The following is a 65,000-nucleotide window of genomic DNA, read 5'->3' on the forward strand; positions in this document are numbered from 1 at the left end:
ATCCATCAGTTCGTTTTCTGCTGGGCTTTTTGCAGCTTGTATCTTCTGGCTTTTAACACTGGCCTTGACTGAAGTGCTGTGTTCAGACGGCTGGCCAAAGTCTGTTTCCCTGTCACTATACAGCTGGTAAGTAGTTGTTTCTGTTTGTAGCTCATTTATTCTGGCTGACTTATTTGGGATACTTTTCTTAAATTTCTGCTGTGTCTCCCAATCAACAGCAGCAGCATCATTCATTTTCTCTATTAATATCTCGTCAGTCACTCCTAGATCATCCAGGTGAGGTTTCAGCTGCATTTTAACATTATCACTCAGTAGTCCTGTACTGACTGACCTAAGAAACTTCTTCTGAATTACGTCTGGGCTATACTGTACATCTGAGCTGGCGTCTTTTGCAGCCGCCAGTAGCCTCTCTTTGAGTTCAACTGCACGAAACAGAAAGTTCTGAGGGGATTCTTTTGCATCTTGAGTTATGTTAACGAGTCTGTGGAACATATCTGTAGTACTGTTTTCTTTGAAATGGGCTTTGAGAATCGTCTTCAAATGCACCAGTGTCAAATTACTTTTAGCGTCCAGCATATCACGTAAACTGAGCCCTGGTGTAGCAGCTTTTACTACCGCTTCAACAATTTCGAAATCACTGTGGCCCTTACGTTTTCCAGAGTCTATTTGGTGCATGAGATTAGTGTACGATAACTTATCTTTCTGCCCCAGCTCACCTATCTGGCCATTAATTCGAAACTCACGTCTGATAACCACTTCAGGGGCTCTGGAGAATGGAAGCTCTGGTGGGCTAGGCGTCAGGGTAATTTTCTCCCGAAGCCGACTCATTTCTTCCTCGAGCATTTTGGTCGACGTCTGGAAATTCAACTGCATTTCAGCATACTGTTTTTGTAACCTTTGTATCTCCTCGTCATTTTGTACATCCCTCTTTGGTTTGAGCGCGGTTTCTCTCAAGCGCTTAGCTGTAGCTAACAATTCTTGCACAAATGTCTCTGCTACGTCATGTTCCTCCTCTTCACAAGCTTTATCCACTATCTCATTAATTTCTAGAATCAACGTGTGCCTCTTTTCCTTATCTGGTGAAACTTTGGCTTGGATACACACCTCTTTTAGCTGTTCAATCTTTAGCTGACACAGTAGCTCCGTTAGCTGATCCTGTAGCTGTTCCAGCTCCATTTTGCGTGTTCCAACGTTTCTTCTTTTCTTTCTTCAGAAGTCTTTTTGCATCACGTTGAGTCCCTGTTCGGGCGCCAATTTTGTTGCACACTTGAAGAAAGTAAAACTCTCAACAGTGTGCTGGGAAAGGTTGTCTTCATTTATTCAAACTTTGCCAATATTACAGCTCACTTCACAAGCAACGACTGCTTCCTTTCGCTCTCTCTCGACAACTCCGTCTAGGTTAGCTTCGTCTCTTCCTAACCGTCATGAAAACTGCATTATTTCTGGTATAACATTGCCATCTATTGGCCAAAACATGCAACAGCATCGTAACTTCAGAAAATAAAAGGCCACAAAATCATGAAACGGGACCAAAGAAAAGACAAAATTGGGGCTTTGCCACATTCCCAGCAACAGCCGTAAGAAAATCGGGGACGCAGCATTTGTCAATTACGCCCCAGTGCTATGGAAGATATAGACATCAGGGAAGCCAGCTCGCTTAACATCTTTAAAAGAAAACTAAAAACGTACCTCTTCACATTAGCCTTTAACTAGCTATATAATTTAACTCGCACTATGTATATATATATATATATATATATACAGGGACTCAACGTTAAGGGGTTAGATTAAATATATCTCTGCAGTTTTATTTTCTATCTCATGCTATGCATTTTATGTATTCAAATTTATAATTATAATTATAATAATTTTTTTTTTTTTGCACTATATCTGAGTTATGTTTCTTTGATGTCTATTTTTATGTGCATGTAATTTCTTTGTGCATATTATGTATTTGCTGTAAAGCACTTTGAGCTGCATTCTTTTGCATGAAAGGTGCTATATAAATAAAGTTTTATTATTATTATTATTATTTCAATGAGAGGCAGACGAGTGTGATGAGCTGAAGTTTATTTCAATCTTGCAGACTTCTAGCCAGCTATTTGAGTGGTGGTCCATATAGCATCTCTGCCAAAAATCAGTGCACTTACTTTTTATACTACTATTCTCCTATTCAGAGACCCCTTCATGAATACTTTGCCGTCTGCGGCAGCCTGTAGACATAAACTGCAACCGCATTCTGTTACAATGCTGTTATGCTGTGGCTGTTACATCACGTTGTAATGCTGTTGTTTTAGCAGCCCGCCACTGCCACTGATGCAGCCCCACAGTCTGTGGCCTCAGACTCTGCCCCTGGTGCTCTATTCTACAGCTGTTGTTTATCTGACAAGACTAAATTGTTCCTCATCACCATATCCATTAAGTACATAAGCGAGGGCAGCCAAACTCTACTCACTCTCTCTGTCTAATTCTTTCCCTCCCAGTCTAGACTAACTTCGCTATCTGGGGGGGAAGGGCTGCAGATGCTAATCGTTCAGGTCTCAGAGTACACATCCAGGGGTATGTTACAGAATCAGATGATACAAAATAACAGTAGGCCTCACACATGACCCCCAGGTAGGCCCTGACTGCTTGTCTGACTACACAGCTCGTCCTAGGCCTCACACTTATGCCCCCACAGGCCCTGACTGCTTGCCTGACCACAGAGGTCACCCTAGGCCTCACACATGACCTGGTTGTTTCCCCTCCCCTATTACCACCTCTAAGGAGGCAACTGTATTGTTTTTGCACTATATAAATACAATTTCATTGAATTGGTAGTCAGTAGTTTATCAGCCTTGGAATCATTCATATGACGAAGAGGTTGAAATGATGTTGCTTTTATGTGCATATATCAATATCCCAATATCACAAGTCAATATCAAGCCAATATTAATATCAAATCTAACCTCTAGAAACTGCACGTCAAATTTCATGAAGCATTTACAGGCAAGACCAACACTTCTAACGTCTACACAGACATCCACTTAGCTAAGGTTAAAGTTGGTTAGCTAACCTGTTAGTATTACTGATGGAGATAATTTCCAAGCACTGTTAATGACTTAAAAAAATATGAATCAAGTGCCTTGTATGAATATATACCTTGTATGAATCATGTGCTTATATAAGCAGGAACATGGCTTTTCTGTGTTTCTGTGTGTGTGTGTAACTTAGATTATTAGGTGCCACTTAGTCTGCATATGTACAATAACATGTTTAGACCAAAGGTGATAAGAGGGGAACTGTGCTTCTTCCGACCTTGTGCAAAACTGCCATCCTTGCAAGACAGGGAGCCTCAGAGGTCAGAGATCCACCACGTGGTTATCCCTGCTGAACGCTAAATTTCTGTCTATATACACCTTGTGCGATGTGTTTAATATTGCTTCACTTTCATCCTGGTGCTTTGAGTGAGCCCGATTGCAATTGTTGTCTAATAAATATACTTATATGCAACTCCGGAGTCCTGAGGTAACAAGAGTGAATTTTCACCTAACAATTACTTGCCTACAAACGTAATGAAAAATGGCGGACTGTGATAACTGGAATGATGGTGTTTAAATAAAACACAAAACCCTGACCGAAATATGTTTGTGGCAGTTTAATTGAAGTTTTAGCGTGATCTTTGACAGTTCAGAGGGTGGACACTTGATTCACTAAAAATACTTTGGATGTTCTAAATCTGTGCTGATTTAATTTTGTATTAGCCTATGCTTTGTAAACTGTGGTGTTGTGCACTTTCAATGTAGGTCTCTAGGCTGAATTTGCATAATGACAAGCAGATTTGTCTTTAAAATACACTGAGCAGAGGGCAGGTTTAATTCTTAAAACTTGGTTTCCTCATTTTCTCTAAGGTTACTTTGTGCTGTTGACTTACAGAATACGCTTAAGTGAAAGCCATCTTATGATGATGCAAGGTCAGACAGTGTCAGACAGTGAAGGGTTTCAGTAGAGAGGTGACAGGTGTGCGTGATTAGTACTCCGGTAATTGTGACTGAGACGGAGGTACATGCGTTGAAGTCGAAGGGGAGGGGGCATTGCAGGAGCAGAGTTCAGCGCTGGCGTGACATATTTGCACACATCAAACCACAACCACACAGTCCTCATGCCCATTTCCCTTCAGGGAAACAAACTGAACTAGTTCACACTAGTTCCCACGCTATATTGCAAAGGGGATTGGGCAAAAAGTGTAAAATTATGCAAGGTATTTGTTTGTAAAAAACTGTTGACAGTGAGAGATTGTTTGTGGATAGCAAAACAAGTTGAGATGTTTTTTTTTTGTGGGTGTGAAGCTTATCTTTGGTTTATCTGACTTGGAAACTCCTTTAGCTTGTCTCTTTCTACGGAAATCCATCTACATTTCAAGAGGTGTGAACTGAAAGGGGATCTTTGAATCTGAAACTCTCTAAGCCAGCCTGCAAGAAGAGTGTGTAAGGCTTGAGGGCACAGCAAAATAAAAGCTCTGATCAGAGACAGCACCATATTCATTTGCACTTCCAGACGAGCTCAGCTTGCTGTGTTGCCGCTAAGGTGTCTTAGCATTTATAGACAGAAAGTCTCAGTTTTGGAGGATGGCTGCAGTGAGCACATGCTTGAAGAAAACATTCATTTTTGTGAATGTCATTACAGGGGTGAGTAATTGTTTTAGTCAGTTCAATATTGTCATTTCAACAAAACAGTGGTGTCAGAAGATTGTTATGAGTACGAGTATGCCAGTGTCATTCACTATATGATTCATGTGACTTGTTTTTCAGCTTCTGGGAACTATTTGGCTTGTCCTGACACTGTTTATGCATGGCCATTACCATGGAGTCTATCAGGTACAAGAAGGGTGAAGGGTGTTCATTTTCAGTATTTTAATAGTAAAAGATTCTAATAGTAAAAACACACTAAGGTTTTTAAGAGGCAAAAACAGCAAAATTCAAACAGGAAAAAAACTCCCTAGCCTCATTAATGTTTAAATGTATTGAAAAACTCATCCTACCTACAAGAGGTGGTAATCTGGATATAGTCTCAGTCTGATGATGTGTTGTGTATTTTGCTTTGAGTGCTTGTGGTTATTATCGGTTGCAACTGGGAGTGAATTACAGCTGGTGCACATTTTCTGAACATGTGGACCAATGCTCCCTAAATCAGTGCAAATATTTGTATAACAGAAACCCTGATGAAAACATTGGTGAGCGTGGTGATTAAAAGAACCGAAATGGAACCACACTGACTGTGCGCTATAGTAGGCTAATAGTGCTGATGTTTTCTTCTAGAGTTATGAATTAGAGACAATTGTGGGTTTATCCACTACATATGCAGTTGGAGTTGGGATAGTGGTAATGTGTGCTGTGGGCCTTTATGGCATCCTCAAGAAGAAGCAGTGGCCACTGATTGTGGTAAGCTATTTCATTATTATTATTTCGATGAGTAGTAGTGGCTGTAAAATTGGACAACCTGCTGTGGTATTTAGTTAAGAAATGGAAGTTTGTCATATATTTGTCATACATTGATACATTTGTCTACACATTTGTTTGATTGTATTCATGTAATTTACTTGCTTTCATTTCACTGCATTTGCACAGTTCTCTGTTGGGATGTTTCTTGTCAGCTTGCTGTTTCTTGTGGAAGCAGTATTGTCAGCCATTGCATCAAACATGGTATGTGTGAGAAGCTCAATGTTGTAGACTTGTCATTTAATAACACAAATAGGTTATAGCTCTTCTCAATAAATTCATTGCCCAGTTTTGCGTAATAACATAGATGGTTATGTACATGTTTGACGGATACTTATGTCCATAGACGGAAGAACATGCAAAAGTTGCATTGAAACCGAAAATGCCACTTGATCAAGAGCCATATATTACTCAGCATAAGTTTGACAGCCTTCAGAACACGGTAATTTACACCCCCCCCCCCCCCCCCCCCAACACACACACACTGTTGTAGCTCATGGAGCTCATGGAGTTTACTTAAAGGCCCCGTCACACCATAACGTTCTGGTCAACGTTCTCTGAACTTTCTAATCGTTCAAATTTGAGCGTTCTAGGGCGAGGTGGACACATCTGGCGTGTGACTAACGAAAGAATAGCGTAGGACTGACGCATGACTAGCGCGGGACTCACGGATGAGGAGCATGTAACAGCGACCAAGTGACGTGTCACTGGTGCGCGGCAAACGTGTTCTGACGTGTCACTGGAGCGTGACAAACGATAAGTCAACCTAGACGAGCGTGTTGAGCGTGTGAATAATGACAGAATAGCATTTTGCTGGCGTGTGGGTTTTATGGTCAAACGGGTATAAAACGCTGGAAAATCATAGTGGATTCAGTTGATCTGAACAGTCAACATCATGCCGCCAAGACGACGAAAAGGTGTGAGGGGGACTTCTGCTACTAGCGCTGCTGCAAGTAAGAAGATGATAAATGCTGCTGAAAGTAAGAAGAATACAAAGCCTCTTTCACTAGCAATGTCTTCGGACGAACGGGCGTTATTCCTGGGGTTTTATGTTATTAAAATAAATGATTTAAATTTGACACTGAATTTGTGTTTCTCAATGTTTATTATTAGAAAACATCAACACATCCACACACATTGTCCACGTCACAAGAGTCTTCATATCATATCCATCTGCCATGGAACAGCACCAGCTATAACAGTGCTCAGCTATGTTCAAGTTCAGTACATCTACTTCATGCTGGGCTCAAGCAAGCATATATACCCTCCACGCTTTTCGCTAGATTATACAATGACCTTGCATGACATGATAGCATGGAATATGTAGATTAATAGTGCACAGAATAACGTTTGCAATGATGTAAGTTGCGTTTGTTGATCACGTATGGTTAATAACATATTAATTGTAGAAGGGACATGATAAAATCAAGATCTTCCCTTGGTGAAAAAACTTTCGCCGATATCTTCGTACGAGAGATGGGTTAGGTGCTCAAATTTACCTGGATCAAAGAGGACGTTAGTAGGCATGTCCTGAACTAAAAATCACGTCTCAGGATTGCTGCGCACATAAGTTATTTCGGGTGCGTCAACTGTTCTCAATCTACCCTACCCAACAGCTGACTACGATAGCCAAACGCGTGCAACGTTAATAAAACGTTCCACGAAAGTTCTCCAGCGTTTAAATTAAACGTTGAAGAACGCTGGTCTCCATGAGAACTTTTGTGCATGTTCAAAAATGTATATTCGAACCAGCGTTCTCCGCCGATCACCGACGATTACAGCGTTCACCAGCTTTCACACAACGCTCTTCTGGTGCTATACCAGCGACCATGGACGATTACCAACGTTTCCTTTAACATCATAGAACGTTGACCAGAACGTTATGGTGTGACGGGGCCTTAAAGTTTGGGTGTTTCTTTGGTCATCTAAATGGATTAGATTAATTATTAATTAGGACTGCGCGAATGAGAAATCTCTCTTTCTCTCTCTCTCTCCCTCTCGCACACACTTGCATCAGTATCAATGTTGTGGCTTTCAAAATGGAACCAGTGACTGGGGAGACATAATTCCTAAATCATGTCAATGTCCAGAGCTGCTTGAAAACCCAACAGAATGTGTGAGTAAAGATCTCTCCTTACTATAAGCCCTCATGTTACACAGAACATGTGCCTAACATGGAACCTCTCTTTGGCATTGTTTAGATTGGCCTCAATGTGAAGACCATATCTGGGGAAATCCAGGTGTATCGGCAGGTAATGACCATCTCTGCTATCTCTGAGGGACATTGCCCTTTCTATCATTATAAACTCATACATATAGGGTTCATAGGGTGTTAAAGTAATGAGGAGTATTTTAGAAGTACTCCTCTAAGCTGGTTAGTTGTCTTGTTTTAGTCAACTGCCTATTCACAACAGATGGAAAAAATGTCAGTTAGAAAATAATTGAAAATAATCTGCCAGAGGGAATGTGTAGCCTTCTTTGTCCGGAAGGGCTTCTGAATTAAGTGAATATTAGTCTAAATCTAGTGGGTGAATGGAAGAACATGCTCAGATATGTTTTTGTATCAGTTTTTCTCTTCTGACCGTTGATGGCAGTGTGAAGTGTACACACGTGACTGGGTACCTACCTGGTAATGTGATTCATTTGTGCACTTTAAAACCTTTTTTCCTTTAAGGAGACCATATACCATAATATGGTGGCAGAATGACTAGACTAGATCTACTTTGGGCTTTTCTGATAGATTGTAACACACCCAGGGCCTCATTTACTAACAGGATTGCGCCCATTTCAGGCGTAAAAGCGCAGATTACCGCTGCTAGAAAGTGGGTGTGGGAAAGTGGGTGTTCGTTTCAAAGAGATGGGAGGAGATGCGTAAAGTGCGCCTAATTATGTATTAGTAACGAAACAAGAGGTGTTTTAGCATGACATATTAGCTGCTAAATGAAAACTATGTGCCTGCGAGAAATTTGATTTTTTTTTGTATTTGATATATCATTTAATATAGGCATACAAACAAATAGAATTACAAAGTGTCCCACCAGCTAGCTGTTCGGGAAAAGTTCGGCCACGTCTTACCCAGAATCGCCGTTCATTGTATGGTTTAAACGGTATTTCATGGTTCAAGCACACCGAGTACAGTGCACGCCTTCTGCGTAGGAGTAACGCGTATCTATTCAGGAAAAGTACTAACTAAACTACCGGTAAGTAAATTGTAGAGACAGAGCAGCAGACTATTTTTCGGAATATCGGGCTTTCGGAACACTGGCCCGTCCCCACGGTGGTTGGTTAGCTAAAGCTAGCACTGTCACAGGCACAAACGCACGCACACGCACACACAGCCCGCAAATGCAGGCTGTTTATAAGTCATTGGGATGGCCCTTAAAATGGCTTAAAATGGATTAAAGTGACGACATCCGGTTTTAATACACATTCTCTGGCCATACGTTTTCCCTACCGACAGCATATTCATTTCACCTTCCATGTTTATTTTGACGTTATAGCCTCTCAAGCGCAAGCTACCCCCAGTGCCATGGCAACATACAACTACAGTTTTCAAATGTATCTGCCTAGGGCAGCGTTTTTGAAAAGCATGGTTTTCAGTGTTGGAATACCCCGTTTTAAAGTAAGGGGTGTCGTGTATTCCTACCAGACTATTAAACGGGATGCTATGGAGCAGTTAACTTGGATATTAACTATCCTAGCTATCTCTAGCTTAGAGACCCATCTTAACAGTTTGCAGTTGTGTGTGATTAACGCATGTTAATATGTGTGAATATGAACTTTCTTGTGGACATAAACTCGTTAATATGAAGCTGCACAGGCACCCTGAGGGGTAACCATAGCAACCCAGAAACTCAATGTTCGCTGAAAAGTTGAATTGCCCCAAATCAGCTCACCAATAAAAGACAGTCTTGAATTCAAAGTGATCACAACTTTTAATGTGGACGGAAGGGCTTAACGGAGAAATATTTATGAGTTTCTATATTTACCTGGGTTAGTTTGCTGTAACCTCGTGAACCAAAAGCTCTAATTCTAATTTTAGCTCATCATCCACGGTGGAACACGCAGGCTCTTTCTTCCCTATTTTCGCGGAGCGCTAAATAACACTAATGGGCGGTGTTAGGCGCAGATGACGCAACGAGGGTTCTTGTTTGATAAATAGGATGCAAAATACCGTGCGTTATTTGCGGTTTGGCAAAGGTGCAGATTAAGCTGCGGTCGCAATGTTAGTAAATGAGGCCCCCAGTGTTATCACTTCACATGCTTAAATGTTTTCATCCTTGTTGTGTTTTCATCTCCAGCCATGTTTTCCCTACCTGTTCCACATCTCGATAATGGTCTTCAAAGTGCGGACAGCGTTCGCGTTTATTTGTCTATTATGTCTGGTATGTGGTCATATTGATGAGTAAGCATTAACAGTTGTGCCTTTTACTTTGTGCTTTATCCTGCTTTCTTGTTTCAACTTCTCACAGCTTTTTTTGTGCTGCTTCCACAGGTTGTTGGTCCCATCTTGTCCAGTGTAATTCTGTGCCAAATGAGAAGAAGGACAATCACACCACCAGTTACTTTTACAGCACATTCAAGTAGAGCAAAATACACAGAGCTTGGATGAGCTTCTTAGGAGATCTTCAGACTGCATTTTAGGACTTGAGACTTGCTTATGCACTTGCAGGATATTTGGTCACTTGCTACTATAATCCTGTTTTGTGCCGCACCTTTTAGGATGCTTGCTTATTGCCCATGAATGGCAGCTATGTGGTTTTCATGCTGTACCATAAAACATTATAAGCTTGTGAGCATCTGCCTTGTATTTGTTTAGATTTCTAATTAATATATTTGTTAAACTGAAGGATTATTAATGTATCCAGTTTACTTTGACCAAAAGGTCTTATTAGGCTTTGTCTTCAGATTTTCACAGAATGGGTCATAAATTCACTTCTATGGTTATATACATTTTCACTTAATAAATAATCTCTTCATCAGCAAGATGGCCGCTAAATGAACTGTTTATTGCAAATAAATGAAGTGAAACTTCTTGTCTCGTAACCACCACCACCAGCAGCACAAACACAGCATATAAGGGCAGGAAAAAGAGAAGAAAGAATTGTTGCCAGATAAATAACACCAAAACAAAACACTGTGTGACTTACAGAGATAGGCAGGCCAGGGCAGTGAGATGTCAACACACTACAGGACAGTATCCTTTATCATCCTACTGTAATGTCAGCCAGCAGGTAAAGTGCAGTTCAGTGGGTAAACCTTTCTCCCCGACACCTTAAGAGATGTGCTAGCAACAGACGCTAGCATCCAGGGGTCTTGGCCTCTTTGCTGGCATGTCTGCCTCCCATGCCCAAGGTTGCAAGTTTGGTGCGGGACTGTGCTTGTATACACAATGCAAATTACATTACATAATCATATTCGATCATTGAGAAGCTTCTGATAATCTGATTACTTGTAACATTTGGGGGAATCATGAACACATGCTGATTATTTGTTCTGCAGCACAACTACTCTTAGAACAACAAGCATGCATTAGATGCATAAAGACAAAGCACTGGACTGTGTTACACACAGATGTTTAAACACACATATGCATAAAAAAGATGCTTGACTGTCTTCTATTGATCCCACAGGGATGAAATATGCTTTGAAAATGATCATGTTCTTAATGGATTTGTAAGGATTAAAAAAGCGTTCCTGTTTGAACTGACCAATAAAGCACACAACAATTTGGTATGTTGGTGAGTAGGAGTGTTTGCAAAAAGTGTGTCCAAAAGTAAATGAGAGGAGCGGAAGCTGAAAGTGGGGGCTCACAAGACCTTACGGTGCTTTTATACTGCAGGCGGGGTTCGCAGGGGCAGAGGGGGTCGTAACACTTGGTTGTGGAGCATGGCACCAATCAACATCAGCCTGAAGAGGGCTTTCAATGTTGTGGATGTGAATATTGGGGTAAGCTCTTTTTGTGATAAAATATAGACACAGTCCGTATCAATGCTGTACAGTACAATAAGGCTTGCCGTAAGGTCATCGGAGGCGTGCCAAGTATGTGAACCGTATGAGGGACCCCCAGGTAGGTTGACCCCTGTGTGAGGGACCCCAGAGATGGGTGAAGCACTAGTGTGTGGGGCGCCCTGGGATGGGAGAATTACAGTTGGAGGATGCGTGAGGAATAACTGTGCGTGAAGCGTATGAGTGCCGCTCTGACTGCCATACCATCAAGCCTGGCTCTTTGGTGCAGTGGTAATGGTGCAGGTTTGGTACCCGGTAGAGCTGGGCTCAAGGCCAGGTGGGGTGACTGCTCTCTCCCGTCGCTACGGCAATGCATAGTGTAATTGAAGGTGTGTCATTCACAAAGTGTTTGTTTATAGCCATAAAGCATGAACATTGGTTGCATAGGAAACTATTTATTTATTTATTTACTACATTATAAGTGTATAGCGCCCTCTTCTGTTAATTTAAATCTGTCTCCAAAATATATTACTGTCTTTCCGAGACTGACATAGAACTGGTGTCCTAGTATGTGGTTGTGAAATTGCTTCAGAGCATAATACAGAGACCATCTGTGTGCGTGTGCGTGCGCATGCTTGTGTGCATTTACTGCATCCCTCTCTGTCTCTCACTCTCTCTCTCTCTTTACTACATCCCTATCTGTCTCTCTCTCTCTCACCCTCTCTCTCTCTTTACTAAATCCCTATCTGTCTCTCTCTCTCTCTCTCTCTCTCACTCTCTCTCACCCTATCTCTCTCTTTACTAAATCCCTATCTGTCTCTCTCTCTCTCACCCTATCTCTCTCTTTACTAAATCCCTATCTGTCTCTCTCTCTCTCACTCTCTCTCTCTCTTTACTAAATCCCTATCTGTCTCTCTCTCTCACACACTCTCTCTCTCTTTACTAAATCCCTATCTGTCTCTTTACTAAATCCCTATCTGTCTCTCTCTCTCACACACTCTCTCTCTCTTTACTAAATCCCTATCTGTCTCTCTCTCTCACACACTCTCTCTCTCTTTACTAAATCCCTATCTCTCTCTCTCTCTCTCTCTCTCTCTCTTTACTAAATCCCTATCTGTCTCTCTCTCTCACACACTCTCGCTCTCTTTACTAAATCCCTATCTGTCTCTCTCTCTCACACACTCTCGCTCTCTTTACTACATCCCTATCTGTCTCTTTCTCTCTCACTCTCTCTCTCTCTTTACTACATCTCTCACTCTCTCTCTCTCTTTACTAAATCCCTATAGTTCAAAATCCAATCCTTGAATTGAAGTCGCTGATTTAGGTTGATGCAAAAATTGGAATGGAAAATATCAATTGATTCAACACTAGCACTAATTCATGTCCCAGAGAAGATTAACAACTTGTTAATGCTGAGCAGCAGGGTCATGCTATATTCCAAGTGTTCAGTCACTTTAAAAAGAGGCACCACTCACAGACCGAATACTCTGGAAGTCATTTGTGTATTCAACAGGGGCTACATTATTTCCCTGTACGAGCATAACTATCACAAACATTTTAGTGTTTTCCTATCATTGGCAAGTCTTGGAAAAGGCTTTTTCTTTACAGTTTTTCACAGTTCACAGTTTTTCTTTACAGTTTTTCACAGTTTTTCACTCAAAAAGCGAAAATCGGCACAATTTGCACAACCTTCACTTCATGTATCAATCATTCAACCCAATTTGGCACTACTTCACACTCGCTTATCTGCATCAGACTCTGATTTTCCTTGTTTACACTCTGATGTCAATTACACATCCCCTTGTTGTCAAAACACTACACACAATGTTCAGTTGTTGCACACACTTCTCAAGTAAAATCTCAAAGCATCAACGTACAACACACAAATAGTCAAATCTCTAAACATTCAGGTCGGTTGAGCAATTTGCAATGAGGACTGCAGCATAAAAGTGCCTTGAGCCTCTGTTTTGTTTGGTAAACAATGGAGAACTTTGAAGAGATCAACAACCAGAGAAGGAGAGGGGTAAGAGTGAGAGGAGGACAAGAAGGATGGGGACTAGGGCGAGGAGGAGTAGGAGGAGGAGGACAAGGAGGAGGAAGAGGTTGAGAAGGACAAGGAGAAGAAGGAGGAGAATGGTCATCTCTAATGAGATTTGGGCCGCTGTGGTAGACCATGTGCTCAACCATGGTTTGAGCATGAGGGAGGCTGGCCAGAGGGTCCAACCAAATCTCAGCCGCTTCACAGTTGCTGCCATCATTAGAAGCTTCAGGATGGAGAACAGGTACGAAATCTATTTGCCTTGTGTACTGTATTGTATTGTCTGTTTGTATTGTATCGTATTGCCTGTACATATTGTCTGTAAGTAATACTGCCTATCAATAGAATACAGTGTGCTCACAGTATTTGTATTTTGCAGGACTGGAAGAGAACCACACCGTGGAGGAAGAACACACACTTTCACCGCCGGACAGGAGACTGAAATTGTAAATATGGTTTGTGAGAACAACGGTATCACGCGTTTACAGTAATGTACTGTTCTCTGTGTGTACCGAAATAAAACTTTTTTTGCTGCATATTTGTGTGCTGTTTTATGTTTGACTATGAAAAAAGTAGGCCTACACTGAGACATTTTACAAAAGGAGAAATGGCTCATTCTCCAGAGTCATTGTCATTCATGTGTTCCCTTTCGATGATTGTGTTTTCAATTTTGCACTGCAGTGTGCTCTAAATGCTTGGTAGTGTGCAGCAAATGCTTAGTTGTGTGTACTCAATGAATGTATGTGTGTGTCTTTTGAAAATATGGCTGTGTGTACCAAATGAAAACACGAGTTCCATTTTGTGAACAGTTAAGAGATTTGATGGCAAAGAGTCATCTTGCTAAGGGAGTGTCAGGTTTAGCATTTTGTGTGTGAGTTTTCTGTGTGCAGTTTTGAGAAAGCCGTTATTGTTTTGAAAAACGTGTGTTAACAATTGTGAAAAACTGTAAAAAAGTGTGTTTGTGTCTGATGGGAGGGCTTTAATTTCTCTGTCCAGCATGCTTCGAGCCAGTTTTCACTGTTCTGTGAATAATGTGGTCTTTCTGTCAGACCATTTTTAGACAATAATCAAATTCACTGATGCTCCAGATACCGAAGACGCCCAGAATTGCAAAATGGATTTCTAATGATGAATTAGCCTTTTTAACATGATAATCTAGTATTAGCTAACTGAATGTGCCATTGAAACGCACGAGTGATCGTTGCAGAAAATGGGGAACCATGGGCAACCAAAATGGAAAGTTATTCCATTTTTAATTCAAAAGAATTCATTTATTTACAAGATTAACAAAGTCTAGTCAATATTTCTGATCAAAAACAACCTAACCTCTGAATCACTGTATAATGTGTATAATGATGTGATATTGGGAGGAAACGTTTAAGTGACCTCAGCAGTAATGGTTTAGACTTAAACGTAAACGTGTTTAGACTTTAGTATTACCTTCCAAAAATAAATGAAGGTAGACCACTTGACTGTGATCTTTAAAACACTAGTCGTGTCATAATTATAATTATATAATACAATTATAATATAATCATTATTACAGGAGTGAGGCATCTGTTTTATTACCATTTTCCAAACTCACAGTTTCAGAATTATCTCTCAAATTATACTGGATTGCAAGTGGAACACAAGGAGAAGCTCAAATTGCGTAAATAACTGTATGTACTGTATGCAGGGGCGGTTTTTCCTACAGGCGGTATAGGCGGTCGCCTAGGGCGCCACTCAGAGGGGGGCGCAAAAAACTGCGCCCAGCAAAAAAAACAAAACAAGAATTGTGGTTTTTTTTTGCGCCCCCTTCTATATCTCCAACCAATATTTTGACATAAAAAAAAAATCTAACATTAGGGTAAAATGAGCCAAAAATCGAAAACGGAAGGGGTACGTACGTCCTTGTTGTTGTCAGAACATGCAAGCACAGTGAGGCGTTTGGTTAGAGTGTGTGTAATATAGTGTGTACAAAATAATGAAGAGGCAAAAGCCATCTGGGGCGCAATTTAGGAAGAAAAGAAAGGAAGAAGAAAAGAAACGTGCCAAGGAGAAAGGTAAATCCTTAAATCCTGTTCTAGCCTAGAATGAATTCCAGATAAGAAAACGTTCACGAATGCGTGAACTGCCCGCGGCACTTTAGTGGAGTTAAGAAGAAAATATGTAGCCTACCTTATCATTGGACGTTTTCCTACTCCCTGACACATAGTTCTTTAATGATTTTACAGAGGCGGGTAGGCTATATAAAAAATGATGTCCATTTATTCTACATTATACAAAAAAAGACATTATTAAAATAGGGGCGCACATATAAAGCCAATAGCCAGTGCAACAACACTACACATATCTTACTCGTTGCATAGCACACCCATTAAGGAAGCCAAACACGGCAACTTGTCAATAAGTGAGGAATACTGGTAAAAATCCAAGTGTTGTCAACTTTAGCGAATGGTTTGTATGTAATCTTGCTAGTTAGCTAACGCTAGCTAGCCAGTGACTTGTGACGTTCCTTGTTATTGCCATTCAGTCGAAACATCAGTTCATCATCATCATCATCATCATTGTTTATTCAGGGAGAAATTGACTGAGCACAGGGCTCTTTTGCAGCAATGCCCTGATTGAGGCCACATAGTACAGAAGAACAATACATAAACAAACCACAACAAAACGAAACAGACAAAATACATTTAAAAAAAAAACACACACCAAACAACTCAGAAATTAAGCATAAAAAATAAATAAATAAAATAACATAAAGTAAAAAAATTAAATCAGAGAATCATTCAAAACAACAACATTGAGGCACATCCTTATTATCTAAAAGGCTCTTAAATTGGTTGACAGACAAATACTTGGTTAATTTCAACTCCACTTGAATAGTGTTCCATTTATGGGAAGCAAAGAACTTAAAAGCTATTTTACCTATATTAGTTTTTGTAAGGGGGATTTCAAGGGAGATGAGGCTCTGTGACCGTGTATTATGACAGATGGATTTTAATTTTAAAAGTGACATGAGATAATTAGGCAGTTTTCCCACTAAGGCTTTATAAACAAATAAAAGACAGTGTTTTTCCCTCCTGTCTGCTAGAGGGGACCAACCAACATTCTTGTATAAGTTACAGTGGTGGGTCCTGAAAGCGTCTCCTGTAACAAAGCGAATAGCACTATGGTAAACAGAGTCCAGGAGTTTTAAGGTAGAGGGTGCAGCATACATGTAAACAATGTCACCATAGTCAAGAACTGACAAAATTGTTGATTGCACTATTTCCATTCGGTTTTCAAAAGTAAAACAAGATCTTATTCTATAAAGAGCACCCAGTTTAATTTTAACCTTCTTAGCTAGGTCAAGAACATGTGATTTAAATGACAGCCTATCATCTAGCCAGATACCTAGGTATTTATAGCAAGGAACTTGCTCAATATTAGTCCCAGAACGGGTGCATATCCTATGGGTGGAGGGGACATTATTTCTACCATTGGAGAAAATCATGAATTTAGTCTTAGACTCATTCAGCATCAATTTGAGGGACTTTAGGGAATCCTGTACACAATCAAAAGCATGTTGAAGGTTTGAAACTGCTTGATCTATAGAGGGCGCTGAGGCATACAAAATTGTATCATCGGCATTAAAAATGGACTTTGCAATGTTCTAGATGGTCACAGATATTATTAATGTAAAGTGAGAACAATACCGGGCCTAAAATAGAGCCCTGAGGGACACCATAATTAATTACTAGGGCCTCAGATGTAAGGCCTGCAACATCTATACATTGTGTTCTACCCGTGAAGTAGTTTTTGAACCATCTGAGGGAGACATTATCAAATCCCAGGGAGTTCAGTTTGCCAAAAAGTATCTCATGGTTTACTGTATCAAAAGCTTTCAACAGGTCAATAAATAAAGCGGCACAACATTGTTTCTTGTCTACAGCAGAGGCTATGTCATTTACCACAAGGGTTGTTGCAGTAATGGTACTGTGGCCAGCTCTGAAACCTGATTGAAAGGGGCATAAAATTGAGTTTAAAGATAGAAAAGAGCTAATTTGCTCATTTACAAAGGATTCCAACATTTTGGCTAGGCATGGGAGCTTGGAGATCGGCCTATAATTGTTCATATCATTTGGGTCTCCCCCTTTATGAAGGGGCACCACTAATGCAGATTTCCAGATGCTAGGAATGTAGCCAGAAAAAAGTGATAGATTAAAAATGTGGGTCAGGGGTCTGGCTATAATGGGGGCAGCAAGCTTCAAGAGACGTGGGTCTAACTGGTCTGCACCCACTGAGCTCTTCATACATTTAGAATTACGAAGAGCAGAGAGGACTTCATGCTGTTGTATTGGTCTAAAAGAGAAGGATGTGGTTGGGTCAGTTCCCAGTGACCTGGCATCATCATTGGGTCAGTTCAAGTTCAGCTGTACCGCAATTTGCGTCATTTTGCGTCATAAAAATTTGAGTAATCAAATTTGGACAGCTTTAGTTTTGGTGGAGCGAGCTAGCCAGTTTAATTAGACATGATTCAACTAATCAAGAGCTATGCATCTTGGGATAAAAAAATGTCAGGCTGTCCAAATACACCAAAATGCTTAATAACTACATAATAGCTACATTTAACAAATGATGATAATACATACTTTTGTTATATCATTTTAGATTCACTTTTAGAAGACTAACGGTGGAAACCCATGACACCGTTACGAGCGACGCGATATTCTAATCCCATGCATTTCAACGGGAGCCAATCCATTGTGACGTAGACCACCTTTTTGGGCGACGCAACCGATAAAAGTTGAAAAATGTTGAATCCTATGCAAATGAGGAGCGATTTTTCCCGCAGTGGCCAATCAGAATGTTTGGTGTCGTCTCTGACAGTTTGAAAATGCTATTTCCACACGTTACAACACGCCCACTCAAAGTAATGGAAGCGTATCGCGTCGCTGTCATGGGTTTGCACCGTAAGAAAACATTATTTGTAGGCGATTGGGAAGATGACGTGGAGGTGTGTGTGTGTCCATAAACAGTTCAACAGGGGGCGTGGCCGGAGCGTAGTCCAGCACAGGCGTGACATTTTCTCAGTGATTTGTTCTTGAATTAATGTTTGTTCATTGTCGCGATCGTTGTTGTGTTTATGTGAAAGAAATGCAGTCCTACAGGGCAAAATAGCGTTTGAAAGTTGCAATTCTGTTTTCGTGGGGAGTGAAGCTCGCCTAGAGCGCCAAATGTGCTAGGGCCGCCCCTGACTGTATGTATGATTTTTAGTGTGATTGCACAGTATCACTCTTCTTAAGTTTCCAACCCTGTCACATCTATCCTGATCCCGTGTAGTGTGCGTGTATAAATGCTTGCACTGCACCCTGTCATTTTTTTTGTTATTGTCGTTTTTCATCCCTCTTTTTTTCCGCTGACAGTCGTAGCCTGGCTAATATGCCTGCAGTGGATCCATGTACCATCACAACCGACCCAGTTCATAGGGATGATACTGAACTCCCAAGCGGCGATGGCCTCATTGCCCCAGGGCCGAGCCCAAATGATCCTCACATCAATCGGGCGCTTGAAGTAGGGCTTACAAGTGCCTTACCTAACATTACTGTGACTTAGGGGGCACTGTGGCGCCCATGGAGGACACGGGTTCGAATCCGGCCAGATGTCATATATCCTGTCCACTCCTCACCTCTTCTCCCTCTCATTTCCTGTCCCACTCTTCACTGATCTGTCAAATAAAAGCCCAAAAACAAAATCTTAAAAAAAAACATTACTGTGATTTCAGGGCCTGCTAACAGAAGCGGCACAGGTAATTGGAATTGGACCCTGTGCATCTCAGGAATGCTTCACTGCTCTACAGAGATGGCAGTCAATGGATGTTCTCCTATCTTGGGTGACCATGGGATGGCTTCCATCACACAGAGAGGTCAGAACGACAGATGCGTCAAAAACTGATTGGGATGCAGTTTGGCGCCACAGGGGCAAGTGGTCAACGCGCACGGCACGGGAGCACATCAATCTGCTCGGGTTGCATGCAGTGCGGCTAGCACTGGAGCATTTTCTGCCAGTCCTGAAGGACCGGCATGTGCTTGTGCTTTCCGGCAACCTGTCCACGGTTTTCTATGTGAATCATTATGGAGGCAACCGGTCAAGGGGCACTACTAGCACTCACACAAGAACTTTGGATATGGGCTCACCCCACGTTTCTGTCGGTAAAATCGATATACCTGTCAGGCGTGAACAACAGCACAGCGGATGCCTTATCCCGCCATGCCTTAAACCCCGGATTCTGGAGGCTACACCCAGCCGTGGTCAAGAAGATATGATGATTGTTCAGCGAGGCACAAGACAGTCCACTGGGACAGGACGCCTTCCCACCCATTCCTGTCATCCATGCGCTGCTGGACCAGGTCCAGAACGACAGGCACCACGTTCTCCTAGTGGCCCCCCGGTGGCCATCACGAATATGGTTTCCCCTGTTACTGTCTCTTCTGCAGGGATTACCATGGGAGCTTTCTGAAGGATCTCATTTCACAACTAGGGGGACAGATATGGTACCCACGTCCGGAATCCCTCCAGCAGTGGTGATGGCCTCTGGGACCAGCCCTGCGCTAATTTCATGCATACCTGAAGTCAGTCATATGCCAGAGGCCCATCAACCCAGGCCATGTATGATGGTCGGTGGAAAGCCTTTACAAAATGGTGCAGGAGTCACCACATGGATCTACTGTCCTGCCCTGTTGAGTCAGTGCTTGGTTTTTTTACAGTCACTGTTTGAGTCTGGGAAGTTCCCCATCCACACTTAAGGTATATGTGGCTGCACTTTCTAGCCATCGTGCCTTAATTGATGGTTTCTCTCTGGGTAAACATCGACTACTGGTCACCTTTCTTAAAGGGGCGAAAAGAGGCTGTGACCACCAAGACTGGCTAGACTGCCACCTTGGGATCTTCCCACTGTTTTGGACACTACTATTTGTAGTGAGCCATTTGAGCCCCTTGGCCAGGCAACCTAAGTGGTTATCCTTAAGCCCAATGCAGACGGACTCTAGTTTGTCTGAACCCGGTGAACCCCGTCTCCGGATAGCCCTATCGTGCAGACGAACGCACTGTATCCGCACACTGTATCCGCACTCCCTCGAATCGGGGGTCCAAAGTGAGTAACCTCGAAATCCGATTGCTGTTGGTGTTCGTCTGCACGCTATCCGCATACCTAATCGGATTGCCCCACGTGATCGCATCATTAGACCAGCCAGAACAACGGACACAACCGGCATTATTTAATAACTGAATGGGTTGCCATGGCGCAGTGAGTTTGGCAGCCAGTTATAACAGCTCTCCAGTTTAAAAAAAAAAATTCTTCCTATTACCTTGCTCCTTTTCCACGTGAATTTCCCTAGGGATTAATACAAATGTATCTATCTATCTGTTGTTAGGAAAGGGATGACATTAACAAGCCACACTTTAATCTATCACTGTTTAATCTATTTGCATCAGACCATTTTTCAAAAAACTGTTTTTAAAAGTGTCAGCAATAGCCTATATGAGCAAATCTGACGTGAAAAGATTTTGTATTATAGACGGAAGTTTCAAAACAGATGAATGCTACATTAGCTTTAGTCCTGTCAGACAACGATAGCGATAGCTACTAGCTAGCGTTAACGTTACTTCAGAGGTAGCCTACAGTACGTGAAGGACAAAGCCCTCAACAATAGCCTACATTTGTTGTTAGTAATAAAACCATGAAATTGGAAGCAATTGTAAACCATGAAACATCCAGGATCCACAGCACTTGCATTGTGGTCTCTCCTACTCAAGCTCAGCATCTCCATAAAGCACAGGCATTTAAACAACTCAGACATGTCATGTTGCACATTGCTTTGTTGCACTGTTCTAAACTCTTTATTATCAATAACAAATATAATTATTTTTCGCTTAACCTACAGTCTGCTCTTACCACTGATTTTATAAACCACCATAATGTGTTACTGTGCAGATTAAATGTAGGCTATGCGGCTAAGCTAAACGTTGCTAGTTGGAGCTCAACTACTGTCATATGTTACTTTGATAGCAAGCTCCTGTCTTCTTCTCCGTTTTCTTCAGTTGTCTGTAGCACCAAAGCGCCACCAACAGGCGTGGGGGGTGTACTACAGCTGAGTCAATCGGATTCACTGGGTTCATGTGCACGCGATGTAAAAAGTGGGTAGGTGTGAAATAGGTGTGAAAAATGAACCCGGGTTCAGGCAAACTGCATGGGGCCTTAAAGGATCCTTATCATCCACTATGAATAGACTGCCCTGGCGGTCAGGAGGTACGAATCATAACACTAGTTACAAATGTAACGGTGGTTATGTAAGTAGTGGATGACTGCCAGGGTTCCTGGTCACTCGGAGTGTGTGAGAAGAGACCAGGTACCTGAGGAAGACTGTCGTGTGACACAGACTATTATAACCTCAGTGACGTCACACACCGTGTCACAGAGTGACCTTTTTGGTATGCAACTTTCAGTCTGCAGTTAGCGAAACAGAGATATATCCACTACGAATAGACTGCCCTGCCGGTCATCCACTTCCCACATAACCAGTTACATTCCTAACGAGTGTTATTTCCGAACCATGCCATTAATATATTTCAACCAGCTGATATGGCTGGTGACCTTACTGATGTCAGCGTTTAGCCTTTTTTATGCTGAGTATTTTGAGATTTTCCTAAACTATTTGCTTACATTGTGCCTACGATTTTAACCCACTTCATGACACTCATCTGCTGTATTTTTGAAGTAAATAAAGAAACCACCAACACCGTGGATAACTTACAGCCTACATTCCAACTAATGTTCTGCTTGTGTACGGTAAAGTTCAAAGCGACGAGGTAATATCTGAAATAAAGTGTTCCCCTTTTCCGCCCCTCCGTGATTTACCTTTGATGTGTGTGGTTAAAGGAGATTAACCAAAAATTTGCAAGAACATTATCGATATGATCAGGTATGATCATTGTATGTGTCATTGTTCATTGTTTGAGTTAGTGTGCATGACGTGAAAATGAGGTAATTTATTCATGCTGCTTATCTTAGAACGGCTGGCCAGCTGACAGACGGCTGACCAAATATGACATGAATAATTCCGGGCCCCACGGATCCTCCAATTAAAAACAACACATATCCCATGGGGAAGGGCCAAGGATTATTTAGTGTGAAAAGAGGGGTCCATCTGATTATAAGAAGGGAATGCAAAACTCATACTGATCCACACTCTGGACTCTGACTTCTGAAGTTTGTGAGGATTTTTCCTGAATGACCAAGAACAAAGAGTTTTATCCAGATCTAAAAAGAAGAGTGTTTACTTTATCACCAACCTACAAATCATCCACAACAACCCCCCATTCAAAAAAGTGGGAGGTGCGCGACCGGTCGAAATGACGGCAACGCACAGCAAAGATGTCAGCGGTGAACATAAATCACCGTTTAGCATCCGACAACGCGCTCATTGTGCACTACTGAATTTCATTTGAGTTCCTCATGACCAGTAGGAAAGGAAAGACCCCGGATTTCTGTAATTAGTGAATTTCATGTTTTCTACATGAGGTTCTAAATTAAATGCTTTGTGGAGTCACCACAAAGTTAGGACCATTTGAAATGATGACAGTTCTGAAATCTGGTACAATCATTTTATTTCAGAAACTTAGACAAAATACACTTTCCCTTTTTTAAGTCTTTTCAAACTAAAGTGATAAATGTACAATAAACTGCCAAAATGCAGTCAAGCCCCAAAAATGACTCAGCATATACTCTACATAAAAACATTCTTTTCATCAATTTTCATGCTACACAGTTGTCGGTGAGCAAAGCGAGATGGCTAAGCATGGCTAGTGATTTTATAATTTCTTGATTGCAATATTGTGTTTGCATTTCATTAACTTTGTGCAGAGGGGCATAAGATGTAGATTAAGTGACTAATGAATCATTTACTTACAGTGATCCTGCCAAGAAAAGATCACTGCCCAAATCAAGCGATACAGCAAGTGCCACCATGTACCTCCAGGGGCACGAAGGAACTAATGGTACGGTTCATTGACCAGCTCGTTGTACTTGGGTGGTGAGGTGCTAAAGACCAAGGTAGGTCCAAGCACAACTCCTGCAATTCTGTTCTTGTTGATCCGAGCAATCAGACAGCTGGAGATCGCAATGGCCAAAACCTACAAACACAAACCAGGAAGAGGTGAGTTGAGGAGAGTTAAGGAGAGGTTAGTCCTTGAGGGCAGAACACAGAATGAGCAGAACACAGAAAAGCATGATGAAGCTCATGACTAATCTCCATCAACACCTCCATCAGTGGACAACGGGAGATATACAGTATATATATATATATATATATATATATATACTGTATATATATATGAACTGTGCTTATTTGACCATATGTTGGTACAATCAGCCTGTTGTTTCCAACTACTATTTGATTATGCAGTGGTATGCAAATGAATTTATTATTTGCTTAAAGTGTAATGATGTATCAGAGTTATTATTGAAAATGTCGGGGCTTAAAACAAATAACAAAACTGTTGCCCATCATATTTGCTGTGATACCAACTTATAATGTGGGTCTACTGACAAAAAAAATAGTTTTGCTAGACAGTGACTATTGGACAATGCGCTCGTACAATTATGCTGATTTCTACCTGACTGAGCTCCAACGTTTTTTTCCTTGACACTGATGCTTGCCCCATAGGATTACATTGTATAGGCGTTTTGCAGTTGCCGGTTATAGCTCATAACTGGACCGATTTAAATCATTTCTATCCCTAGTAAAAAAACTGGATCCAGATGGGAAAATAGGGCCCCGGATAGAAAAATCCTTTACAGTAGTCGGCCAACCTCACAAAAGAAAGGAGATAATAGTCACAGCAGCTCCTTCATTTCATCTAGTCTAAAATATTCTACATAGGACTGAGATTTAATTCTTCAGTTCCACAGCCCAGAGATTTGCAGACCCCCATTAAAACCACTAAGCCAATGGCCTCTCTTTTTTTCACAACAGGAATTGTCCAGCAAATGGGTCATATCTTGTAAGATCACTTCAGCACTTACAGTCAAAGTGGTCAGCCCAAAGAAGACCCCCATCACACCATCAAACGCTGTCTTCAGGAGGTTCAGGAGAATAGGGCCACACGACTGCACAATAACAGAGAAGGGTGTACTTTTAGAGACTACAAATCGAACACAATTATGTATCAATTTAGCCATTCAGACTACTATTTGTGGATTATGAACAGACAGAACAGAACAGATGGTTGTTGGGTAGCCACACCTGTCTGTACACCATACGCTGGGAGAAGAGAGCCTAAAAGGGGGGAAACAAATTGAGAGATCTCAGCGAATGAAGTAGCATCACAAACTGTAGTATTGGAAACATACCAACCACTTGCAGGTCATTTTATGAAATGCTTCAAAATGAGGTAACATTTCACTTGGTGAAGAGCTTTGGGAAACCAATATAAAATGGAGGATGTTTCTAAAATATGAAGTAAGAAAAGAAATATTAAAAAGTCCATGAGCATTTCATTCAGAGGCCTAGGTGATAAATAATTCTACAACTGAAGATCGCAGATACACCGTATGGTACCTTCATGTAATTAATGAACTCACCTTATTTGACTTAGTATCAAATTTCAACTGAGCGGATATACAGTAATCAATTTCATTCCATAAGGAAGTACTTAGTAGTAAAATGACACTAAATTTTCTCAGTCTTCCACTCAAACTCCACAGAAGTAGCGGTGAGTAGGATGTTCCTCATAGTTTTTATAGATCACTCTAATGTTGGGTGAGTATGATGTTTCTCATAGCTTTTATAGACCACTCTAATGTCGGGTGAGTATGATGTTCCTCATACAGTAGCTTTCATAGACCACTCTAATGTTGGGTGAGTATGATGTTTCTCATAGCTTTCATAGACCACTCTAATGTCGGGTGAGTATGATGTTTCTCATAGCTTTCATAGACCACTCTAATGTTGGGTGAGTATGATGTTTCTCATAGCTTTCATAGACCACTCTAATGTTGGGTGAGTATGATGTTCCTCATAGCTTTTAAGGACCACTCTAATGTTGGGTGAGTATGATGTTTCTCATAGCTTTTATAGACCACTCTAATGTTGGGTGCACCTTACGCATTACTACAGCGGTGTCTCACCTCGAGGTAGTTTCCTGGAATAACCACACAGACATCTGTCATTGTCTCCTCTGGGGGAGGGCAGTTGCAGGATTCGGGCACGTTCTCATTCCAGTCCTTGTATCCGTTGGAAAGACCACAGCAGTGCATCTGTTGCCACAGAGGGAGTTAAGGTGCAGATGCATGATAATATTACACACTTGCTCCTAGCCTACAGTACAATGTAGGATTTTCCTTGTCATGTTAACAAAGCACAGCAAAAAATAAATCTTATTAACTCAAGGTAATATCTCTCTTGCTCTCCAACATTTTCCAAGCTTTTATAATTAACCAAAGATTCACTGGTGTGAAGGCCCCCCTGTGGTCCTAGCCCATACATTTTATATATTCGGCCCAGATATTTAGGATCTCTAATCTATGTAACCGTTCTCTCATGATGTATATTTCATGATGCACTTAACAGTGGATATAGTGCCCACTTAAGGAATCCTAGATGCCAAATCTAAAACACTATAACATGTAATTGATTTTGTAATTGTAATGTAATTTTTCTAAGCGATTAAAGACAACTACAACATCATCTCTTATGCTAATATTTACCGAAGACTGAAATGCATCCATAATTGACTGGAAATCCATAGAAGTCTTATCCAATGGCAAAACCGCATCAAGCTGTTCCTCTGCGATGCTATCAACCTTAAGGGAGGCGAGAGAAATTATGTGAAATTCAACAGCTAAAGGGATAAAAAAAAAAAAAACACAGCTCTTGCTACACATACACTGGTTGTTAATTTTTATGTAGAGATTCCTATTAAGCGAGAAGACTGTTTATTATTAAGTGGAAGGCACTGAAGGCCTGACTTTCAATGGTCCTTTAAGACATTATTTGTTAGATCATATCTGTCTTTCGCATTGATAGCATTGATGAAAACAAAATCTATTTCATGGAATACTTTAGTTCAGTCATGTTCAGAGTAGACATACCTGTGGTCGCACGATGGCCAAAGTTACTGCAATGCGTGCCAGGAACAGAAAGCCAACACACATCAGCACCAAGAACTGCAAATAATGGAGGAAGCCATCAGTTCCTGGACCCGTATTCACCAAGCATTTTATCTTACTACGAGGTCGCGCTGAAATCTTACTAAAAGTGTTCTCGTAAATCTATTCACAGAGCCGCTGAGACCAAATTTTACTACGGAAAAAGCGAGAACTCCTAAGAGAAAAACTCCGTTGCTATGGCTTTTACCGGTGAGCAGGCATGCGTTTCATAGTCTACCGCAACGAACAATAAATAATGTAACATATTAAATAATGCAGTTTTAAAAAAACATCTGTCTGATAACTTGTTGTACATGCATACTGGTGGAGTACACCCATATGTACACAGGAGCTAGTTTAATTTAGTAATCAAAGGTTATTCAATTCAATTTTGGCACTGAGTGGGTTGTTTTAGTTGGATGACGTTATTGATTCTTTTACACGTTCCATAGGCTAATAACTGCCTTGTGATTGGTATGGTATTTTTTTTTACAGTAATTCTGCTTCATGCATTCCAAAACATTGTAAAGTGGAATGATAGAAACTGCCAAAGTTTTCCATTCGTTCGGGAGTTGGTAGTGAGCTAAGAGTCCTCGACCACTTCTTACTTAGTTCTCCCAGACTAAAGGTGCTACTTTTAAAGGAGTTCCAAAGTCAGGACACGCCCCTTAATTTTAGGAGTTTCTCCTAAATCGTACGGCACGTTAGGAGCTACGTATAGGCCAGTTTTAGCGGGCCCTGGTCTCAAAGCTTTTCATTAGACAAGACAATATTTTCCGTTTGCTCCTCCCCCTTATATTGTGTTTGACTACCTCAAACACACACACACAACCCCACCCCGACATCTACTGAAGTTTCAATCCACTACAACAGAGAAACCATTACAAATAAACGGCAAACCCACTCACCACGATCAGCATCCATTTCACTTGTCTGAATGCCCCGTAAGCTCCCAAAAACGAGATGGTCAATGTGATAAATCCAATCACATACAGGATGACGACTCCACCGATCTTTTCAAACTAAACATGGAAGTGAAAGTTTGCTTCACAGTGCGATGACGCAGTCACAAATTGTATTGCTGGTGGGCTACAGTAAAATAATTGATTATGTTATTAGGCCTACGTGTTACAGATACACACGTACACATATATTAGGCTACACATATCTATAAGAATACAACATTTTTTTTTACGCAACATTAAAAATGAAAACATGTGGTTCTTACCTCCTGCACATTACTGAGATGAACATGGACTAGTATTGCCAAGACAATAACAACAGCACCGACAATCTAGAAAAGAAGAAAAAAGCATTGCTCATTGTTAGAAGCACAACGATGACATTGACTGTATTGTAGGCCTAACAGTAGGCTTATTGTTTTCAACATCGACACGCCATTCAGCCTACGGTAACACGTAATCTTTGAACACGTTTTTCTTCTTCTTGCAGTTAATCGCATTTTGAAAATGCTACACACTACACTACTTCATTTACCGCAAAAAGCAGATTGAAAAAGCCGAAGATATTGCTGAGAACAGAACTCCCTTTTGCCATCTTGAGACGAAGCAGAGAGCAGGTAAGTGAGCACACTTTCAGTATTCCACAGTTTCAATAGCTAGCCTAGATATGTTTCCTGTAAGGGGCGTGGTAGTTAAACTTGAAATCTTCCATGGAGCCATGATTCCCCATAGAGGACGTCCTCTATTTTACTGGACACAAACCATATATGGCTACCTGTGTACAAACACCACAATTTGCTCAGAAAAGTGTGACACTCACAAAACACAAATCATCCTTTAAAATACACACAAGATGTAATGAACCTAGTAGATCCGCACCATTGTTTGGATCCGCTACAACATTTTATGAGCTCTTCCTTGGATCTTGCATAAACATGACCTCCTTGGCGTAGGTAAATATAAGATAAATTGGGATATTACTCAATGTGGTTTATATATATGTTATAAAAAATAACTCAAGACTCTGCACTTTAATCACTTGTATTCACTTGTTTAAAATTGTATTACGTATTTATATTATTTATATATATATAGTATTTATAGTATTTATATATATAGTATTTATAACAACTGTACGTGAATCTTTATGTTTACTTAGTATTAGGAAATGTCTTGTCTTATCTGTTGTGCCTGTGCACTTTTATATGTTTCACCGTGGGAGAGTGGGAAACGTCCTATCGATTCCTTTGTATGTCTTAACATGTGAAGAAATTGACAATAAAGCTACTTTGACTTTTACTTTGACCTTGACTTTATATTCTTTTGACCAATTAATATGAGTGGTATGGTCACCTGTCGGTGTCTGCCTCATATTATACGTACAAATTGAAATACAACAAAGATCACGCAACGTGTGCATGGCTTCTGCCAGGAACAGTACAAAACAAGTTAGTTTACAATTTAATATTACCAATCACTAAGGAACTCCACCCCCTTACTTATCCCTTGACTCACTTCCCATCAACTGTTTTGTTATCAGGCAATAACTCCTGCCTTTCATATGTTGTCTAGCCAATCACTTACTTGCTCTTGTAGTTCAATCTTGGCCATTGACATCTCTTGCAGACGCAGATGACTGAGAGCAAAGCATTGCTAGACCAGGAGGGGGAAACCTGCAGCAAAAACTGAAATATTGTCTATATATTTTCTATAAATAAAGCTCACTGATAGCCGTCCTTCTTGCAACTTATTTTGAAAATGGTAAATTGTCTTTCCCCCTATTTTGTTATTAGTGTCTGGCATGCTGTCTTACAGTATAATACCACTTAGTAGTCATAGTTCTGCCATACATGAATGAACCGGAAATAGATTTAAGATTTAAGATTTCTTAGGCAGAAGTAGTGGTGTTTCAGAGTAGTGGTATGACAACAGAATCACAAATGTGTTTATGCAATGACACGGAGAGGAGAGGAAATGAACCTATGCACTTCATGAAGACTAAGGCAAGATTAAACTTAGGTTTAGCATTTATAAAAGGCACACCTTGTTCAAGTCCTTCAAGAAAATGTTCAACAGACATTATATCTTTAAGGCCTCCAACATTGTGCAAGACCCCTACCAGAACTAGGTTCCATATCATTCCTCGAACTACAACTGCAAGACGCTCTTACCCAAGGCTCTCAGACTGTTGAGTGGCCTACATTGTGCCACACACCTTTCTGATGCTATTGTACAACCTATTAGTGCTTTATTCACTGTACTTTGTACCCTTGCATCAATGTGTTTTTTTAATGCATTATTTTACTACTAATAAAATTAGCCTAGCCCACAGGCAATCACCTAGTTTAGCTGTTTGTTCACTGTTATGATCTAATAATAGAGTTGATGGATGACAAACGTTTGTTTAACTTGTCTTGATTGTAGTATAATTTATTGTGAGTATTCAAATAATCCCAGTCAAGTGAAACAGCTGTGTAGATATCCTACCCAAAGAACATGCCAGCTCTCACAACAATGTGCATATACAAGGGGAAAAAAGACAATTAACTTAAATGCATCTCAGTGCAAGAAATGCAGATGTTTTGGTTAATCTCAGGCCAAGTATGGGAAGTTTGCAGCATCATGACAAGCAGCAGTTCTACAGTCAGCTGACAACAGATTGGGGTGTCATTGTGCACCACTGAATTTAATTTGTGTTCCTCATGACCAGTAGCTTGAGGAAAGACTCTGCTTTGGTGTTTGGTATGTAACGGAGCAGAAAAATGTGTAATCTGTATTGTATCGATGAATTGATTTAATCTGCATCCCTTACTGTAAGAGTCACACAATTGGCAAGAACTGGGGGAGCTGTTGGAGGTGCTAGAATAGTTAACACATGTGAAAACTGGCTTGTAGCCGCCGAGCGTTCATCACTTTTTGATCCTTCAATGTCAGCTCTTCCCATTACTGTCAAGCACAATTCACCAGCATTACATTGTTCGCTCAATAAAAGTGAACATGAGCTAGGTTTAGATTGTTGTGAGACGGGTTCTTTTAACCTACGGATGTGTTTTTGAGTGTTTCCTTCCCTGAATCACTCTTTTCTTGTACCATAATAGGCTTATGGGTTGGTTGATGCCACTTTCCATTATCAAAAAAATCCTCATATTTACCTTCAGTGTAATCATTCTACATTTCATGTTACAGGGGCATTATATTTAAGAACAATTAGGCTCCAGTCTGAGTAATATAGCCAAGGAAGCCCAATCTTTCACTGATTTAAAACTATTACATTACATGATTGATTCAATCAGGAAGATGCTGGCCATCTTAAATAACTGCCACCATCCACTCAATTACTTATCACTTCCATTACTTATTACACTGAAAGACATGAAAGCGTATTTATAACAGATTTATTACATTTAAATATATAACATGGAAACTTTTTTAAAAATCATTCTGAATCATCAGATTTATCTGATTAATGATCAAATATGAATTTCTCTTAATTTTTTTGATACAACTTTTCAGATAATTAATTGACTGCGTACATTTGTATGTCAAGCCCAAACTTATGAAAATGAAGTTCCCGTTCAGGGATCAGTAAAGTACATTCCATCCTGTCCTGTCTTACAGTTTTTCACAATTGTTAACACACGTTTTTCAAAACAATAACGGCTTTCTCAAAACTGCACACAGAAAACTGAAAACCTCACAAAATGCTAAACCTGACACTCCCTTTGCAAGATGACTCTTTGCCATCAAATCTCTTAACTGTTCACAAAATGGAACTCGTGTTTTTATTTGGTACACACAGCCATATTTTCAAAAGACACACACATACATTCATTGAGTACACACAACTAAGCATTTGCTGCACACTACCAAGCATTTAGAGCACACTGCAGTGCAAAATTGAAAACACAATCATCGAAATGGAACACCATGAATGACAATGACTCTGGAGAATGAGCCATTTCTCCTTTAGTAAAATGTCTCAGTGTAGGCCTACTTTTTTCATAGTCAAACATAAAACAGCACACAAATATGCAGCAAAAAAAGTTTTATTTCGGTACACACAGAGAACAGTACAGTACTGTAAACCGTGTGATACCGTTGTTCTCACAAACCATATTTACAATTTCAGTCTCCTGTTCGGCGGTGAAAGTGTGTGTTCTTCCTCCACAGTGTGGTTCACTTTCAGTCCTGCAAAATACAAATACTGTGAGCACAATGTATTCTATTGATATGCAGTATTACAGTACACAAGGCAAATATATTTCATACCTGTTCTCCATCCTGAAGTTTCTAATGATGGCAGCAACTGTGAAGCGGCTGAGATTTGGTTGGACACTCTGGCCAGCCTCCCTCATGCTCAAACCATGGTTGAGCACATGGTCTACCACAGCGGCCCAAATCTCATTCGAGATGATCATTCTCCTTCTTCTTTCTCCTCCTCCTTCTTCTCCTTGTCCTTCTCATCCTCTTCCTCCTCCTTGTCCTCCTACTCCTCCTCCCCCTTGTCCCCGTCCTTCTTGTCCTCCTCCTCTCACTCTTACCCCTCTCTTTCTCTGGTTGTTGATCTCTTCAAAGTTCTCCATTGTTTACCAAACAAAACAGAGGCTCAAGGCACTTTTATGCTGCAGTCCTCATTGCAAATTGCTCAACCGACCTGAATGTTTAGAGATTTGACTATTTGTGTGTTGTAGGTTGATGCTTTGAGATTTTACTTGAGAAGTGTGTGCAACAACTGAACATTGTGTGTAGTGTTTTGACAACAAGGGGATGTGTAATTGACATCAGAGTGTAAACAAGGAAAATCAGAGTCTAATGCAGATAAGGGAGTGTGAAGTAGTGCCAAATTGGGTCGAGTGATGCCACTTTCCATGAAGTGAAGGGTGCGAATTTTCGCTTTTTGAGTGTTAACAACTGTGAAAAACTGTAATCTATCCTGTTCCCTATAAATGGCCCCTTTGGTTAGGTGGAAGTGTTTTTGGTTATATGGTTTTAATTCTGGAAATTGTGGGGTCACAAGGTTAGGACCATTTGAAATGATGAAAGTTCCAAAATCTGTTACAGTAATTTTATTTGAGAAAAATACAAAATACACATTCCCTCTTTTTTTGGAATCTGCAGTCTTTTCAAACAAAAGTGAAAAAATATAAAATATACTGCCAAAATGCAGTCAAGCCCCAAAAATGAGAAAACATACAAACCATAAAAACATTCTTTCCTCAATTTTCATAATTCAGTTGTTGATTCATACATGTGAGCAAAGCGAGATGGCTAAGCATGAACTACCTATTTATGTTATAATTTCTTGATTGAAATATTGAATTTGTGCTTAGATACCGTTAACTTTGTGCAAAGAGGCGTAAGATGTAGATTAAGTGACTAATGAATCAATTACTTACAGTGATCCTGCCAAGAAAAGATCACTGCCCAAATCAAGCGATACAGCAAGTGCCACCATGTACCTCCAGGGGCAAGAAGGAACTAATGGTACGGTTCATTGACCAGCTCGTTGTACTTGGGTGGTGAGGTGCTAAAGACCAAGGTAGGTCCAAGCACAACTCCTGCAATTCTGTTCTTGTTGATCCGAGCAATCAGACAGCTGGAGATCGCAATGCCCAAAACCTACAAACACAAACCAGGAAGAGGTGAGTTACACTGTCCTTAAGGGCAGACGGGCAGAACACAGAAAAGCATGATGAAGCTCATGACTAATCTCCATCAGTAAACAAGGGAAGATATATATATACAGTATATACATGTGTATATATAAACTTTCAAAGGCCTCTCTTTTTTTCCAGATGGGAAAATAGGGCCCCCGGATAGAAAAATCCTTTACAGTAGTCGGCCAACCTCACAAAAGAAAGGAGATAATAGTCACAGCAGCTCCTTCATTTCATCTAGTCTAAAATATTCTACATAGGACTGAGATTTAATTCTTCAGTTCCACAGCCCAGAGATTTGCAGACCCCCATTAAAACCACTAAGCCAATGGCCTCTCTTTTTTTGACAACAGGAATTGTCCAGCAAATGGGTCATATCTTATAAGATCATTTCAGCACTTACAGTCAAAGTGGTCAGCCCAAAGAAGACGCCCATCACACCATCAAACGCTGTCTTCAGGAGGGTCAGGAGAATAGGGCCACACGACTGCACAATAACAGAGAAGGGTGTACTTTTAGAGACTACAAATCGAACACAATGATGTATCAATTTAGCCATTCAGACTACTATTTGTGACAGAACAGAACAGATGGTTGTTGGGTAGCCATACCTGGCTGTACACCATACGCTGGGAGAAGAAAGCCTAAAAGGGGGGAAACAAATTGAGAGATCTCAGTGGATAAGGTAGTATCACAAACTAGTATTTGAAACATACTTTAGGTTATTTTATGAAATGCTTCAAAATGAGGCAACATTTCACTTGGTGAAGAGCTTTGGGAAACCAATATAAAACGGAGGATGTTTCTTAAATACGAAAAGGATGATTGTTCAGGATAGCAAGAAAAGAAATAGTAAAAAGTCCATGAACATATCATTCAAGGGCCAAGTTGATAAATAATTCTACAACTGAAGATCGCAGATACACAATATGGTACCTTCGTGAAATGTATTAACTCACCTTATTGGATTCAGTATCAAATTTCGACTAAGCGAATATATGATCCATTTTATTCCATAAGGAAGTGCCTATCAGTAGTAAAATTACACAAAAGTCCTCCACTCAAACTCCACAGAACTAGAGGTGAGTATGATGTTCCTCATAGCTTTCATAGACCACTCTAATGTTGGGTAAGTATGATGTTTATCATAGCTTTTATAGACCACTCTAATGTCGGGTGAGTATGATGTTTCTCATAGCTTTCATAGACCACTCTAATGTTGGGTGAGTATGATGTTCCTCATAGCTTTTATAGACCACTCTAATGTTGGGTGAGTATGATGTTCCTCATAGCTTTTATAGATCACTCTAATGTTGGGTGAGTATGATGTTCCTCATAGCTTTTATAGACCACTCTAATGTTGGGTGAGTATGATGTTCCTCATAGCTTTTATAGACCACTCTAATGTTGGGTGCACCTTACGCATTACTACAGCGGTGTCTCACCTCGAGATAGTTTCCTGGAATAACCACACAGACATCTGTCATTGTCTCCTCTGGGGGAGGGCAGTTGCAGGATTCGGGCACGTTCTCATTCCAGTCCTCGTATCCGTTGAAAAGACCACAGCAGTCCATCTGTTGCCACAGGAGTTAAGGCTATCATTGAGATTGTCTAGAGTCTTGCTCCTAGCCTACAGTATAATGCAGGGTTTTCCCTGTTATGTTAAGATGTGGATACAGACAGATCACGGCCTAAATAAATCTTATTAGTTCAAGGTGATATATCTCTTGCTCTCCAACATTTCCAAGCTGATTTACAATTAACCAAAGATTCACTGGTATGAAGGCCCCCTGTGGTCCAAGCCCATACATTTTATATTCAGCCCAGATATTTAGGATCTCTAATCTATGTAACCGTTCTCTCATGATGTATATTTCATGATGCACTTAACAGTGGATATAGTGTCCACTTAAGGAATCCTAGACGCCAAATCTAAAACACTACAACATGTAATTGATGCCTATTTTTCTAAGCAATTAAAGACAACTACAACATCGTCTCTTATGCTAATATTTACCGAAGACTGGAATCCATCCATAATTGACCGGAAATCCATAGAAGTCTTATCCAATGGCAACAGTGCATGCAGCTGTTCCTCAGTGATGCTTTTAACCTTAAGGGAGGCGAGAGAAATTATGTGAAATCTAACAGCTAAAGGGATACAAAAAAAAAACACAGAACTTGCTACGCATGGTTGTTATTTTCATATGGAAATTACTATTAAATAAAGAAGACATATTATTAAGCAGAAGCCACTGAAGACCTGACTTTCAATGGTCCTTTAAGACATTTTGAGATTGTATAGTCTTGATCGTATGTCTTTCACATTGATAAAATAGCATGGCATGTCTTGGAAAATCCTATTTGATAAAAAAAAAATCTATTTCATGGAATACTTTGAAGTTTAGTTCAGTTACATTTAGGGTAGACCTACCATCATGACCAAGACTACTGCAATCCGGACCAGGAACAGAAAGCCAACACACATCAGCACCAAGAACTGCAAATAACGGAGGAAGCTATTAGTTTGTGGAATCGTATTCGCAAAGTATTTTATCTTACCACAAAGTAAAGTCGCCCTAAGATCGATTGAGACCAATTAAGCAGAGAGAAAGACTCCGTTGCCATGGCTCACGTCAAGCCTAATGTGCAAGCCTTCTTGCAATGACCTCGGTAATTGGTTTATGAGTTACTGGTCTGTGTCGTTCAGCAGGCATGTGTTTCATAGCCTACTGCAATGATCAATAAATAAATAATTTAACACAGGCTTCACATGAAATAATAACGGAATACGCTACTCACAGACCCAATTTTTGTAACCTGTCCTGTGCCACGAGCAGGAGACAAAAGTCTCCTCTATGACCCTTTATGGCCCTCTATGACCCTCTATGACCCTTTAATGCAAGAACATAGGGACTCCCAGATGGAGATTCACAGAGGGAGATTACGGCAACAATTGTACAAACGTGTGTGTGGTTTACTTACGCTTTGGCACAGCCTATATGCAAAGACACTCAGATCTCCATCAGGCAAAACTTTGCATATAGGCTGCTGTTCCAAAGCGTAAGGGTTTCTCGCTGAAAAATACCACCATTCCATGATACAGTTGAGACCGTCTTTTGGTACTATAACAAGTTACGTTAACCTACAGCAGGCTGGTTTTGCTGATGACTAGCAATACAACACGAACCAGAAACTTGTAGGACTCCTCCAGTTTAATCCACACATGAATACAGGTGTTCCAGTTTGACTCTGATTTCACTGTGCTCTTTTTGGCCCATTATCTCCTCTTATTGCTTCTTCCAGCAGTTAATCCACAAATGAATACTGGTGATACAGTTAATTGTCATGTACTGTCACTGTTCTCTACTTTGGTGCATTTCACTTTCCAGCGGTGTAGATGGTATTTTTTATCAGCAGTGACACCTATCATTTAGGAGAAGAGTGCAGCGACTCACATGTGCACAAAGCACGGGCATAAAATGTTTTGGCGCACAGGTCACCATTGGCGTGCGCAATGACCAATCTGTCAACCATGTTGGGGCCCATTAAGTTAGAGTTATCTGTTACCATGGATACCATTCTAGAGTCCCTGGTGTTGCCTGAGGCAAGTGACATGATGTAGTCCATTCTTTTTTCCATTAGCAAAATCCATTAATTTTAACCATTGGGATTTTTTCTTTGGAGCCAGGAAGTGATAAAATGCTAACTAAAACCTACAAACTTCCAGTTGACTCCCACACTCAACACGGGGCTTCATCTCAAAGCATGTCATTAAACAAAACATTTGTTTTCGTCTACTCCCCCCCCCCCCCCGCCTTAGATTTTGCAACACACACACACACACACACACAACCACACATCTACCAAAGTTTCAATCCACTTCAACAGGGAAATTACAAATAAACGGCAAAACCACTCACCACGATCAGCATCCATTTTACTTGTCTGAATGCCCCGTAAGCTCCCAAAGATGGTCACGAGATGGTCAATGTGATGAATCCAATCACATACAGGATGACGACTCCACCGATCTTTCCAAACTTAACATTAAAGTGAAAGTTTGCTTTACAGTGCGTTGACGCAAATACACTGTATTGCTGGTGGACTACAGTACAATTATTTTGTTATTAGGGCTACATGATAAAAATACACACGTACAAATCTATAAGCCAACAAATGTTTTTTTACGCAACAATAAAATTAATCATGTTCTTACCTCCTGCACATTACTGAGATTAACATGGATTAGTATTGCCAAGATAATGACAACAACACCAACAATCTAAAGAAGAAAAAGAAAAGGGCCAATCGTTGTTAGGAGAACAACAACGATGACATTGGATGATTTTTTTCAACATCAACAACACCATTTAGCTTACATCTTTGACCACGTGTTTTTGTTTTTCTTCTTGCAGTTAATCGCATTTTCAACATGCTACAGACTACACTACTTCACCTACCGCAAAAAGCAGATTGAAGAAGCCGAAGATGTTGCTGAGAACAGAACTCAGTTTTGCCATCTTGTGACGAAGCAGAGAGTGGGTAAGTGAGCACACGTTCAGTATTCGGCAGTTTCAAGAGCTAGCCTAGATTTTTTCCTGTAAGGGGCGTGGTAGCTAAACTTGAAGTCTTTCCATGGAGCCATGACTCTCCATGGCTAGTTCTGGGAAGGGACGTCTTCTATTTTCCCGGACACAAACCATATATGGATACCTGAACAAAACACCACAATTAGTTCAGAGAACCGTGACATTCATACCAGCACAAATCAACCTTTAAAATAGACACAATATGTACTTAACCTAAATGACAAATAAGACGCAATAAAAAACCTGTTTAAATTAGCCTCTGTCAAATTCATGCATGCCGTGTCCTGGTTCTTTTTTTGTAAATGTCCGTGAATCTCAATTGCTTTTGCCTTTCCAACCGTTTTTGCAAGCTCCGTCAATATTTGAATGGCGATAAAATTAGACAGTTGTGAAAAAAGCAAACGGTTTATATGAAAAATATGGTTCCGTGTAACTGCTAGAATTAAATCCCTCACTCTGGTTTATAGGAGAGCCACTGGATCCTCTGATGAGCGTTTGTTGTCTTTGCCGTCTCCGCAGCAAGAGGTTGCAGTGGAGACGAGTTCGTGGTACCTTGATGGTGGAATGACAAAGCTGTTTCAGCAACATTTCGGCTAATTGCTAATTACAGTCATTGTTAAACACAGGACAAAAAATGTCTGACAGGATGAGCCCAAATGTATAGTTAAAAAAAGAGAGAAAATATGATCGTACCAATGCACACATTCAGAGAGAGGCTACGAGTAAGGTAGAGTAAGGTCAGACCCAGCTCACTGATCCAGGCATTTACGGGAAATGAAAGGCATGTGAAGGCAGCCCAAGGATAGGCTTTAGAAGTGGCGTGCAGATAACATGCTGAAGTGATATTGGTGTGTATGAACATGTATGCCCGACTGATAGCATAACACCAGCATGAGTAATTTGGCAAAACTATGGTTTAAAGACAGAGCAACCACGATAGTCATACATGCTCTGCAGAGGTGGGCAGAGTAAGCAAAAGTTATACTCAAGTAAAAGTATTGTTATTGAAGCTTTCCAACATGAGATTTAAACTTGGGACGTATTTTGCCATGTCTGGATCCAGTGCTACGACATGCACACCCTCAGAAGACTGAATGCTATGAACTGAAGTTTATTCAATCTTGCAGACTTTTCATTCAATCGGAGTGGTGGTCCATGGAGCAGCTCTGTCAAAAAACGACTTCACTAACTTTTTAAATGGCATATTTGTTCACTATGCGTTTCCAATCAAAAGCTTAAAACGTATCCAAATTTAACTAATTGAACACCCAAAACGTATCCAAGTTGAACCAATTAGAATATTCTCTCAAACCTATACATTTTGTCCTCGCTCAGCCAATCAGAATATTTCTGCTCACTTGTTGTGGAGAAACATTTTAAGACAATGGTGACTTGTGAGAGCAGGTCGGTGTCCTTGCCAATGTTTCAAAGACCCTGTTTACAACTTTTTGGGAGGCTTCGCCTGTCCTTGACTTGTCTCCACCTCTTATCCCGAGACCCCTCCATGAATGCTTGGCTGTCTCTATCAGCCTGCACCTGTAGGCCTGTTTTCGAAAACAGGCCTTTCTTTTTGACCCAACAAGACACTCACCTCTGCACACGGGCCATTCTGCCTGACCCAACAAGACACTCACCTCTGCACACGGGCCTCATGACACTTGTTGTTGCAAAACTGCTTCATGTTTACCACACCACTGTATTACAACCATAATTTCTCTACAAGGACAAATATTGTCAAAATGCACTTGGGGAACAAACACATACACATACATTTATCCTTTATAGGGATAAAAAAAAAAGACAACAGAATGGTTTTCTGTTTTGTCACACATGTAATATTACTATCTAGGTAGATAAATAAATCCCCAACCTACCAATGCCAATTATCTCCTTTCAAAAAATAAAAATAAAAAGACAAGCCTGAGGCAAACTTTACTCAGCCCCTGATTCTATCAATAGCTAGACACACGCATGTAAAGCCACATTCTTCTAACCAAATGTCGCTCTATTTTCATATGCAAACCAGATAGCATGCCTCTGTTGAAGGAATTCATCTTTTCTTTCTCACCACAATTTCCTGTAGGCCTTAACCTACGGGTGCCGAAGATAAATCAACTGCCACTATCAAAGTATGCCTGATCATGGGCATACAGTGGGGTTCAGAATATTTAGAGAAAACTACAGAAAAGCACAGCAACACTTTAAAACAATTAACATGTGTACATTTGTACATAAAAGTGTAAGGCAGGCAATATCAAATTATGTGGAAGAAAATTCATTACAACCTTCAGTCAGAAGACCGAATGTGATGAACTTAAGTTTATTTACTCTTGCAGACTTTCATTCAATCAGAGTGTTGGTCCATGGAGCAGCTCAGCCAAAAAACGAGTTCACTAACTTTTTTAAATGACATATTTCGTCACTATGCTTTCCCAATCTTATCCAAGTTGAACCAATCGAAAACCCAAAACCTCTACAAGGTTTGAACCAATCAGAATATTCTCTCAAACCTATACATTTTATCCAAGCTCAGCCAATCAGAATATTCTGCTCACCAATTGCCCAAAAACCTTTCAAGATGCTGAAATGCTGTGTCCTTATCAGTAGTGTCACCCCTCCCGGTTATGATGTCTGGGCTCTTTCCTGGGAAACTTCTACCTGCTCTTTGAAGAATTCCACATCCCCTTTTGCATACATATTTTTAATGAATATGTGGCTGTCTCTGCCAGCCTGCACCTGTGGTCTTGTTTTTAGAAAACAGGCCTCTCTGTTTGGCCTGACCTACATCTCTGCACACAGGCCTCTCTGCCTGCTCCTTCCTTCCTCTCTGCCTGGCCTTACATGACACTTGTAGTTGAAAAACTGCTCCATGTTCACCACATCATTTTATTACAACCATGATATTTTTCTACATGTATAAAGTCCTCAATGTAGATATGGACAGTATGTTATACAAAAATAATGTGGGCATAGGCCTAATATCAGGAGAGGGAAAGTGAAAAGACAAGTACAGTTTTTCGGGAATCCTGTGGGTAATTCAACGAAACACTGATGAAGGAAGGTGCCTGCTTGAAAACCCTAGTGAAATGCTCACTAAGGCAAATTTGTTGTGGTTATCATCCTGCTGCTCAGGTTCTATGGGCAGTCATGTTGTTGTGTTTAGCTCTTGGGGGCTACAGACAGCGAAGTTGTACTATGAAGGAGGGCCTTTACGGATCCTGGGGTAGGCCTATAACACGAGGCACGTGTTGCGGCCGTCTCCATCCAGTATGATGTATTAGGTGAGGTTATGTGTCATGTTGCATGTTGTAATATGATTAATGATGTGTTAGGGGAGGTTATGCGTCATGTTGCAATATCATTAATGATGTGTTAAATTGGAAATTGCAAATGTTGGCGCTCATAGATCGGTAAAATGGATCAATGAAAAGAAAAAAGAAAACTCAAGAATATATATAAATAAATAAGAATTATAAAAGAATGTATATAAAAGACACAATACACTTGCAGGAATTTTGTTGAAGTCATTTTATTTCAGTGTCTTAAAAGATCATATCAAAGAAAAAAAAAGTCTTTCACAAGCAAGATATATGCCAAATAGTGCAAATAGACTTCTTCTCCAGACAGAACCAATAAATTCACCCATTTGGGATTCAATGTATTGCAAACATTTCACAAAGCACTCAAAAACAGAGTAGCTGTTCAGAGCAGTTAGCTATCCAATCATATTGCCAGTGGTTACAGACGCACAAATCAGTACTTCATAGAAATTCCCATCCAAGAGATTGTGAAAATTACTGGTTGTGACTTAATGTGCCAGCCAGAGTTTGCAAAATAGACAAGATATGACTAAGCCACACAGTCAACATTTAAAGTGACCTTCAACCATCTGGTAATAGCTGAACTAATAACTAATGTTGTAGCAAAAAAAAAAAAGCATAAAAAAAAAAAGCATAGCCTCCCAAATCCTCTGCATTTTCCAAACCACATCAGGCACTATTTGTATTCCAAAAGCTGGCTGTACTTGGGTGGCTTGGATGATATGCTGAAAATCATGGACGGCTTGGCCACAGCTCCTAGCTTGATCCTCTGAGCTAGCAGGCAGCAGGTCATCACAATTCCCAGGAACTACACACACAAAAGGAGACACGTCAGCAAGCCCAAGCGCAAACTGCTTCAAGGCATTATCAAAGACACAAGTCATGGAGAATGAACAGGAGACAAGCCATTTCTATTCAGTCTAAAACTAAATTATCAATCTGAGATTTAACCAGTGCAAACACTGCACAAGTAGTTGATTCTGATAAATGACTGGTCAGTACTTACTGCCAAGGTGGTAAATCCAAAGAGCACTCCAAGAATCACATCAAGGGCTTTGCTCACAATTATCACACCACAGGGCTAAATAAGTGTAAGAGGAGTAAGACATCAAAAGTTAGAAGTCAATTTTTTAAAGATCATCAATTCACTTTTTTGATGTAGTACTAATGCATTAGTTGCACTAGTTGCATCAGAAACAGGATATTGCAACACCCTGTTCCTGTTTTTGATACTTCTGACCCATTTCATCTTTTGCAACTATAACATTGTGAAACCAAAGCAAGGCACTTCAAGGTTTGTTGGCTGACTTGTTAAAGTAACTATTATTGAGGCCTTAAGTGGGGTAAACGGTACAACATGAGGATTACCAAAGTTTTGGAATAACTTTGCTCTGGACAATGTATACATGCATCTATGTAATTGGATGACTTTTGATAGTTACAGCAACTTTGCATGCTTTTGTGAGAGACATGAAGTCCATAACTTCAAAAATAGACACTCTAGCTGTTACAGTGGAGCAACTACACAAAGCCTTAGAGCAAAAACACGCAACCAAGAATAGTTTTTTCAAACTAATTTGTATGCCTTACCTGCTTATGCACCATCCTGGTACTCCTCACCTCAAGTTGAATGTCAGCATAATACTCCTAGGGGGGGAAAGGCATTACATTTGACTCAATACTACAGTACTGAAAAAAGTAAACCTCACAGACCAGGAAGTGTCTAAAGGTACATTGTGTGGGATTTAGTGACTTCTAGTGGTGAGGTTGCTGAATACCCCTCACTTTCCAAGTGTATAGAGGAACCTACGGTGGTCGTCATGTGCCATACAAAACATGAAAAGCCCTCTCAAGAACAAGTGTTTTGGTTTGTCCTTTCTGGGCTACTGTAGAAACGTGACAGCGCAACATGACGGACTCCGTGGAAGAAGACCCGCTCCGTACGGCGATATGAAGTGCTCATTCTAAGCTAACAAAAACTCGACTCATAGTTACAGGTGAATACACACCAATGATATCATTTTGAATACTTTATCAGGACAATTTTTGTCATTAGATCCCCCTAAATCCTGCACACTGTACCTTTATGACTTATGGTGCTGAGGGATAGTGTGGTGTTATTTCAGTTACCAATGATGGCTCACCTGAAGGGTATTGTCCGGCAGGGGCAAGCATGTGTCCTGCATAATCTCATCTGTGGTGCAGTCACATGACTCTGGCACATTGTTATTCCAGTCCCTGTACCCATTGACGAGACCACAGCAGAACAACTGTAGAGAAAGAGAAAGAGAGCGAGAGCGAGAGAGTAAAGGTCACTGCTAAGCCTACCTGCAAGTTAAAAGAACTTTACACTCCTTCAAGCCAAACAAAAGTGTGCTTTTTTCACCTCTAACTCACAATGTAACAAAGGATGTTAAGAACAATGTGACTACTTAACAACCAAGGACTAAAAAAAGAACGCTCATAATATAAAATTCATACAATTGTATCTTCTTCAGTAATTTGCTTCATTCTGCCAAATAGGTTATGCACAAATTGGTGGATATTCTCCTTGCAGATGTAGAAACAGTTTGGACATGTTCAAAACACATTTTATCTATGCTGTCTCTGTAGAGTATTGTGCGAGTCAGCCTTGAAAAAGCCTGTCAAAACAGGACTCCGGCAATCTTGTTTTGGGTAACTTTGGGAAATGTAAATATAACAAGTTGTATAAGGTCAGATATGAGGGCATCTTCATGCCTTCAGTTAAATGACCTTTACATTCTACATGTTGCTCATCTCATATTAAAAGTCTGTTGAATACTTTCCTAAGAACCCTGAAGAAAGCCAAATTAATATTGAGCGGTACATCTACCAAGAAAATTAACATATTTGAGACAGGTTAACCTCAGCTAGAGAGGATTACAGACATGATATATTCCTTACCTCACTCTGGAATTCACCCATAATTCTCTGGAAGTCCCCAGAGGTTTTATCCAAAGGCCCAACGTTTTCCATCTCCTCCTGCAACAGGCCAACCTTGCAAAACAAGAAGGAATGCAAATACTGTCAACCCGCTTTGAATAATTCAGTAAATGAACAGAAGCCATTAACATGAAACGATAATAAAATAATTCTAGATAAACCTAACGTGGAAGTTCACAGGCCCTGTGTCTTGTTGAGATCCCTTGAAATCAGACTTACCTGTGGATGCAGAATGGCTAGAGGCATCGCAAAGCGCAACAGGGTAAAGCAGCTCAAACACATCAGAACAAGGAACTGCAAACAACGAGAAAGAGACACGATAGGTTATCAAACGTAGGAGACGTGCCTGCAAAGGTATGACGTGGTTTGATAATGACACTCACCACAACCAGCATCCATTTCACATTTTTAAGAGCACCGTAAGCTCCCAGAAATGAAATGAGGAATGTGACAGACCCGACCATATACAGCCCGATGACTCCATTACCTCTGTCAAACTAAATATAATGCAGCATTAAGGTGATTCAGCTGAAACACGTTTGACCTGATCATGTGACGAACGGGGGTCAACCGTAATGAGAATTCAAAACAAATAGAAAACCCTTATATAGCCTACCTCGTTGGCGTTCAAGTGGAAGTGAACCAATACCGCCAGAACGAACACGACAACACCCGCAATCTAAAAAAAAAGTGATAAATACAACATTTCGTGGGTGTCAACGTAGCCCAATAATAAAGTCACCGAGTCCTCACAGTCGATGTTTGTTTTTGTATCTCACCAACTGACTAACAGGACCTACAGTCAAGAACACTTTCAAATTATTTAAATAACTTTCTCATAAGTAACTTACCGCAAAAAGCAGGTTGAAAAAAATAAAAAGGTTTCTGAGGAGGAGACAGTTCGCTTTCGCCATTTCGGGGATTTCTAAAGACACCGCTGTTCCTCACTTGCATTCAGAACTCGCTTGATGACTGTCTGCAAACTTCAGACAAAGGGGAAGTGAAGTGTTTATGTCGTGTGATGATCTCAAGCCAGCGCCAAGGACGGGTTGGGCTGCTATCTTATCTGCTCTTCTGTGCGCGCACGCGCATTCTTCTTTTGTGGGGCAATGCGAGAACTCGCACAAACCATTTGCTTGCCAGTAGACAAACTCAATTAACATATCAACGATAAACGAATCAACTAATTAACACAGTTGCGAGACAACCGATACATCTATTGATATACAACTGAAATTATATAGCATGAATAATATAACATATATTTGAAAACGCTTCTATAACATATTTTATTTCTATTCGATCTATGTATAGGCTATAGGCTTATCTAGCCTATCAAAACTTACTGAATCCATTTACTTGGTATTTCCCTAAATAGGCCTGTTTCCTGAAAATGTAGCAACCTCAGTTTCATTGTGTGCGTGAGTCAGTTGGAGGGACACTGGTGTGAGCCTCGCTGTGTATAAAAGAGAGAACGAAGAGTGCAAAGATTCAGTATAATCCTGGGGTTGCGTTGGTTTTGCTGTTGGCCTTTTACTGGCAAATAAACCATTTTTGCATTACAGTTTTTTACGATTGGATAAACACTAAAATCAAAAGTATTACACAATTATCAAAACCTTTACTCAAGGAGCAAAACAACGGCTCAGATTTGCACCACTATAAGCACATGTCAACATCATACCTTTTGCGAAACAATACACACAAGTGATTTACAAAACACTTAACACACTTGAATGCTTTAGACACAGAAGTATATCAAGAGGTCACTTCCTTGCAATTCCAAAACACTGACTGTCAAATTACCACACATATGACCTGTCAAATAAACACAGCCATCAAGTGCGCAAACACATGATTGCTTAATTGTAGACACACCAAACAGGTTTAAGCACTATAGAAATGCAGCAGATGAGTTCATCTGTTCAACCAAAATGGAAGGAGTCAGAAGATGAAGAGTGAGGGTGAGAGGGGGAATCCACAGAGGAGGAGAAGGAGGAAGAGAAAGAGGCGGAGGCCATGCCAGAGGCTGAGGTGGAGGTAGAGGAAAAGGAAGACCTGAAGCAGGAGGAAAACGTGCTCAAAGAAGAAGAAGACCAAATGTATCAAATAAACTTAATAGGAGCACGGGGGCCCATATTCACGCAAGAACAAGATCGAGAGATCATAAACATGGTTTTGGCAAATAATGCTATCAGGCTCAGAGAAATTCAAGCCAACATTATCGGTGACCATGCCATTTTCAATACAGTAATGTCCATCAGGTCTCTCAGTCAACACTGGCACACATCCTAAGAAGACATCAGGGTAAAATGAAACAACTTTATTTGTACTGTATTTTCAGTTTTTTTTCTGATCTTTTTTTAATGGAATTGTAACCTGTACTGGAAACATCATTTTACGTTTGTCTGATATTTGCTGAGCTTACAGTGTTATGCACACTACTGAAGTAGCAAAAATGTTTTGTTGTGATTCTCCATGTTGACATGTTGACTGATTTGGGTAGATGGAGAGAATTTAATAATATTTTCATCAGTCTGCAGCATTGGTCTTGTGTAGTGTTTGTTGAATTTATTGTATATTTGCACTTTCTCTGTGTACTTCACTTACACTACTCTAATCACTGAGAAGTAGAATTGCTAAAAGTGTTTTAGGTTTATAACAGTAGTGTGTAAGTGGCACAAACAGAATTCAGTCATATGTAACATGTGTGTTTCATATGGTAACAAAATATGGTTTTGTTAAATTAGTGTATAGTTTTTACAAGAGTGTTTCATTTTGCAATGGATCTGAGGTGTTTTGCTCATTGGGTGTGTGGTTGTGCTAATTGTGTAAGGTGAATGAAAAACAAAACAAAGCAGTCAAAATTGTGTTTAAGCAATCGAGAAAAACTGTAAAGTCTGCTCGGGAGTGTTGGATATTTTTTATGTTTAGATGAACATGGATTAACTCATCAGTATGAAAGTCTCACTTTTAGAAGGCAGACCAGGCCGGAAGCAGTAACCAAGCCATTGACATGATTTACGACATTAAAGTCAGCACTAAAGACACGACACAGGCACATTCCAAGAAACCCCGGTGAGGGGGGTCCACACACACACAGGGGTACCCAGGGGAATTAGCGAAGAGGGAATAGTTAATGCTGATTGCAGCCAAACAGAACAGACCACATGAAGATATGGGCCTTTAAAAGGGCTTGCAGGACGTTCACACAATGAGATGGGCCTCTGCTTATTGTAGTTTATTGATTACAATGAAACTTCTGATTGAAAAAAGGTGTAGTGTGAGATAGTGATGGGCAAATGAAGCATTGAACCATTTAGGCACATTGTTTCAAAAAATCGGTTCATTACTTGAAGCTTCAGTAACAGTTACCTCTCCTGGTGATGTGCCAAGGCTGCAACTTAATTAGCCCTGTCGCTACACGATGGTAGTCCTTTGGCGGATAGTAGTCCCTCACATTGCGCATGCGTCATTTTGCGACACTGTCGACTGCTGTCGACAGCGAAGCCGCGCATGCGTCACAACAACAGATCCGTTTTCAATCATGGAGAAAAGCGACGAAAGCCAATTTTTTGAAAACATGACTATTTATTTAAAAACAAAGAAGATGTTGTCACAGTGGACAAAACAGATGAGGTGGAGGATCAAAAAGTCTCTCCCCAGTTTCGTTTCATATGTTGACGTAGAAAGAATGGTAAATCAGAATCACTATGGTATGTGTTGTGGAAATTCTATTATTCTATCTAACTTCTATCTTACAGAAGACCAAAGGACACAGCAGCAAAGGATTTCATGTTTCATGTTTCAGTGGAAAGTTACTGTTGGGGAGATGGAACCATATCAATATACAAGGACATTGAATGAAGATTGTCTTCTAAAACTCAAAGGGAGTGGGTTTCAACCCAGATTAGAGAAATTTGGAGTATCACACCTGGGCCCTAGCGGTGTGAGTGCCAAATCATTACCGCCTTATCTCTCATCCGTGGAATGTCTCACTGCAGAAACACACACACTCTAACATCAACATATATGCACACTGGGAGTTGTGTGAACGACATGATTTTCCATTGTATTGTATAGTTAGAATGATATTTAAAAATTATATATATATATATATAAATTTAATTATATGTTTGTTTCCTGCCATATGTGGATTCTGTGTCTCCTGCAAGGCCAAAGTGTGACTATTATTCTTTGTATTCTCATATGCTGTATTCTCAAGGCCAACAGGTGACTGTTACTCTTTGCATTCTCTGTCATCAGAGTATATGTTCCATATAATCAGGACGGTGTTGCATAGCGCAGCATGTTGCCTCTTCTGTCTCAGAGTGGCCGCATATCACATCCATGAAAGGTTGGATTTACACCCTCTCCTGTCAACCTTTTCCTTATCTAATTACTGGTGAATTACTGGTGGTCTTCATGTGACGCTAGCCTCTTTCCATCTCTGCAGTCAAATAAATAAATCCTTGTTTCCTGATTGATCACCGTTGCCTCACTGTGTCTAAGTCTGTGACCTTTGAAAGGATACGATGCCTTTGAATCAGCCTAGTTTTCTCTGGCCCACTGTTACACCCCAACTTTAGTGGCGAACAAACACTCCACCACTGACCCAAAACAACTACTAAAAACACCTTTTTAAAAGTACCAAATCCATGGGATTTATTAATGTAAAACAAATACAACAACTACAAGACAACCATATCAAATCAAATCATAGCTGACCAACAGCAAGACCAACAGCCCCCAAGCTAAAAGCCTCTCTCTTGCAGCAGAGAAACTGGAGTCTTTATCTGCTGCTTGATCACCTGGCCAGGTGCATCTCATCTGGCAATCAGGGGTAGCACAACCCGGGCAGAGCTACAGAAAAGGGAAGGGAAGTGATAAACAAAGAACACAACACATGTGGCCTTAACAATCAATCACCCACAGGATTATTAAAATCACCCTAATAATTGCTGATAATTGTATAAATCAATGTTTGTAACGATTCAAATAAACAAAGAAGAGGCCTAAAAATGTTTATCTCAGTAAATGTGACAACTGAAACCCTAAATCTGATGGAGAAGAGAGTAGATCTACAAAATAGCATGACCAAACAATCGATCCAAAAAGCTTTTGAGCATACCAAGATATTTGCTCTTAAAACCAGTGCATCAATGATTTGTCTATCATGTTTAAATTGAGAAGACAATGAAATATCTTTTTCGGTCAAAGCCAACAAGGAACTGTGAGCTGCAGTGTGAAGGCCTCAGGGAGCTCACCCACTTGCCTGTTCAATAGACAAGTTTGCATTCAGCCTCTTATCTCAGTGGTTTCTTTATAGAAGGACAATACAAAGACTGAGCTTCTAGTCGCTGCTTTTCGGTGGCAAAAACATCTGCTCTTAACATACATTAGAGCATCTGAGAAACTTCTTTCAGGCTTGCCTACTTTCTACTGCATCTTTCTTTTTGGTTCAGATTATCACATTTTTATATTTTATCCCCATCAAATACATTTTTTTTATTTAAATAATTTTTCTGTAATGAAAGTTTAAATGTACAGCTATGGTCTTCTGGAGCAATGTAGCAATGCTTTGCAGACAGAGTTGAAAGAGATCATGCAGTTCCACAAATCACAAGCAGGTGGTTCCAGTACCACAAAAGACAAGGAATTAGTTTACAGTCATTGCAGTTACTGTATATTGCCAATAGAGGGGGTAACGTGTTATTTGGAGATCCAGCTTTAGACACACTAAGAACAGTCAGGTCTTGTCTTTTAGCTTTAAATCACAACTAGTTGTCAGCAAACCCTCCTAATGTCTCCCTAGTGGCACGGTGGCTCAGGTGCTTGCACTGCCGCCTCACAGCAAGAAGGTCATGGGTTCGATTCCCGCATGGGGTGCTGTTGGCTCTGGGGGGCAGGTCCTCCCCCGACCTTCAGTGGGCTATCTCCCGGGCCTTTCTGTGTGGAGTTTGCATGTTCTCCCCGTGTTCACAAGGGGTTTCCTCCAATAAGAACCCCAACAGGAAAAACATGCAAAAACAGAACATTCTCCTGTCCGTCCGTGACCGAGACGGACGGTTCACTTGGTCCCCGGGCGCTGAGAAGCTGCCCACTGCTCCTGGAGGGTCCTGAAGGAAGGATGGTCCGGGATGGGTCAAATGCAGAGCGTACATTTCACAGCGACCTCAGGCCTGCGTGTGTTTGTGTGTGTGTGTCCTGTGTCGCCTCCATAAAATACACGTGTGTGTTGCAGTGTGCCGCTTGTGGCAATAAAAGAACTGACTGAAGTCAGCCTTGTTTGTTTGTAGACTTTTACATGTACATAAATAGGTCTAACAAGTTATAGGAATCAACAGATATAGATTATATAACAGATATAGAAAATATTTAAATCATACAGAATTATACATTTAACATCTGAGCATTCAATCGGTGTCAATCTGTCCAATAGCCAATTAAAATGCTGTTGCTGCTGCTATGTTTGAAGCTAGTTTTAATCTAATACCAAAGCATAATGATTATGTTTGTCAGTATTTATTGATGGTAAACGCAGGAATTTCTACACAGTACAGCCTACAAAACATCTTCTGATGTAATTTCCTGAATTTATCATATTCATTATCATGTTGGTGAGAGTTTCAGTATCAAATGCACTGATAGACTAGGTGACAGGGAACAGGCCATCATAAGAGCACACTCAACCCAATCTCAGTGACTTCATGATAATCACTGGAGCCCAAAAACTAGCCTTATAATCAGGTATGCCTGTATTGTCCATGAAATGACCACATAGAAATGAGCAAGTTGAGTAGCGGTTAACGTATGAAAGTGTCAAAGCCCCTTATTTTCAATTTTACAGCTTGGGCCGGTCTGCTATAAAAGTAATTTTCTTTAAAAAAAGAGGGTGCATTTTGATTAAGTTCTGGTTTGAAGGAACATGCTGATACTTGGGTGGGGAGTGGAAGGTGAGAGAGATGGAAGGGACAGCGGAGATATATAAACTAGCAAAGGTGTGATTGACTATTCAACAACGTTTAATTAGACATGCATCCTGTAGCCAAGAACAAGAGCTAGCAATCAATGCAATAAACTAGGAAACAAATGATGATGATAGATTCAACAGTGTAGGTCAGTGAAACACTCTTTATTGACTGAATGAGCAAGCAAGCACATACCAGGTTACTTTCAAGACTGATATTTCTGTATCCCCCCCTCTGCAGCAGTACTAAAAATAAGCTTTAAGGGACAATGTCTCTGCAAACGGCATGAAGCTTTTTTGATGAATGGAACAGTGCAAGCCACCGCTGGTAATGGCGCTGGTGTCTGCGGCACCCACATGCTCACTGATACAGTGTGGAGGAGACACTCTAAATAATGCCTCCAGACATCAGCAGCTCTTTGTTTTGCAAGGGATGAGGGAACACTGGATCAGAGCGGTGAAAAGCAATTAAGAGAGTGAGGGAGAGCAAAAAAAGAAGGTGTTATTCAGACAGAAGAGAGAGAAAAGAGACAGATAGCAAAAGAAAGAGAGAGAGAGAGAGAGGGAGGATGGAAAGAGAGAGAGAGGGTGAGAGCAAGGGAGAGAGAAGATGGAGAAAATGGTCTGTGGCATCAAAGCGTCTGACAGAAGTAGGTCATTCGCTACACCTATTAAAGGGTTCTAACAAAAAAAAATGCCTCCACTCAGTCCTAGCAAATCTTCCTTAGAGTGCTGTAGAAAGGAAAGCCCAGCGTGTTTGTGGAGTATAGTTTACAGGCAAGGGATTTGGGTGCTGACTGGATCAGTAGATTTTCATTTGATATTATTTTAGGCACGAATTTGGATGATGATTATCCTTTCATGTTTACGGTGATTATCCTTTCATGTCATTTCCCCCCCTGTATCCCTATAAGGAATAAAACACAGCTGTGATCTTGTCAACCTTTATGTTGATGTTGATGTTAGAGATATTGCACGGTGGCTAATATGGCAAATGTATTTATTATACGACAAAGAATTACTTTGATTTTTATTATCGGTCAGAATCTTTTTCTGCCTATATAAACTGAAGTCAACTGCAACACTGACATGCTGAATCAGAACCAAAAAGACAGAAAAATGGAAAATGCATCAAATAGGTGTGTTACAGAATGTTTTGTCTGTAATAGCTCACAGTCCAGCGTTTCCTCAGGCTTCTCATCCATGCCGTGAATGTATGCCACACCAACTCCCCACACTAAAAAGGCTAAGCATTTGAAAAGGGTGTTTTTATCTCTGTCTCTAAATACATCAGTCCTGTAGAGATTTCGTAGCACACACACACACACACACACACACACACACACACACACACACACACACACACACTCGTAGCAGCCTCATCTCTAGATGGAGCTGAATCTATCACTCACAGTGGAGTTCTGTGTGGTGCTGATCGTCCCTCCGTAGCTCACACAGATAATTAGCTACCCAGGCTATTTCCAGGCCACATCTATGCCTTTTCCCTCTAATCATTCATCTTATAGAGGCTCAGAATGCTTAGAATAATGCTCTTTCTTTATTTAATGAAAACATATCACAAATACAATAATGGAACAATATCTGGGACAAAGATTTTACTGAGTTACAATTCAGAGATGGAAATCAGTCAATGCACAGGCAGTGAACTACAGATAAACAGTAAACTACAGATATTAATTTCGTGTACAGAATTGGAGAGGAATCATCTTTTTTGAGCATGGAGCATGGGACCAACTTTGAAAATCTGAAATTGTGTTCAATGTACACATACACAAACAGGCAATGCAATTTGCTGAAGAAAATATTATTCCAAAATAGTGCCGTATACATGGCAACGTTTGGAAATGCTGCCACGTTACGATTACTTAGAGAATTCAAGTTGCCAAGAGAGGACTCGAGCAAAGCCAGGGCGAGAAGAGTTTGTTCAAACAACCTGGTAGACTGTTTGATTCTGCGCGTGTTTTTGTACGGTCAAACCCCCTCATTGATTATGCAGAAGGAGCGGCAGACCAGCTCCATCTCCGCTAGAGATGTATCTGTGCGAGCGCTGGTGTAGAGGGAACCGGTAGGTTATCAAATCCACAGGCTAGATTACGTTTAATTGAGATACATAAGTATTGTGGTGTTTTTGTATACAGGAGGCATAATTCCGCCAAGAACAATAGCGCGGAAGCAGTAGGCTACATTCCCCAAGTGTCAGCTAGTCGTCTTGAATGTAACCACGGAGGTGAAGTAACTTCACGGTAACATGCCGAGAAGAAGGGATTTTTTTGTTGCAGCATGCTTATTGCTACACATCGGAATAACAGGTAAGACGTTATTGTAGATATTGTGTTAAATGTGTGAATGATTTTGGCGGCCGTATATTTGGGCGTGTGCTGGTGCTTGACGACCGGTACCCAGCAAAATGATTGCTTGTCAACCATTATGTGGACCATCATGCACAGAATAACAACAGATCTGCCATAAATGTGACAGCGGCATAGATTACATGATTTTATGGATTCATGGCGTATACGTTTATAGCACTGCTATCTACAGTCAATAGTCTAGCCTCTTAACACCATCACTCAGGTGAGCTGATACGACTTTTGTCGGTTAAACGGTTATCATCACCATACATGTCAGAATGCATCGCTTTTATAGACTAGTTTATGTGCCATCGGAGTAAAGGGTGAATTAGAAGTTTTCCAGGCATTTTGGCCGCTTCTCAACAGCTGACTGAATTCCCACCTCTGGCCCAATGAGAAAGCTCCTTCAGCACCAGGGCTAGCAACCGTCCGAAAACAACACTGTCGCTGGGGAGAAAACGTGCCAAGTGTTTATGGTAAAGGAGGCTCTGTAAGGGTACGGGTCGTCGCAGCAAGGCGCCTAGTTGCTGGCGCTATGGGCCTTAAATTAAAACATTATCCCGTTACTGAACTGCAGTTTGAAATTTGCGTCAGGTACTCTACTCATCCATTGATTGCTCATCATGCGCTGAATTTTATGAACACTACCTAACATAATTCAAAACTCTTAGCCTGCCGTAGTAAAAACGACTCATATATCCGAACAATGTATCAGTGACACAAGGACACAGACAGCCAGACCTCTGTGTTGTTTGGATCTACGGAGATGGTGGTCGGTTTGATTCAAGTGGCTCAGAGGGGGATCAATAGACCTTGGTGCATGGAAAAGAAAGAGGAGTCTGGGATTCAGAAGACCATGCTGTTGTAGCAGAATCTGCCATGTGTCACAGTCTTGTCAGAATATATGAGGGAGAAAAGGGATAAGGATGTGAGGGAGAAAGGGACCCTGGTTTGACAGCTTGCCTTTACAGCATTAAACTGGTAGACTGACAGCCCATAATGCTCGCATCCAGAGAGACATTCTCTCTCTCACACACACACATTCTCTGTCTCACACATACACATACACATGCATACACACACACACACACTCACACACACAAACACGCACACACACACACACACACACACACACACACACACACACACACACACACACACACACACACACACACCTTTCAATCAGTGTTGAGCTACAAATACACTATACACATAGGGAGCTGTAGAAAGTGGTGTTGAGTGCAAACGCTATACTAGCTTGACTGACTGTGACATCAGGTGGACAGGTCTGCCACAGCTGCTTGAAATGTGGTGAATATGAAGAAACATTGTGCATTTGTCATGTGTGTGTGTGTGTGTGTGTGTGTGTGTGTGTGTGTGTGTGTGTGTGTGTGGTGTGTGTGTGTGTGCATGTGTATGTGTATGTGTGAGGTTGCTATAGGCCAAATCTAATTTGTGATTCGTCTCACCTCCTCTCTCTCCTTTGCCCCTTTTACCATTTCCCCTTTCCCTCTTTTGTCTGTCTCTCTTTATTGAGTTATTTTGTTTCATCCCCAGTTCTCTGTCACAGTCTTTTCCCCTTCCCCTCAGCCAGTCTGAATGTCATGTTTTCATTGGGGGGGGGGGCATGTTTGAGGGTCTGGCAGGAGTCCAGATCTTCATTGCTGAGAGCACTGATGGATGGGTGAATGAGCAACTTCATTAAACAGCAGGACCACAGGCGACTTTTTTTTTCTCTGGTCCACTGTCTGTTTGCACTCTTTATGTGGGCCTCGCAGTGCCCTGGCTTAAAGGCTTTAAGTGTCCCCATGCTTCAAGACGGGATAGTTAGTTTACTGGGCAAGATTTGATTACATTAGGAAGAACATCAATACTGAGGATGTTTGGAGAGTTTGTCTGGATTTCTTTTAAATGTTTTTTTCTCCTTGTACTGTCAGAAATACCTTAGAAATCCTAGGCTCTCACCTGGGACATTCATATTACAGTATTTTACATTGTCACCATTGCCTTCCTATCTACTATGCGTTGAATTACTTCCCAAAATGGAGATAAAACACTTACAAACTACAGAGATAAACAGATTGTTTGTCTATTTTTTACCATGTAACAATGCGCAGAGAGAAAACAAACACATACTCTCTGCATATAGCAATGCCACGTGTCATCAATGTACAGAGACCTTAGTTTGTTGGGTACAGTTCAACTTGATTATAGCGATGGAGACTCACCATGTGTCTTTATACTTTATAGATGGCTTCTCTGGGGACCATGGCAATGACCTGATCTACCGCCGTGTGGACCCTGAGGGTCACGAGATGACCTTTGATCTGGGCAAAGGGGCCTGGAGCAGGGGCCAGTCTCATGCCAGGATGGCCAAGTTGAGTCCCGCTGCGCTGATGGACTCCCGTTTCCGCCAGTCACCACGCAGGCATGGCGTCAGTGTCTTGGCGAGGAACGATCACGAGGTCCACGTCGAGAACGCCCCTGTCCATGCTCGACACATCGTTACCGTGGTGAGTGACCCCTGAACCTTACTCGATTTTTATCTTTTTTTTATTTTTTTTACTGCGTGCTACAGCTTTGTATGATCTTGCTAATGATGTTCTTTTGGTGATTATAAGACTGCTGACATAGTGATATTCATTGTTGGTGAACTGAGAAAATAACTGAGTTTTGATGATATTCTGTTTTTATGATATTGCACGCTTTGACGGTCTATCCTCAGACTGTTTTAATACCAACATGCCTCTTGGCAAAGTAAAGGCTGCTTGCAGATATTGAGACATTGATAAACACTGTCGGAACAGTGTGGTATTGGTTAACAACACTCATCACAACCCTGCTGTGTGTGTGTGTGTGTGTGTGTGTATGTGTATGAGTGAGTATGTGTGTGGTCAGTTCTCTCCCAGATGGCTCTCTTGTCTTTCTCTTCTCATCTCACAGTGAGATTTATGAGAAGTAGCATCTGCCGCAATATCAGACAGGCTGTCCAAGGCTGTGTTTGTTATGTGTGTGCATGAGCAGGCATTGACCTTTATGTCTGAAAGATACATGCCGCTCTTAAGTGTGTGGCGTTAGAGTGATGGCGTCTCAGCAGTTTAATATTTGAGAGGATATCAATCACACCATCAAAACATCAGAGTTCGCAGACAGTGTAGCCTCCATATGCTGTCTCTAGGGTTTGGTACCATGACAACTGCACAGTCATACTGCGTCCCTCTCTTTGTTAAAGCTCATCCACAGGCCAAAATGTCATCCGTCTTTTTCTTTTCATTTATTTTCTTATCGGTGGTAGTCGGAGGAAGCATATTTTGCACGGGAATGTTGACAAATGCACCCCTGCTGGGTGGCATGTACGTAACTGGCAGATAAGCAGGTTTGCCCTTGAGTTTAACATTGGGCATCCGGGCTGATCCTGGACCAGATCTGGGTCGGAACCGTTCAGCTGTCAGTGTCTATCTGAGCCTGTGCTGCTGTCCCCTGAAGGAAGAGGCAGCTTTGTCACTTACTGGAAAACGTTATGCCTATCAGACAGAGACAAATGTCTGTCAAATATCTGACTATGTGTCTATGGGTCCCTTTCTTTACCTATCTCTGTATGCGTGCATGTGTCTTTAAGTCAAAGTCAGTTTTTATTTGGTCACACACGACACACAGCAACACACACGTGCATTTTAGGGTGGCGACACAGGACACACACACACACACACACACACACACACACATACACACACACGCATGCCGAAGAGGTCGCAGTGAAATTTGTCCTCTGCATTTTCCCATCCTGGGCTGTCCTTCCTCCAGGGCAGCCAGGAGCAGTGGGCAGCCTTTATGGCGCCCGGGGACCAAGTCAAGTGATCATGTCCGTCTTGGTCAGGGACGGAGAGGAGAGTGTTCTGTTCTTCTGCATCTAAAAGGTATGGGTGTGTCTTTGTGCATCCACTGTGCATCAGTCTCTTTCCCCATCACACTGTAGTTCACACTGCGTGTGTGTGTGTGTGTGTGTGGGGGAGTAGTGGTGTATGTCTCTCTCTCTCTGTGTTTGTGTGTGTGTGTGAGTGTGTGTTTGTGTGCGTGTGTGTGTGTGTGTGTGTGTGTGTGCGTGCGTGCGTGTGTGTGTGTGTCTGTGTGTGTGTGTGTGTGTGTGCAGACTGCACCCACTCACCTCCCCTGTTCCCGTCTGCTGGCTTAGACTCCAGACAATTAGGGTAATGCACCTGTTGAAAGGGTTTGGATGGCGCCCCGTGTTGGCATTGAAAGTGTTGAAAAATCAATTCTGCCCTGTCCGGGAGAACCCCTCGCCTCAGAGCACTCATGCCGCGGAACACACTCATCTGCGGAACAGACTCATGCCGCGGAACACACTCATCTGCGGAACACACTCATGCCGCGGAACACACTCATCTGCTGATTGGCCTGAGGGAGGAAAAATGGCAGTCTCTTAACGCCCCCTGTTTTATTGGCCCCTGCAGAATCCACCCACTCTAAGGGTGACCTCTTCTGACCTGAGATCAGGAGGAATCAAAATAAAACTGGTTGGCTAGCGATGGAGAAAAAGAAACCCTAGGAATTTGTTTTTTAGATAGCTACACATGTAATTTTTATAGAAAAAAAGGCTTCTTAATCTCCCACAAGCTGTTTCAAGTTTGTGCTTGTAAACATGTTTGTGTCTTTATACTTACATCTCTTATTGTAGTTCCTCACTCTTGTTGTTTTACATGCACAGCACTAGTGCAGCAAGGAAGGACTTGCACACGGAGAACAAAAAAGGAATTCAGACTGGAGTCTGGATTTCAGATATTTCTATTTGTTACATTGCAGAGCTGTACAGACAGTGAAAAGTGTGCAAAAGTGAATTGAGTGCAGAAGTGCAGACATTTCAGTCCATGTCAGACTTTCTTCAGTGCAAAAGGAGCAATGCATGATGGGTAACTCTATATGGGTACACGCACAGCACTACCAATACATCCAGGCTTGTTGGATTACAAGTTTAATATTTGCGAGTGAAATTCATAAGATGTATTGTAAGATGTATTGTACGCAAACTTTCCACGACTCAGTAGTTTTTACCGCTGTGAAGTAGGTGAACTGTGTTTACCTTCATGCACTTCTACAGCACAGAGTCACATGGTTGCCAAGCGCACTTAAATCTGACCACACGGGTCATTTGTCCCGCAGCATCGACCACTGATATTCGAGTGCCCTCATTTTACTGTAGCATCCTCCGCTGTCTAATTGCAGAGCGTAGGCAAAAGTGTTTACATGCTCCTGGTCCCTATTTGTCTTGTGTGTTTGCCAGTCAACCTCCCACTGGACTTGGAAGAATGGGCAGACAGACAATTCATACAGTCCACTAATGCACAAACATTATGAAAGTAATGAAAGGCAAAGAATATCAGAGCGAGAGAAATTAATCACTCTCTCTTGTAATGAGTGGAAAAGGCTACAGTGAAAATTAGAGGCGTGGATCTCTGCTGGTCGGGACGAGTGAGACTGTGTTTAAAAATGCATGACCGCCTAAGAGGGACTAATTGGAGGCATTTTATCAACTTTGGGCTGCTACTGGCTTCACAGGGCTCTCCGTAGACCGAAGCTGGGGTCATACTGTGGTTCTTCCCTTCTGGTGCTCACCCAGAGCTATCCTCATTAGCTGCAAACCACCATTACAATTTTTTAAATAAAACTAGATTATTGGAATTCACTGAGATTCATCTGTAACAGACTAAACGTGGAGAGTTTTGTCTACCTCTGTTTTTTTTGCGCGACGCTTTTACGTAAATTGCATTGATCACCCCGATTGATCAAATGTCCCCTGTGAGATGGATGACACAGTTATAAATCAGCGTTTGCGTGATCGGCTGTCCAGCTGTCACTCTGCTGTTAGTCACAGCTGTAGATACGGGATGGAAGTCATCGATCAATAAAGGAAAACAGTCACCATTTGAAATTAATTTGGAATGACACAGCGACCAAAGCACCCAGACTCACTCCACTCCACATCCCACCCCTCACTTACAAAACACAGAAAACACATTCAGTATATTTCAGTATAGCATGAATATTTGCATCCACCACCACGCATTGAGTCTTCGGTCTTGGAAAGCAGACAAAGACTATTTTCGTCTGGCACAAGCTTACCAGATGGAGCGGACGGAGCCAAATGGTGTCTGCTGCCACATCACAGCCAGAACATTGCAATCGCAATATGCATTAAACACTTAGCGAGGGTCCTTTGACTTGGCCATATGGGAGATTGGATGGAGTAAAACAGAAAATATCCACCTCGAAATGAATCCTTTTTTCCCCTTTGCTGAAGATATTATGGGTCAAACTGGGCCAAGGTTTTCCATCTGCCACTCAGACAAGAAAGAAATTCCCCTGCTCTCATTTAAAGCAATATTATTACGTTTTTACCATTGTAATTTATGACTTACAGCATCAGTCTATGACGAATCTGAAATACTTAATTCTTATTCATAATTCATAATTATACTTATTTGTGCATTACACACTTCTAAGTCTTTTTTTTAAAAGGTCGGTGTTCTCATTGATTTGTGTTATCTCATTTAATGTAATCTAAAGTGTATTATAGATCCTGGCCTATATAGTGACTGTTTAAAACCAATGTGCTGTGAATGAAAGCTGTTGCCAAATAAAATGCTTTTTCTACAGCAGAACCACTTTAGATGACTAGATTCCCTTTAGAGAAGCTTCTTACGCCCCGGTAGCCATTTCCTGGAACGGGCCATTTGTCTCCCTCTTTAAGGCGCAATATCTGGGGCGCACCCAGCAGTGGGTGTAGCCCACTTGTCAGACTACTAATTCCTCGCTGCAAGGTCAGGGTAAAGGGGTTGATTAAGAGTCTGGACGTGCTCCAAGATCTACTGTTGCTCCATTATAATATCGATGCCATTGACCCAGCCCACTCCACTGGGTTTCCAGGCCTTTTCTGCAGAAAGAAATGGGATACACACCAATTCCATCGGGGATGGCCTCTGCATAGACACAAATAGGAATTGTTGATGAATCTTGTTATTAAAGACAAAAGTCGATATTGCGATGAAGACATTAGGGGTCTATTTCTATCCATCCTTCTATTTGTCGTTTGTCAGACACTCCTTTTTCTCTCTATGTCTTTCTCGCTATCTCTCTCTTCTTCCTTTTAAGAGAGAATGTCTCCCTCTTCTGCTTGTTCCTACTGTATCCCTCCCTAACTCTCTCTAACTCTGTACTCTTTGTTTGGAAGGGCAGAGAGATTATTTTGGTTGTGTTATTTGAGGAGGTAATCAATAATGCATTGAATCACTGTGTTTTCTCTCTCTGTCTATCTCTCTCTGACACACAGATGACCAGCCCCTCTTCCTACACACAAGTATACACACACAATATGATGTATTTTTGTGTTTCTTATATATCACAACCTGTTTAACACACTCATTTGTGTTACAATAGTTATAAAATATACTGTTGTGAAAAGCCAATACACAATTGTCTTTGCCTATCTCTTCAATTTCTCTCTTGAATTTGTCTTCACCTCAAAGGTACTACTCTTGAGTCCAGATAAAAATAGGACACTTACAAACACTGCATACCACTCAATGTCTCTCTGATTGCAAGCATTGTTGACCATTTCACTTTAGCTTCTACTTCCAAATGAATTACTTTAAAAGTCGTTTTCAAACGATACAAGTACATTATTATACTTAATGTCTGGGTACATCATGAAGTAAAACTACTGCATTATGACAAATCACTGACACACACATGCTACCATTTGGTTAGTGCACTAACCTCATATGGTAACGTTTGCAGCCAGTCCGGGTTGAAACCTCAGTTGCGGTCTATTGAGCCTAGGAGAGTCCTGGAGGCATTTAACTATAGCTGTCAGATAGTACAGACAGTTCAAGTATTTGATGAATTATTTCTTACAACAGCTTTAAATCTTCCCCTCTGAAACATCTGATGAAGGCTTCTTCAGCTATGAGCTACACAGCAAAACTCAGTCATGAAGGATGTTTTTTGCCTGTCAACCAACAAAGGTTTCTCTCTGAGACGAAGCTCTTAGCCCGAGGCCTGATGTTGGCACTTGTCATCATTTGCCGCCAGCTGATAAAGGGAGTGAGTTATTCCCTCTGATACGCGGCTGCCACGCAGACATTTGATAGCCCCTCAGTGCGTACGCAGACGCTGCAGTCGCATCAATTCTTGGATAGGCGCTGTTTGGCATCGTGTGGCTCGTGTCACCTGAGCCGCATGTCGATTCTGCCAAGTTCAGGGAGAGTGTGTTGCCGTGGAGAGCTTGTTTTTTTTTCTGAGTTCGGTGGACTGTCCTGCCCCTCTTCCAAGCAGAGAGGGCACCTTCTGGGAAGTCGTAGATAAGCAATGATCATGTTAGAGCACATAGGCACATAACCATTGCTCTTTGAAAAAGATAATTAGATAACCTTCAGCCTGGTAAGTAATTGTGGACCATATAAAAAAGACAGATGGATAACCCTAGGTATTGTAAAAGAAGAGATAAGACTGATAACCTTTAGACATGCAGTAAAGTAATGGGAGGCTCTGAGTAAACAGTGGAACAGCTCCTGTGCAGCCCCTCGCCCTCTCAGGTCTTTGATCTGCGTCAGCTGTTGGATCGCTGTCCAAAAGGGTGCGCCCTGGTGCCGGTAGCCCATGGTCGAGAGGTGAGGGGTACCGTAGCCTGCTGGCGTCACAGGCTTGGCATGTTTGGCCTGGTCGAGGTGGTGGTATTGGTGACGGCGGCGGTACCTTTGGCATGTGGGCAGGGGATCGCACTCTCATTACCGGTGCAGGAAATGGAGGGGGGGGATTATCATGCACCAGCAGGCTGAACTGCACAGGTGGAAGAGGGCCATTAGCAGGAAGCATGAATCCCCACCCCCCCACCCCCCTGCATACACACACACACACACACACACACACACACACACACACACACACACACACACACACACACACCACCACCACCACACCTCCAACCCTCATCACTTAGCTTTTAATAAACAACACAAACAGAGAGAAGGGAAGAGATAAAGGGGTGGAGATAGGAAAGAGCAAAAGGTAGAGAGAGAAAGCATAGAGGATCCAGTAAAAGAGAAACAGATACAGTTAATATAGAGATAGAGAGAGAGAGAGAGAAAGTATAGAGGATCCAGTAAAAGAGAAACAGATACAGTTAATATAGAGAGAAAGATAGAGAGAGAGAGAGAGAAACGGTCCCTGTTTCACCCACGTATGTAGCTGGGGTGTTCTGAAGGTAATTTGAAGCCATGCCATACCCAAACCCAGACCAGAAGTGGGCCAGAACCCTTAATATGCCCGCTGCTGTGCGGGCAGCTTCAGTTCCACTCGACTACCCCACGGCCCCAGAGCTTACAGGATACTTCCCTCAAGCAAACAGAAATGTTCTCTGCCTTCAACCAGGCAGAATGTTCAGTCAACAGAAGGCTCAGGTACACACTCATTAATTTTCTCTTCATTAAGCTCTGAGTACATACTGTGTTTTGTGGATCTATTTTCGTCAAGCCAGTTTTTTCAGTTTTTTTGTATTTTTTTGAGAGTAGCTCTCTCTCAGACAGCGAGGTTGTCTCTGTCTGGTGGAGCGAGTGTGGGAGTGAGATTACCGGTGATTAGTCGTCGGTAATGATCATGTTCTCTAGCCATCACCCATCACCCATCACTCTCATTGCCCCTAGTGCTGGCTTCGCTGTTTCAATATCCTGTCCCGGAGCCATTAGCGGAGAGAGGATAATGACTGCTGCTAGCCTGTTTGCTTTTACCCCCATCGCTTGATCAAGCCGGCGTTAGGGTTGTCAACCAAATGTTTGGAAATGTGTGGCAATGTGTGTGTGTGTGTGTGTGGGGGGGGGGGGGGGGGGGGGGAGGGGTCTAGAAACTTCCAGGGCCTTTCAGTCTGTCTTCCTGTAAGAACCCTCTTGTGGTTCTGATAAACGATCCTTAACGACAAGTTCTTCTTAGAATACCTCCCAGGTTTCATATCCTACCGGTTTGATGGCCGTTTCCATCTGATCAGGTTCCCCTTGAGGACATGGAAGTGCCTTTGCCGCCAACAATGACTTTTTAGTGTGAGACAGGTGCTATGTTATTTCCTTATGACAGCAGGTCAAAGTGGTGAATTTGCAGATGAAACAAACTATGTCCTCGCAAGAGCCGAGGGCATCGACTGCCGAGGCCTGGGCATCATTCTCTGGTGCTGTTACAGAGAGCAGACACACCTATAAATACTGCACTCGCAACGACCAGCTCATAAATACTTCTGAGAAAGGAGCAAGGAGACACCAAGTGCAGACGAGAGGTGAGGAGACGAGAGGGGGAGATGAAGAGAGAAGGAGAAATGATGAGAGGAGAGAGGATAAGCGAGGGATGGAGAAAGATAAATATATTTTGGAGCTTAGCTATAGCATTTGAACCGGGCATCCCATACAGTGGGGAAAATAAGTATTTGAACCCCTGCCGATTTCGCAAGTTTGACCACTTGCAAAGAAATGTGTGATCTATAATTGTAATAGTAGGTGTATTTTAACAGTGAGAAACAGAATATCAACAAAAAAATCCAGAAAACTGCATTTTATAACATGTATGACTTAATTTGCATTTGATGCAGAAAATAAGTATTTGAACCCCTAGCATAACATGACTTAGTACTTGGTGGAATAACCCTTGTTGGCAAGCACAGACATCAGACTTTTCTTGTAGTTGGTCACCAGGTTTACACACATCTCAGGAGGGATTTTGGTCCACTCCTCTTTGCAGATCCTCTCCAAATCCTTAAGGTTGCGTTTTCAATGGGAGGGAATGAGGGAATGAGGTTCAAGCCCAATATTCCACGTTACATGGCCCCATCCATAGTCCCCTCGATGCAGTGGAGTCGTCCTGTACCCTTGGCAGAGAAACAGCCCCAAAGCATAATGTTTCCACCTCCATGCTTGACGGTGGGGATGGTGTCATATTCAGCATTCCTCCCCCTCCGAACGCGGCAAGTCGAGTTGATGCCAAAGAGCTTGATTTTGGTCTCATCTGACCACATCCTGTCTCCCAATCCTCCTTAGAATCATTTAAGTGTTCATTGGCAAACTTCAGACGGCCCTGTACATGTGCTTCCTTGAGCAGGGGGACTTTGCGAGTGCTGCAGTACTTCAAACCATTACGGCGTAGTGTGTTGCCAATGGTTTTCTTGGTGACTGTGGTCCCAGCTGCCTTGAGATCATTCACAAGCTCTCCCTGTGTAGTTCTGGGGTTATTCTGCACCTTTCGGATGATCACCGATACCGCACGAGGGGATATCTTGCATGGAGCCCCAGACCTAGAGCGATTGACAGTTGGTTGGTGTTGCTTCCATTAACGAATAATCGCACCAATAGTTGTCTGCTTCTCACCAAGCTGCTTGCCGATGGTTTTGTAACCCATTCCAGCCTTGTGCAGGTCTACAATCTTATCTCTGACGTCCTTGGTCAACTCTTTGGTCTTGCCCATGGTGGTGAGGTTTA

At 41.3% G+C, this 65,000-nt stretch overlaps 5 protein-coding genes and 1 long non-coding RNA gene across 7 annotated transcripts in view; 2 read left to right on the plus strand and 4 right to left on the minus strand.

The window, feature by feature from the left end:
* The first annotated feature begins 4,136 nt into the window (after positions 1–4,136).
* Positions 4,137–10,511, plus strand: LOC105912407 (tetraspanin-8-like). The gene is made up of 9 exons (XM_012841364.3): positions 4,137–4,667; positions 4,791–4,856; positions 5,298–5,420; positions 5,607–5,681; positions 5,824–5,919; positions 7,495–7,593; positions 7,679–7,729; positions 9,779–9,862; positions 9,973–10,511. Exons 1-9 carry the CDS (start codon positions 4,608–4,610, stop codon positions 10,087–10,089), a joined length of 771 nt encoding a protein of 256 aa, XP_012696818.2. The 5' UTR covers positions 4,137–4,607; the 3' UTR covers positions 10,090–10,511.
* A 12,566-nt stretch (positions 10,512–23,077) lies between these two features.
* On the minus strand, positions 23,078–28,291 carry LOC105912403 (tetraspanin-8-like). Its single transcript, XM_012841359.3, has 9 exons — positions 28,133–28,291; positions 27,864–27,929; positions 27,544–27,657; positions 26,579–26,653; positions 26,195–26,290; positions 25,616–25,744; positions 24,732–24,764; positions 24,512–24,595; positions 23,078–23,619 (listed from the first exon to the last, which is right to left on the minus strand). Exons 1-9 carry the CDS (start codon positions 28,190–28,192, stop codon positions 23,479–23,481), a joined length of 798 nt encoding a protein of 265 aa, XP_012696813.1. The 5' UTR covers positions 28,193–28,291; the 3' UTR covers positions 23,078–23,478.
* A 3,457-nt stretch (positions 28,292–31,748) lies between these two features.
* On the minus strand, positions 31,749–38,612 carry LOC116224169. 2 transcript variants are annotated; one of them, XR_004165475.2, is made up of 6 exons: positions 38,540–38,612; positions 38,302–38,398; positions 37,718–37,970; positions 37,474–37,539; positions 37,285–37,297; positions 31,749–31,759 (listed from the first exon to the last, which is right to left on the minus strand). It is a non-coding gene; the product is annotated as an uncharacterized LOC116224169 (long non-coding RNA). The 2 variants fall into 2 exon arrangements; XR_004165474.2 differs by lacking the exon at positions 31,749–31,759 and having other exon boundaries at positions 37,232–37,297; positions 38,540–38,611.
* Positions 32,649–37,223, minus strand: LOC105912372 (tetraspanin-8-like). The gene is made up of 7 exons (XM_031583220.2): positions 37,178–37,223; positions 35,689–35,754; positions 35,272–35,367; positions 34,700–34,828; positions 33,866–33,898; positions 33,658–33,741; positions 32,649–33,216 (listed from the first exon to the last, which is right to left on the minus strand). Exons 1-7 carry the CDS (start codon positions 37,187–37,189, stop codon positions 33,076–33,078), a joined length of 561 nt encoding a protein of 186 aa, XP_031439080.1. The 5' UTR covers positions 37,190–37,223; the 3' UTR covers positions 32,649–33,075.
* A 2,747-nt stretch (positions 38,613–41,359) lies between the features above and the next one.
* LOC105912397 (tetraspanin-8-like) lies at positions 41,360–45,194 on the minus strand. The gene is made up of 9 exons (XM_012841354.3): positions 44,982–45,194; positions 44,747–44,809; positions 44,514–44,627; positions 44,350–44,424; positions 44,092–44,184; positions 43,311–43,436; positions 42,757–42,813; positions 42,173–42,247; positions 41,360–41,974 (listed from the first exon to the last, which is right to left on the minus strand). The coding sequence occupies exons 1-9, from the start codon at positions 45,042–45,044 to the stop codon at positions 41,843–41,845; spliced, it is 798 nt and encodes a 265-aa protein (XP_012696808.1). The 5' UTR covers positions 45,045–45,194; the 3' UTR covers positions 41,360–41,842.
* Positions 45,195–54,896: 9,702 nt separating this feature from the next.
* The window catches only part of ptprr (protein tyrosine phosphatase receptor type R), a 46,946-nt gene continuing 36,842 nt past the window's right edge, over positions 54,897–65,000 (plus strand). The window contains exon 1 of the mRNA XM_031583056.2: positions 54,897–55,985. Within this exon, the coding sequence (XP_031438916.2) occupies positions 55,515–55,985 (471 nt within the window). The 5' untranslated portion in view covers positions 54,897–55,514. The remainder of the gene's footprint in view (positions 55,986–65,000) is intronic.

Source organism: Clupea harengus, chromosome 16, assembly GCF_900700415.2.
Source record: "Clupea harengus chromosome 16, Ch_v2.0.2, whole genome shotgun sequence".
NCBI lineage: Eukaryota > Metazoa > Chordata > Actinopteri > Clupeiformes > Clupeidae > Clupea > Clupea harengus.

What these genes read in the sequence shown, in the direction of transcription:
- LOC105912407 (XM_012841364.3), top strand. Translation starts at nt 4,608, where the DNA reads ATGGCTGCAGTGAGCACATGCTTGAAGAAAACATTCATTTTTGTGAAT. An exon ending in AGCAGTGGCCACTGATTGTG is followed by an intron (nt 5,421 to 5,606) that starts GTAAGCTATTTC and finishes GCATTTGCACAG; the next exon opens with TTCTCTGTTGGGATGTTTCT. An exon ending in CAGCCATTGCATCAAACATG is followed by an intron (nt 5,682 to 5,823) that starts GTATGTGTGAGA and finishes TTATGTCCATAG; the next exon opens with ACGGAAGAACATGCAAAAGT.
- LOC105912403 (XM_012841359.3), bottom strand. Translation starts at nt 28,192, where the DNA reads ATGGCAAAAGGGAGTTCTGTTCTCAGCAATATCTTCGGCTTTTTCAAT. An exon ending in TGGCCATCGTGCGACCACAG is followed by an intron (nt 26,291 to 26,578) that starts GTATGTCTACTC and finishes GCCTCCCTTAAG; the next exon opens with GTTGATAGCATCGCAGAGGA. An exon ending in TTGGGCTGACCACTTTGACT is followed by an intron (nt 23,620 to 24,511) that starts GTAAGTGCTGAA and finishes TTGTGTTTGTAG; the next exon opens with GTTTTGGCCATTGCGATCTC.
- LOC105912372 (XM_031583220.2), bottom strand. An exon ending in CAGTAGTCTTGGTCATGATG is followed by an intron (nt 35,368 to 35,688) that starts GTAGGTCTACCC and finishes GCCTCCCTTAAG; the next exon opens with GTTAAAAGCATCACTGAGGA. An exon ending in AGCGTATGGTGTACAGCCAG is followed by an intron (nt 33,742 to 33,865) that starts GTATGGCTACCC and finishes GTTATTGTGCAG; the next exon opens with TCGTGTGGCCCTATTCTCCT.
- LOC105912397 (XM_012841354.3), bottom strand. Translation starts at nt 45,044, where the DNA reads ATGGCGAAAGCGAACTGTCTCCTCCTCAGAAACCTTTTTATTTTTTTC. An exon ending in TCCACTTGAACGCCAACGAG is followed by an intron (nt 44,628 to 44,746) that starts GTAGGCTATATA and finishes CATTATATTTAG; the next exon opens with TTTGACAGAGGTAATGGAGT. An exon ending in TTGGATTTACCACCTTGGCA is followed by an intron (nt 41,975 to 42,172) that starts GTAAGTACTGAC and finishes TTGTGTGTGTAG; the next exon opens with TTCCTGGGAATTGTGATGAC.